This window comes from Thunnus albacares, chromosome 7, assembly GCF_914725855.1.
Source record: "Thunnus albacares chromosome 7, fThuAlb1.1, whole genome shotgun sequence".
NCBI classification, from domain to species: domain Eukaryota; kingdom Metazoa; phylum Chordata; class Actinopteri; order Scombriformes; family Scombridae; genus Thunnus; species Thunnus albacares.
In genome coordinates this window covers 26,496,141-26,556,214 of record NC_058112.1, presented here as the reverse complement: position 1 = coordinate 26,556,214, position 60,074 = coordinate 26,496,141, and the positions used below count along the sequence as shown (strand labels likewise).

At 39.7% G+C, this 60,074-nt stretch overlaps 2 protein-coding genes and 1 long non-coding RNA gene across 7 annotated transcripts; 2 read left to right on the top strand and 1 right to left on the bottom strand.

Annotated features, from left to right (window-relative positions):
• Positions 1-1,937: 1,937 nt before the first annotated feature.
• crabp1a (cellular retinoic acid binding protein 1a) lies at positions 1,938-24,683 on the top strand. Its single transcript, XM_044355494.1, has 4 exons — positions 1,938-2,297; positions 6,087-6,265; positions 20,490-20,603; positions 24,298-24,683. Exons 1-4 carry the CDS (start codon positions 2,228-2,230, stop codon positions 24,346-24,348), a joined length of 414 nt encoding a protein of 137 aa, XP_044211429.1. The 5' UTR covers positions 1,938-2,227; the 3' UTR covers positions 24,349-24,683.
• Positions 24,684-37,467: 12,784 nt separating this feature from the next.
• Positions 37,468-58,719, bottom strand: sin3aa (SIN3 transcription regulator family member Aa). Of its 5 annotated transcripts, none has more exons than XM_044357886.1 (21): positions 58,617-58,719; positions 51,342-51,558; positions 50,861-51,058; positions 49,313-49,419; positions 48,540-48,834; positions 48,198-48,446; positions 47,738-47,890; positions 47,312-47,467; positions 47,064-47,153; positions 46,545-46,663; positions 46,230-46,440; positions 45,808-45,924; positions 45,248-45,486; positions 44,448-44,631; positions 43,718-44,294; positions 43,175-43,344; positions 42,899-43,072; positions 42,101-42,193; positions 41,421-41,515; positions 40,914-41,106; positions 37,468-39,458 (listed from the first exon to the last, which is right to left on the bottom strand). In XM_044357886.1, exons 1-21 carry the CDS (start codon positions 58,712-58,714, stop codon positions 39,228-39,230), a joined length of 3,966 nt encoding a protein of 1,321 aa, XP_044213821.1. In that variant the 5' UTR covers positions 58,715-58,719; the 3' UTR covers positions 37,468-39,227. The 5 variants fall into 5 exon arrangements, with proteins under 5 accessions (XP_044213821.1, XP_044213822.1, XP_044213823.1 ...); XM_044357887.1 differs by having other exon boundaries at positions 50,861-51,043; XM_044357888.1 differs by lacking the exon at positions 58,617-58,719 and adding an exon at positions 54,208-54,308.
• Positions 53,007-54,715, top strand: LOC122986554. The gene is made up of 2 exons (XR_006404320.1): positions 53,007-53,788; positions 54,234-54,715. It is a non-coding gene; the product is annotated as an uncharacterized LOC122986554 (long non-coding RNA).
• Positions 58,720-60,074: the final 1,355 nt, after the last annotated feature.

Sequence of the window (60,074 nt, the reverse complement as noted above, 5' to 3'; positions counted from 1 at the left end):
TTTGAATTTAGATGAGTGGATGAAAACTTTCCTTTCTGGTAAGAGAAGAACCAGTAAAGCGTCTTTCTCTAGTCACTTGCTTTGTCCCAACCGGTGCTGGTTGGAAAACAAAAGGAAATTTTGTTGTATTGACCTGTAACACAACGGTGCACAAACTCTTTTACCTCCTACCGTCTTGTAGCCACTGATAATATAACAACCTCAGATGCAATAACTTGACAAAATATGAGTAAAATTCCCATTTTTATTGGCATGAAATGTACTGTGATCAGTCTTCCAAATGTAATAGATTAGTTTTACCACCACACTAGGCTTTTATGTCACTTGATGTACACATGTTTCATGTGTTTTTTTAAATTGTTTAATGTGTTTTGCATGTTTTATGTACTGCAAGACTAATATCCCCTGAGAGACAATAAAGTTAGACTTAAATATGAGAGTTGAAGTAGAAACCAACATGTGATACAACAAAAGGGTTGTAAAATGTAACACTGATAATGTAATACTGACCAGTAAGGTCACAACTCAAGTTACTGTTATTAGTCAGTACCATTAGCACCAGTTTTTATTATGTCAATGCTAAATTATGTATGTATGAATATGTATTATAGATGAATATGTAGGTATAGTGAGTAAACAATAGTTTATGGTCGTAATGTTATGTGATTTATAACATTAATAGATTTAATGCAATTTAGAGTGTCGGCATTAGAGCTGCAAGTTATGATTATTTTCATTATCAATTAATCAGCTGATTATTTTCTTGGTTAATCAAAAACTATAAAACAGACCCGTTATAGTTTCCTATAACCCAAGATGGTGATATCAGATGTCTTGTTTTACTCAGCCAAAAGTCTAAAACCCAAAGATACTCAAAACAAGGGAAAGCAGCCATTTCTCAAATTTAAGAAGCCAAAACCATCAAATATTTGACATTTTTGCTTGACTTAAAAAATGAATCACTTATTGAAATATTTGGAGATTAATTCTCTGTTGGTTAGTAACTAACCGTTGCAGCTCTAGTCAGCATGCAACTCAGTTTCACTTTGTCACAGTTTACACACATTCATTCACTATTATCTTTCACTTTTCACCCAGCAGCTAACTCGGGGTAGTTTGAGGTTGAAACATTATATTTTATGCCACCCTGGTGTAGTGCTGTAATGAGCAAATGCAATACCAAAGTTCACTTAATTAAAAATCCCTAAATTATCACACTGATTCAACTTTACATAAAAATACAGAGTAATTCATAATTAATACAACACAATACAGTAAAATGCATACATAATAAATACATAATTCCCCGTTAAAGCCCGGGGGGCATCAACAAGAAAACATTGAGATGATTCACCATCAGTGCAATTAATCATCTCTTTGATCTATGTTTGTGGTGCAGGACTGTTTTGGGGCTAATTTGTTCAAAGTTTAGGAGTCAAATCTCACCTTTATTTAGTCAGCGAGGCAGAAAACATGAAGTAGCTGAAACAGTTTGAGTTGGACATTTAAAAATGGACTCGGGTGGAGTGTGATTAGCTTTGCAGATATGTGAATAGTACAGAATAAAACAAGTTAAGAATAAGATGAGATCTTATCAAACATTTGTTTTTCAAACTTTCTTTCTTGAACTATTCATTTTGAATAAATTGACATGATGATTTGAATTTAAAAAATAAATCCTGTGACCTAAACTTTTAATGAAAGCCAACCTGTGTTTCTGTAACACATTTTTAAAAATGACAATTCAGAATTGAGTTGTTGACAAACCTCAGCTCTATAAATACACTCTAAAAGAATTAATTTAGTGGTTTTGATCCCCAGAGAAAGCAGACATGCCAGTCTTGCTCTACTGTATTAATGGGACAGAGCTTTCAGGGGGTGGGACCTCCTCTGACTCCCATTAAAGACAGTATCTATAAAGGAGCTAAAGACAAGATTGCAGCCAGCACACTGAGACACGCAGACGAAGACGCGGAGAGTGTGTGAACGTCCGTCTGTGTGAAGAAGAAAAAAAAAAAAGAAGAAGAAAAAGAAAATCCAGAGAAACACTTGGGTGTAACAGTGTGAACGAGAGGCTGAGCCCTGAACAGAGGAGACAGGAGCACAGGGAAGGAGGAGGAGGGTGAGAAAGAGTCAGAGACAGAGGGAAGAGGGGAAGAGAGGGAGAGACACATCAGAGCGTGGAACAGGTTCTTTGCAGCAGCCCTCGCACTCAGCCTCAGCAGACATGCCTAACTTTGCTGGCACCTGGAAGATGAAGAGGAGTGAGAATTTTGATGAACTTCTCAAAGCTCTGGGTAAGCAGCTCTCTCTCCTGTTTCTTTTCTCCCTCTCTCCTCTTTCCCTTCCATCGCCAACATCCCTGCATGAGGTTGACTATCCATCATGCCCATATAGAAAAAAAAAAAGGCTTCTCTTGTTCCTTGGGAATGGCATGCCTGACTTCCAACAACATTGTATTGTTCGGAGAAGCTCCCTGGGAAAGAAGGCAGAGATCTACGGGGAGATGCTGCTGAAGGGAAATCCTTCGGCTTTACGGGAGATATGAAACACTGGATGCTGAATTCCAGCCAAAACAGACGTGGTATTGTTACCAGGAACATGAAGAGAGGAGGGGGGCACAACATTATTCATGTTAAGCATTTAAGTAGGGCATGCATTAGCAATGCCAGGGGAGGTCTCTGGAGCCCAGTGCTATTCTCTTGTGTCCTATCTTTTTTTTTCATTCTTTTTCACCCTTCTTAGTCTTAACTGATGATTGTGATGGTTTAGATTGGGACCAGTTTAACTGGGTCATCCAATTGTGTTGCAGCGTTTCGTCACACCGGCACTGCTGAAACAGACGGGGCACAGCAAAAGGCTGAGTGTCTTTAGAATAATGTAGAAATTTTTAGGGACAAGTACCACTGTGAGTAGAGGGAGCTGCTTCAAGAACTCTCCAGAAACAATCGACACCAAACTAGATGAAATATAGAACTTTTTTTTAGACAGCAACGGCTCCAATTTTATCACAAACCAGGCAAATTAAGTTGGAAAGTGAACAGTTTTGTTCCTTGTAAAGCTCAAACAATTGACAGTTTAGTTATTTGTGCAAAACTGTAGCACTAACTTGAGTGTCTGGCTGCATATTTGGCTTGGAAAGCCTTTGCTTTGTGGTTGCAATCTCTCTTTAAACACCCTTATCTAACACTCCCTTATTGTGAACAAATCCCATAAAAAGACCAAACCCAACCATGAATTTATCCAACGAATATAATCTGTGTATCCAAAGCTTGATATGTCTTATTCCTCTGTGTCGTAGACCTTCATTGTTGTCCAAAAACTATTAAAAAACACGGGCATTGTAGTTAATTTTAAGTCAATCCCAAATACACTTAAATATTCACTGAAGCACCAAATGTGTATTCATCCGCAGCTGGAAATAGTCCCCCAACAAATAAACTATTTACTCCTGTTTGAGAAACATTTGCTAAAAATTACAACAAACTCTTTTTAAAAAAATGAAACTTTATGTTTAGAGACCAGTTTTTAAAGATTTACATCTTCTGGAGGAACCAATGGGCTTGGAGTAAGGAATTCGGGAATTACTGAGAGACAAGAAAACCCATTGTTGGCATTGTTAACGATATGAAAAATGTAGATTAATATCAGGTGTATTATTTTAACCACAGTTCTTTTTAACACCCTGGTTTACTTGAACAAGCCCTCAAAGACACAGTTACTTTAAAAGACAGTATAAATTGATTGAGAGTTCTGAAATTGTTCAATTTCAACAAACAAATTCAACACCTCCTCAACAGCCCTTCCCATGTTTTGTTTTGATGCAAGCTCCATAAGGCAACTGTCTCTCTGGTCAGACTGTACGTCCAAGGAGAAACCAGTCAGTCCCTGAGTTTAGCACCTCATCCGTTCATGGACACATTAACCACATCTGCTGGTGCAGATCACTCGTTCGCTCTTACATAAGGGCTCGGTCAATGGAGCTCCGCGATGGGCAACTAATGTGGATTCCAGTGCTGCAGGGCCGCCACTTTCCATCAACATCTTTATAATTATCTGTTGACTCTGAGGTTTCCCTACAGTAGGAGGGGATTGTAATAGCAGAGGAACAAGGGAGCACGCTGAGTGAACAGAGCTGTACGAAATGATCAGACTCATAGTTTGCTAATTGAGAGCAGGCATGTGCATTAAGAATGTTAGAATACTGTACAGTACGTTCACATTTTAACTACTGAGCCAAAATGTTTGATTTTATAAGACTTGCCAGAGTTAACAGGGTTCCTGGTCAAGAAATGCTTGAATAGTACAGGTCATTCGTGTTCAAGCATCAACATCAAAAGAAACTGTAGACACTGTGTTGGTGCATTTGAGGCAATTAATTTACATTTGTCAGCTTTCACGACTGAGTAACTTTGCTCCAATTTGTGCAAGGACCACATTACCCTTGACTACTAGCTGCTTGTAATAATCTAGAAACTGAAGCTTGTTGTTATTTTAACTCTGTACACGATACTTAAAATGCCTAATATTTAAAATATATGTGGATTAAACTTTAAAAAAATGTCAATTTTTGAGAAACGAGGACAGATTGTTGGATCACTGATGCTAATGCATATTTAATACTATAAAAACACACGTCGTGATCCCTCAGATCATGGGTGGGGTCGAGTGTAAGCTGTCAAATGAATTTGTGTTTATGTCTGGGTGGTAACCACGCAAGGCCACTGTGGTTTTGGGTTTGGAGGATCTCTCAAAAATGGCAATAATCCATGAAAATGTTGCAAAATTAAATACTTGATCTTGTCTGCAAAGTTTCTATACATTTAAGTATTTTCAGGTGGTAAGAGAGGATAATGAAATGAAAGAGCCAGGACCTTTGGCACGACATTAAGCCAGATGGCATTGCAGAGTCAAACAGGGTATGCCAAAACCCGGGCTGTGCCACACCCAGGATCCCCCCTCTTATACCAGACAAAATGAGAGCCATCGCTAACCTGTACTGACACCCTCAAAAGTTCATTTTTGTCTTCCAGACATGGCTGAATAATCCCTCTAACAGATTTCGGAGCCAAAAAATTCCACAGATTTCTCCCAGTTTTGAGAAATAGTTGACATTTCTGTCGGAGCCGCAGAGCATTTATTGTGTTTTTACTTTGAAACTTGAGATTGTTCATGTTCATGACACACAAAAATACATGGAGACATAGAGCCAGCATGTGTGCTGGTGGATTTAGGATCTTGTGTCAGGAGCTGGCACGAGGGCCTGGAGAGGTCTAAAATCTGGGTGGGGTCGAGCTCAAGGCAGAATAGAAAGACAATAAAACATACTAGAGGCTGTTTCGATGCACCAGCAGAACAAAAACAGGCTCCTGTCTGTCTGTCATCAAACAATAAAGATTTCATCTCTCTCTTTTCTCTGTTTTGAGCCTATTTGTGTCTCACACTTTCTCTCTTTTTACTGTAAAACAAAATCATATTCCCACTACTAAGTTGCAGCCACATTTGCATATTTTTGTCTTGCATGTCTCATCGTTTTAGTATCAGCTTTGCACTAAGTAGAAGTAGAAGAAATCAACCTTTAGCCTATTTCTTTCTTCTACATCTGTCTTTCATTATTACATTTGATTCTATTAAGCAATATAAAGCAATCTATGACTCTTGTTGACCTCTCTCTGTGGCCATTAGGAAGCAAAATAAATGCTTCTGCCACTCCTTTAATTATGATGGCCAGTAATGAACACAAACTCATACATAACATATTAGCTAACATAAGAAGCTTAATGAAACATATTTTTTTAATAGACAGGGAAAATATCATAATGCACACTGCTGTAATGACTAATATAACAATAATGTCTGCATGGCTCATTTTCAGCTACAAAACAGATTTAAAATATTAGCAAAGCAGATATCGTCAGATTTGCTCGCCAAAAATGTCAGCGTGTTGTAATTATTAAGTCATGGGAAATGATAAACAACCCTAAAACACCCCCAAGAATAATTTATAGTCATTTTGTACTATGAGGCAGTGAAAAATCCCACAAATTTCCCTTTTAATAACTGACTGGATCGTTTTTTCCGCTCAGGAGTGAACGCCATGCTGAGGAAGGTGGCTGTGGCGGCGGCCTCCAACCCCCACGTGGAGATTCGCCAGGATGGGGAGCAGTTCTACATCAAAACGTCCACCAGCGTGCGCACCACGGAGATCAACTTCCACGTCGGTGAAGAGTTTGACGAGGAGACCGTGGACGGGCGAAAGTGCAAGGTAGAGCTGCAGAGGGTCACGAAAAGAGATGTTTGAAAAATGGTACACTAATACTCAGCGATTCTAGAGGACGATGGAGGTGAAAGTTACATCTTTTAGGAACATTTCAGTGTATTTACAAGTTTTAGCTCCTTAGCTGTACTTGATACTTGATATACTTGATATTTTTGCTGACCATATATTTTACAATTTTGCATATTTTACAGTAGGAATATCATCTATCAGCGTGAACACATGCTGGTCTGCACTCATTTTTTTGTCAGTGTTTCCTTTTTGTTGCATTTTAACACACTTTATTGTAAGTAATTTGCACTGTATTACACAACAATAATAAATTTCCGTCTTTTTTAAATATTATTTTGTAAAAACAATCTCAAGAACAAAGGGAAACTGATTTGTGTATTACAATTACAACATTTTGACTTTACATCTTTAGCATGTGATCAAGAAAGTCCATATATTCAGTAAACTTCACCTAATTCAACCCGAGTGTCAGTCACAAGTCATCACCTGATGAAGACGTAAAGTCGAAACCTTGTAATTCTACTACTTAAATTGCCTTTTTGGGAGCATCTATTCAGTCTGTAGGTGTTCTTTGTTCATGAGATTGTTTTTGGCAGGGTTAGGGTTAGATTTGATAGTGCCAGTAAAGACATAGACAGGAAACGTGGGGAGACAGACATGCAACAAAGATCCACCGCCAGAATCAAAGCCAGGATGTTGCGGTTACATGGTTACACGTTGTGGTTGCATCTTAACCGTCAGACTATGAGGAGGCATCACAATAATGCAACTTTGAGTTGAGAAATGAACGGAAATTAATGTCTGCCTGGAATCGTAGACAAAATACATCCAAACTTCTAAAACACAACAGCATTGTTTGTAAAATGCTTGCTTGTGATGTTATGTATGTTGAGTATTTGTGGGATAACAGATGCAAAATCACAGGTATGGCCCCTGTTGGCTATCTTCAATCTTCAGCTAACAGAACATTTCATCGCAAAGCATTTCATATTTCATATTTCCCTCCCTTTTCTCAGGTTTATTTCACTTACCTAAAAGTCCTTTTATGCTTTTATTCAAATATCAAAATAACTGTATTATTGCTGCAACAAACAATTATTCTCATTATCGATTAACCTGCCTCTCAATCAGTTGTTTTGTCTATAAAATGTCAGAAAATAGTGAAAATGCCTGTTATAATTTCCCAAAGTCAAATGTGATGCCTTCAAATGTCTCTTTTCTGTTCAACCAAAAGTCAAAAAACCCAAAAATATTCAGTTAACTATCATTTATGACAATGAAAACCATTCAACCATCATATTTTAGAAGCTAAAAGCAACAAATTATGGGGTATTTTTGCTTTAATGACTAAAATTATTATTAGACTATCAAAATAGTTGCACATTACTTTTCTGTCTAAATAGTTGATGTCACTGTTGTCACTGTGTTAGTATGTTAGTGTGTGTGTGTGTGTGTGTATAAGTACTTGTATTATTCATGTTGTGGTGACAAAAATCTGTTTTATTGGTTACATTGTGGGGACTCACCTTGTATCAGGCAACAAAAAGTTGGTGAATCGTTAGGGTTTAGATTTAGTTTTGGTTAAGGTTAAGTGAGTGTAAGGGTTAATAATGTAGTAGTTATGGTAAAGTGAGGGTAGGCTTCCAGGAAATAGATGTAGGTCAATACAATCTGTGGGTAAATATATGGAGAGATAAATTTCCTGCAGCACTGATACTGTGGTCATTCAATCGTTTTATTCCCAGCAGCCATATATGTGTTCTGGTTGATGCTCCTTCATTAAAAAAAGGGAACATTATTTTAAAAATAACACCCACAGATATCCAAGTTTTCTCAGAGTATTCTGTGTGGATTTGTTGATATATATATGCGTGAGTGTTCAAGCCCTTCAAGGCTTTAACCGTGCTATTGTTGCTATTGTTGTTGAGGGTGCAATGAAAAATTAATACCTCCTCGCGGTCTATTGCATTGGTATCATCCTCACGTCCGTGCAGCTGGATTAGGGGCAGCTTGAGTTGGGATGGATGAGAGTTTCTCTCTGAACCTCTTCGGGCCCTGAGGGGGGATTCACACAGTCAGAGCTCCTATACAGGTTTGGAAAGTAGGCAAAGACATATTATAATATTTTAATTTTTGTATTTTTAGGGAAAATCAAGGTCTTATACATTCTTAAATCTCATAACAAATCCGTAGTTTGTTATATAATGTAATTAATCATAAAAACATATAAAATAGACTTTTAAAATGAAATAACAGCAGGGCTTGTGTAATAGAAGTGAACTGGTTTCTTAAGGACATCTCCTGATACGATCTCAACACTGAGGCATTTACCTCATCCGTGTATGCAGACTGCACAATTAGATAAACAGAAGTCGTCTCGGATTGTTCAGTCTGATAACGTCCATGTGAAAATTATGATTATGATCACTGTCCTAAAGCAGAACTCCATCTGTGTTTCTCATTTATGTCAAAGCATAAAACATCCCCCTTTGATTTATTCATTTGAATCTTTTCTCTTATAATTTTCTTTACTACCTCATAAAATAGATTTCTGTATCTGGTTAACTCAGATTATGATTTAAATGTTAACAAACATGTTTCGCTTCAAGTCACTGCTGACTTTTTCGGTATTAAACCAAGACTATAATCTTTCCCTAACCTTAGCCGAGTGCTGCCAGTGTCTAAACACGACCATAAAAAGGTTTAATAATGCTGTAGTTACTACCAAAGGATATTGTACTGTAAGATTGCTTATTTTTTCAGAAAAAAGGGACATTTCTGAACATTTTATTCATTCAGTAAAATTCAGTATTAACATTTTCAGGTCAGTTTTTTTTACCCCACCCATTTAACTGCAGACTTTACTATGAAGAAGACATGAACATCATTAATAACTCAAAAATCATGTTGATTGTTGCATTAATTAACACATTGTTCTTGCATTAAGGCATGAATGAGTTGCTGTTAAGTCTTGTACATTCCTGATAGTTCATGAAATATTGCATGAATGAAAATGTGCTTTTTTATATTTGAAGTCATGATAATTCATTTACCTTTACCATAAAGTGTTACCAATGTATATGTGACTTAACAAATATGTCAATTAACAACATTTTGTCATCATGTTGACAGAAAATTTCATTTAGGTGGGCTGCAAAACATATGTGCTGTTGCAATTTAGCTGTTCATAAATGTAATTTCTAGAGACAGGGTTACTGTTACATATTGTAAATAAGTAATAATCATCTTTTTAATCAGTCTTTACTTATTAAAGTAGGTGTTTTAAGCTTAATCATGGTATAAAAATCATTGAACCTTCTCCTGCATAAAGAGAAGTTAGTTAAAGATTTAATCCTTCTCCATGAGATGTGCATGCTGTTCATTTCCTTTATTAGATAAAATACCTTCAACAATTTTATTTCACCTACACAATGAACAGAGTCAGAACTCTAAAGTTTAAGAATTTGGAGACAAGAAGTCACGGCAGAAACACGCTGCCACTGAGTCAGTTCGGGTTACAGGAATCTTGTATTGATGGTCCTGTGGCTGACGTCTGTTTATCTGCTAAGCAACCAGCGGCTCAGCCGGAGAGAAAAAGAGTCTTGTTTGATTTAATGAGGACACAGTGGGTAAACAACATTAGCATGTTGTCCTCTCACACTAATGGACAGGTGAGGGAACAAAAAATATGTAAGTAGCTATGTAAGTATATGACAAATTATTCTTCTCTCATTGCAGTAACATAAGCTCACTATCTGGCATTTTGATAGAAAATACAAATCAGAGCTATAGAACAGAAATCCAGGAGCTGGTAGGGATTTAATGCCTTTCTCTTGGACACTTCAACCTTAAAGCTTTGAACCAGGACAGTCTTTGAAATGAACATGCCACACAATGCCATTCAGACGTGCAAATAACTGTCTTGAAAAAATGAAATCTGAAGGTGTCTCCTGTGCTGAAATATGCTCTTTCATCTATGTACAACTTTTCATAAAGAACAGGCTGCAGTGGCTGTTGCAGTGCAGCAGAGGAGAGTTGCGTAACAGATATTGGGGATGGAGAGCTGTTGACAGCTACCAGAGAGTATAAGTTGTCAAGCTTTTCTAACCGCTGGAGGAATTTGGGTTTTTATGGATAAGATTACTCATATTTTTTGAGAACATCGCTTCTTTTAAGAGAAAAAAAATCCTTGACAAAAGCTATCCATGAGCATAAATATGCAGATCAGAATATTGATCGCTAGAGAGTTTTATTCAAAAGTCTTGTATATAGATTTAAAAAAGAAATCATGCAACACATATTTTCACTCATAGAGCAACAAGAACTGTTTAACATTGGAGGACTGAAGCAGTTTTGTGTTAATCATATACTGTAAATTAGAGGTATTCACATGAGTTATTAAGTTATAGATGAAAAATTGGCATTTTGTGTTTGCAAACTACTGTAGTCGTGATCCTTCGTTCTTTATTGCTAATAACTCACATTCAGATTTTGCAGTTTCCAGTCCTACGTTTTGAATTTTGGCAGCTGTGTGACACCATTAGTTTATATTTACATCACAGATTTGACCTGAGAACATAAAGGGGATCTCCATCGATTGTACACATCAAAGTCTGTTTACAGGTCTTGAGGAGTGATACTGCATGTGTGAAAAGAGTCGTATAAAGAAAGCTTTTCTGTCTCCAGAGTGAGCTGCACAAAGTCTGATAAACTACCTCGAGTGATGTCACTTGAGTCAAGTGTGCCGGAAGTAGGGGGTCCAAGGGGGCCATGGCCTCCTCACTTTACCCTCCTCTCACATCCTTTTTAAGTCACAAATGCCTTTATATTGCAACACTTTTGGTAAAAAGGTGTTTCAATCATTCACTCTAAGACATTAGATAAAATAAAACAGGCAAACATTAAACAGGAAGAATATTTTGTGGGTGAAATGACTGTTTCTTAATTGGACTGCAACCAGCCAGTCAACACACATGTTTTGAAAGTTCACGTGAATTGGTTGATTCATGATATCACATTGAAATGACCGGTACAAAGCATTTAGTTTTTTAGTAAAGACAATCAAGGTGCTCCCAAAGTTTATTTAGGCTGTCGTAGGCTATGAAGGACATTTTCACAACAGTGTGACATGTTGATAATTTGCGAAGGTAAAGCAGTAGGAAAGTAATGTTTTTTTTCTGATTTATCGTTAAATATGGATTTTGGGGCATGGCTGCTTATGATACAAGGACAACATTAACATTCCTCTTCCCTGCTTGCTGTTACTCAGCTGCTGAAGTGTTACTGTCCTGTAAACTCGTTGTTTTAGGTAACTGAACAAAAAAGCTCCCTCAAGCTCTAGTTAGCTGCTTTGTGTAACTCTGCAAAGGTTTAGTGAGAGTCTTTGGTCTATCTATTGCTATAGACACATACACACACACACAATAGTGCCCTTAACTTGAGTCAGTGTTGGTTGGTGCTGAAGTGAGGTTATCAGACCTCTGTAGCCCGCTTTTTATCTCTGCTTAAAGCTAGTGGCTTGAGGCTACATTAGCTGCTGTTAGCATGACACACCCAAATCTCTGACTGAACTGTCAGCAGTCAGTTTTAACAAAGAAGAAGAATGTGTGGAATAAAATATGTCTCTGGTTCTGCTGCATTGATTTTTTTTTTTTTTAAAAAAACTGCCCATTGAGAGTTTGACAATGTTATAGGTGTGCAATGCTAAATCAATGGAGTACTCTTTTAAACAATTAAAACTACTACAGGAATGCCAGTATGGTATAATTGGAATGATATTATAATCTCCATTAATTGTATTTTTTATGTTGCTTAACTCTTTGTTGGTACATTCACATAAAAAGTGTTCCAACCATTACAGAGAGACACAAAACTACTACACACAATATGGATATTAGGACATTTTACATTGTTGCACTGTACATTATCTAATTTGTATTGCAACATGCATCATAGTGTTGAGAGACAACCATCAGCGCAGGTTTCAACAGCCACTCTGCTGAAGTGTTCATGGGCAAGGCACTGCAAAACAACAAACATATGTTCTCAAGGTTTCTCTTCCAAAAGGATGAACGGTTTCTACTCTCAAATGTAAAGCAGAAAATTTACCACCCACACAAATTCCTGGGCAACAGTGAACAGTGATATTTATGCCTGTGGAGAAGACATATTGTACATGTAAAGGGAAAAATGTGTAATTGCATGCATGCACTGCATTAAATCAACAAAAATTCAGCAGCCAGGAAAATTGGAGATATGTATTTTCTGGAAACCACAACGCCCTTCTGAGTCTGTGCAATACAGAATACATTAAGGGTTTGATCTGCGTATTTCTGTCTATATCACATCTTGCAAAACTACATATAATCACACAAGGTTTGTAAATTTATCAATAGTGAAATGATATTCAACAGCTAAAATCTGAACTATTGATATTTTAATCTCCTTTTGTTTTATGGCATGAAATACATGTTGCAGTCGGGGAGGACAGACATGACCTATTTCAGATCCCAGGAGACAGCGTGGCTCCTTCTGTCTGTGCCCTGGGGCATGCTGGGTACTGGGCAGGGCTAGACGGCTCTCAGTGTGGCTTTTCACCACATGAAGCCTCTCCGCTACGAGGCAGACAAGTCGTGTTGTCATCACACATTTGCCACATCAATTTGTTTGGGTTTGAGCATCAGCATCACAGCTTTGACCCGCAAACGATGATTCATGTATGATACAGTATAGTTTGAGGGTATTAGGTCAGTGAGATGTTTGTCATTGTTTTGGCTCTGTGCTCCAGAAAAAATAAGCATGAGGTTTAAGTGACTTTTCAGTTATTGTCCAAACTGAGTGGGATATTTGAAGTAAGTATTATTATTTCCCCTCAATTTTAGGACAGTGTGCAGCCTTTGACTGAGCTTTGATTATATGATTATGTGATCTGTTTCCTTCATATCACACCTGAAACCTGTCTTCTAATTATTAAATGAGACTGATGGAGCACATGTGACTAACAAGGTGTTCGTTCCTCCAGTTATTGCAGAATAGCTGAAATAAATGAAAATGTATTTCAGCATTGACTCTTTTCTAATTTTGGGTTCAAACTGATTATATATTTCACTGCTTAAGAGCAGAATTAAGGTAAAAAGTTCCCAAAACAAGGAAAAAGTGAAGATGATTTCTGCACTAAACAATATTACTATATGAACAATGGGCTGAATGTGAAAGGTGTTGATCATAGTGACGAACCCACAGAGAATATGCCTTTGTCAGGGCAGACATATTGACTTGGGAAAAAGCACAGGCATAACTTATAACATTAACAATGGCTTTGACAGTGTGACAGTAACAGGGAATGCATACAATAATAAGACCCTGAAACTGAAGCAGGTAAATGGAATTTAGCGATTGTTAACTGTATTATTACCACTGTTATTTTACTACTGTATTCTGTGAAAAATACTTTTTCTCACCATACTCTGCACCTCCCCTCAGCTCTATGGAGCATTTTAGCATCTTTCAGCTCATTGTTTTGGTTTTACAGCCCACAACTTTAACTCTTACATAATTTCCTGACATAGCAGGCAGGTTTTTTCAGCAAAAAAAGCTCTGATAAACCCTCTGTATGCTACCTGCCCAACACCGAACAGCAGACAGACAAAATTAACGACTATCTGGTGAAGATAGTGGAGCATTTAGTGGCTTAAGGGCCAAATTCAGGAATTAGTAGAGAACAAAAACAGAGCTAAAAGAGAGTAAATATAGTTGCATTCATCAGGTGGACACCATCACAACTCCAAGTAAATGCTAATGTTGCTCTGTGTCTTCCAGATGTGTTAATAGGCAACTGTTTTCTAACAAATTCAACTTAACAACTTTATAAGTTAATAATATGTCAATGTTGTGTTTAGAGCTTGTTGTGCTGCCCCCAAGTGGCCAAAAAAATCTATTAATTAAATTTATTTCATGCTAACTTGTCCAGTTACATTTTATCCCTTAAAATCGAAGGACTTTGTATAAAAAGATAATTTCTACAATGTTCATCTGATGTGGATGTAAACACCAACTTAAACTTGTACAAATCCAATGTGCTGGAGTTCAAAGCCCACACAAAAATATTATATCACTGTCCTAATGGTTTTTAATGGCTTATTTTGTCATTGATGTGATGGCTGTCAGCAACAGTCACATTGTGCTTTTGTGTGGCGGTCACACAAGACTGGAGCTAAACCTGCAGGACGCAGTGCCCACTGACACTGGCACAAGAGCTGAGGGGGCGAGGGGAGCAGTGTGGGGTTTGGCGGACTCTAAGGTGGAGCGGTTGGCAGGAGAGCCCTAAGTGGGTTTTGGCTGAGGCCAGCTGCCCCCGTAGTTAAAGGGATTACACGCTGATCTGTGCCTGGCGAGGAGCAGAGGGCTGATTAACACCGCCACAAGGTTAAAAAGCTCCAGTTAATCTGTGTGAGTGCGGTGGGATAAGACAGCCTCTTCTCACCTCCAGGAGGAGAAAGTGATAAGGTGCTTATTGTCTGTTTCAGAGACTGCAGAGAAACAGACCGCAGATTGACTTTAGTGCAGAGTGGAAGTCATAATGAGGTGATTATGTACCTGCTCTCATGGATTTCCTTCTCTACTTATGTACTTATGTCCCATTTATTTCAGAAAATTGTTCTGTTTATTTAAACTGAACATTTGTTGAGGTTCAGCAGAGGTTGAAATCAGCCTCAGCACAACAAGTCACTTCTGGGCAAAAAGATAAATGGAGTCTTTTAACCCAGCTGGTTGCTATAGAGACAGACTTTTAGTATCAGTCACCTGCCACAAGGCTACATGGAGGCACTGAGAGCGGACATGTTGAGTGAATAAGGATCAGAAGCATTATCGCCAAGAACGATCAAAATATGTGATGTAAGACACAGATGTAACATCCACTTAAGTGTGTCATCATATACTGACACATGACACAAGAACGAGATGTTCGTCCAGATAGTGGACTATAAACCCCTGACAGATGATCCAGTAATGAATTGATGAAAGCCTAAATGGATAAAAGTAGGATTGTTTTTCCAGAGCAGATAAAGCCCACTGTGGCTGAGACTCGGGCATGATTTATTTGCTTTTGACAGTGTGTCATTTAGCATGGAGAGGCAAGAACAGGCCTGCGGCGAGCAACAAGGAAATCAAAAGTCTGAGTGAGTGGGAGGATTGATTCGTTTAGACTGATTCTAATACAAAGTGAGGGCACAAAATATTGGTTACGGGATTTGCAACCTCATTTGTAGAACTTGAATCTAATTTTTCTCATTTCTCGTAATTCATTCCATCTGCTCCTCATTTTAATACCAAGCTGAACCAAACTCAGTGATGGGTGTGGTCAGAAATGAGCTCTTCTGCACCTGTAACCACACCCAACAGTTATGGTGTCCTGGAGTACGTCACTGCAGCAAGGTGATGCAAAGTTAAATCACAGGGTGTTATGTAGTGTTAAATGACGTATTCTTGTGTTAAATAAAGTATGCTTTAAACTCCTCACACATTTCCGATGTGGGAATTGGTAGGGCTGCGTCCAACAATTTCTTTAAATTTCTGAAACTGCCAATTCAACATTCACACCCACTTCACGCCATGATTGTCCAGGTGTGGGGAGGTGAGAGAGAAGGCAGGGTTTGAACTTCTCTATTAAAGGGGATGTATCATGCATATTTACAAATCTATATTTTTATTCTGTGGCTCTACTGGAATATCTTTGCATGATTTACATTTAAAAATCCTCCTTATTTATCTTATACTGGCTCTTTATGCATTTCCTCAGTTCAGCCTCTGTCTGAAACAGGCCGTTTTAGCTCACGTCTCTTTTAGGCCCCCCTTCTGATGAGCCCACTCTGTTCTGATTGGTTAGAAGCTGCTCCTCGGCAGACTTCTGGTGGTTCTGGAGGCTACATAAACAAAGGATTTCATTTCTTCTAATTTTTTTACTCACAATGGAAACTTCTCAAACACATCCATACATGTTTGTGGGTATGTACAACGAGCTGACGTCAGTTCGATGGGGAAGTGGAGCTAACTTTGCAAGATAAAGGAAGTACCTTAACAATGATTGTGTGGCTGTTTTCTTTCATATCAAGTAAAATGAGATCATGTTCTGGCTTATGTCCAGTATGATGTGCACATGCTGTGTCCTGTGAGTCCCTTGAGGATGGAAACATACCGACTTGAATCCTGTGCAGAAAAGGCGGACTCTGCCAGTATCAATATACAGAGAGGCAAGTAAAGAATATAGAAGACATTGAATAGCTATAGCTGAAAAATTTCTAGCCATAAATTGCATTAAAATTGAGCTTGATATGATTAAAACTCTTAGAGATTTTAAAACCCCTATGTGTTGAAGATTTCTAAGTTTGGTGACTCCTAGTGGTATAAATAAAATCACTGTTGTAGACTCTAAGACAGAGACAAATGAGCACAAAGCAATATGTAGCACCAGCTTTCACTGGCAGTGTCTTATTTTTCAGGATAATTTTAAAGAATTCTATGATTGTATTAAAAATTCAACATAGGGGCTTTAAACTCCAATTTGGATTGTGTAAAGCCATCATGGAACGAGTGTGCAATGACCACCAACTGTGATAAGCCGAGACATCTGTTAGTCAAGGAAATATACCCAAAAAAGTTTCTTTAAGCCTTCTCTTTCATCGAACAATGAAAAACTACCTGCAGTAGAGAGATATTAGAAGTGGAATGACCTTCTATGTAGAAACCCAGTTAGGAGAAAAGTTCTGACTTTTCAAATTGAGTTCTGTAATTTGAAACTTTACTGTTTGCACAGGTGCTATATTACCACTCAGATGTGCTATTTGTAGCTTGGTAAACGGGGTATGAGTTGATTTGATAAGGTTTATTGCAAAAGAGCAACTGTGCCTCTGTGGAAAGTTGTTGAGACTGGGAAAAGTGATGAGCAAACTGATGTGATTAAACTGAGGGAAGAGATGACTCCAACGCGGGAGTGAGCTTGTTATTTTGGGCTCTGAAAGAAATGTTGTAAAATCCAACAAAAACTTTAAACCAAGCAGGAAATGAGATGTTCTCGCTCTTTTAGACACACTGTTTGTGTCTGATAAGCAGTGAAAGTCTCTGAGAGACTGAACCAAAGCTAAAAGCAGCAGATGTTCTGATAAGTTAAAGGTAAAACTAATGCCTCGGACTTGCAGGATAAATTTGTCTTGGTCTCAGATGTGAGTGCACAAGCTCTTGTGTGTTATTTAGAAGGGAAAGAGCTGTGTGAGAATTTGTCTGAGACTTAATGTGCAACAGAGAATGAGAGAAAATCCATCCAAGTCAGAGGCTGAGACTGATACTAGTGCTAAAATGGAGCCGTAGCTAATCGACTCTCTGGGTTCTGGCTTTATTAGAAACAAATCAGAGGGAGAGCTGTAGAAAGCTGTAGAAAAGCCCTGCTGTTGTTCAGCTTGGCAAAGTCTGCATACAGCGGCCCGCAGGGAGCCATGATGGCTTCTCTTACCTTTGATATGGTGATTAACATTTGCCTCTGAGAAACTGAGGCTGCTGCTCCATCCAACACTGAGCTGTACATGGTTCATGTTCAAATTATCAAACAAATTGTCAATGAGCAGCACTACAAATGAGCTATGCAAAAAAAAATGCTGGAAAAACAATATGGGTGTTCACAATAATCCTTTCCAGATTTTTATTTTGTTTTATGTAAATTTTATGCCTGAGTCAGATGAAGCAACGCAGCTTTGATCAACTCCAGGCTTTGGTGATGGATCACTGCAGCTTGGAAAGATGTTGAAAAGGAAAATGCAGCCGGCTTTATTGAGAGGAAAAACAAATTTCAGCAGTGTGGAAAAACATAATCAGTCAGATAATAACATCAAGCCAACACTTAAGAGAAAGTGTGAATAGCTGCCTAATATTTGGATTGAAATTAGGAAACCTATAGCTCTAAAATAGCATTAAGGGAATAGTTTGACATTTTGGGAAATATTCACTTTCTTGTCAAAAAACTCCCATTAGATAGGAAGCTACAGCTAGCTAACTAAGATTAGCATAAAAACTGGAAACAGCAAGCCTGGCTCTGTCCAAAGATTTAAAATAAATCTGCCACTAGAACTCTGTTAAGATCATTTTTTAGATTTGTTTTACACTGTGGGTTTTGTACAAATTAAAAAAACAAGATATGACATGTTGATCTTGTTACATTTTGACAGAGCCAGACTAGTTGTTTCCCCATGTTTCCAGTCTTTATGCTAACCTAGGCTAGCGAACTGTAGCTTCAATCTAAGTTTAACAGACAAATGTTGGCCTGGCATCCATCTTTTCTTATGTTACTCTCAGCAAGAAAGAGAATAAGTGTATTCTATAAATGTTGAACTACTCCTATAACCGAACTAGCTTTGTGACAGCAGACGGTTGAGGCAATGAAACACAGTTATGGACCCTGAGCTGACCACAATGATAAATCTTCATTCATTTATCTCCATTAACACAAATTTAGCCACAGGGTCACCTTGGCCCTGATCATTCATGAATTCTCAACTCTGATAGGCAATTTGAGTCAGTTACTTCAGGAAAAATTGGTCCTGAAGTCAAAGTCTGACTAATCCTGTTGAAGTCATTTGAAATATTATTGAAGCGAATTAGCAGACCCTGAGCGACCAAAGTGCTAAGAGGATTTCATGTTTTTTTTTCCTTTGGCAGCTGATTTATAATATGCTTTGGTCATTGAGGTCTGGCATGGCCATTGATGAATAAACATAGGGCAGATGTTATTTCGAATGTGCTGTACAAAATATATAGCCAAAGGTATGTGGACAGCCAAACATTACACCCATATGTGATTGTTTAGTATCTCATTTTAACATTCAGCCAAAACAGACACGAATGAGTGTGTTCAAGTACTGATGTTGGGTGGCCTGGCTCGTTCATCCCAAAGGATGAATGAGTTCACGGCTCTGTGAAGACCAGTCAAGTTCTTCAACACCAAACTTGGAAAACCATTTCTTTATAGACCTGGCTTTGTGCATCGGGGCTTTGTCCTGTTGAAAAAGGAAAGAGCCTTTACTCAAACTGCTGCCACCTATTTGGAACCACTCTATTGTCTAAAATATCATTGCATGCTACAGCATTAAAAGTTCCCTTAATTGGACCTGGTACATAATAGTCCAAACCAAATTACCTAGACTAAAAGCACACGAAATTATGCAGGCATGGTGGTCACATTATTTATATAGTGCAAACAAGTTACAAAGTGTTTTACATACAAAAAAGAAAAGAAAAGAAGAAAACAGTTTAAAAATATTATGAAAAAATACAATGAAAGAATATAAAACAAACAGTAATATCAATAGAATACAAGTCTAAAATGGTGAGTTTTTCAAAGTGACTTAAAAGAAGACGTGTGTGAATGTGTTCGCTTCCTTGATCTCCTTTGGCAGGTCATTCCACAACTGAGGGGCCAGATCATCTTTAGTTTTAAGGTTTGACAGAGGAATGGCCAGGAATGACCTACCAGAGGATCTCAGGTTGCATTCAGGCTATTCAGGCTCATAGGAGGTCAGCTATATATTCTGGAGCTAACCCTCTACGAGCCTTAAAAGTAATCATTGAAATTATAAAATCCGCTCTAAGGCAGACTGGGAGCCGATGAGTCTGATTATGAGTCTGGCTGCAACAATTTGAATCAGCTTAAGTTTATTGAGGTTTTGTCCCCTTGTTTCCTGTCTGCTTTTCCACTATCATCTCTCTATTAAAGGCAAACAATGCCAAAAAACATATCTTAAAAAAATAATATTGCAGAATAATAATAATGAATCCAAGTTCTAAGTAATTATAATAGATGATTTAATTTAGCAAGGCTAATTAGAAAGTGCAAAATGTTTACCGTAAATATTCACCAGAGACCTGATATGTAGCAGATTATTAACTGTATTTTGTTGTAAAAGGAAAACGTAATTCTGAAACCTACTATACACAATAAAGCACATTTCTGACCACACCCATGCACACTAATGATTGATTCTGATGTGGACAGAGATGCAGTACACTTTAAACTTTCAACCAGAGAGCGCTGTGAAACACTGCTTTTAATTAAGCCCGATATTAATTTTCTCTTCAAATATACAGTTCGCCTTATAGACGTGTTTTACCATCATGCTGACCTTCAAACCTCCTTGCCTTGCCTTTCCCCCTGCAGAGCCTTGCCACCTGGGAGTCGGAGAACAAGATGCACTGTAAGCAGACTCTGGTGGATGGGGATGGACCCAAAACCTACTGGACCCGAGAGCTGAATGGCGATGAGCTCACACTGGTGAGCAGACAGCAATGACTCATCATCTTACTGAAAGCTTCTTAATAGATTACTTCTTAGAAAGGGGAAAAAATCCCTCTTTATTAGGACAAAAGCTCTGGAATTAAGATTAAAGGACTCTCATTTTGGGCTGAGGATGGCTCAACAAAGAGATAACAAACAAAAAATAATTAAAATGCTCATTTGAAAACATTTTTTATCAGAGATAGTAGAGAGGCTCTTGTATGATCTGATCGGGAGCTAATCTGTATGGTTAGTGTGTTACGCAGCTTGTTCTCAGGGAGACTCAGAAGACATCAGATGCATTAAGATAGGCTTTTCGAGCAGCTAGTGTACTCTGTTTGAGAAATGGTTAATGAAATGAGGCAGCGAGTGTATGAAGTCGCCCTGGAGATTCATTCGTGAAAGGAAATGAGAGAGGCTGTTTCCCAAGGAGCCGAGCTTTCATCCACCCCGCAGAGATGTGAAAGGAGAACAAGAGGAGCTGCTACACTGACATTGCAGTAATACCCCCAGTATTTAGCCAGATTAATATGGGCAGAAGTCAATGGGTCTAAAGCCCTTCGAAGGATGTGCAGGGGAGCCAGTCCAAGACCAACAGACCGGATGAACGGTTCTCAGGGACTCAACAGCTTTATTCTTTTGACGTTCAATGCTCCCACTGTCCGCTTTATTGTTCCTCGAGTACTTGTAAGATGAATGTCTGAAAGGCAAAAGCTTGAAACAACAATATAGAAGGTATAGATGCTGATAAAGTAATCACAGGATGTTTGCATGGCTTTATGTTACAGGCCAGATGCACAGGACACAGAAACAGCATTCATGTTTTCATAATCATATCCTTGATGCCTGAATAGTATTTCAGTACACCGCTGGAAGCTCCTCATCATTCAGACTATCAGAAGGCAGAGAACATGTGAAATCTTTTCCAGTTTTTGGGTGATAAAAGCAGAATGTGTTATGACACTTTGGCCCGACTGCCCTGGAGGAGCTGAAGCATTCATGCACTAATGGAGATTGATCTGGCCGAGCTTTGACAACAGCAGAGTCTCTGTGTTTCTCTGCTCTTCTCACCTCAGCCCTCCCTGCTGTCACACCATCATCCAACCTTCAGGAAGACCTCGTTCAGACCGCAACTCATTGACTCTGTTTACACTTGGTTTTAAAATGCATCTTGGGTGATCGGATCAGAAGTGGACAGCGCTAAATACAAGTGTAAACGACCACCAAGACACATTGTGGTCTGATCACTCAAACCACATCCTTTGAAGTGTAAATGCTAATGTGTCCTGATGCATCCCCGACGCATTATCTTTTTCCCACCTGCATTCTGCAAAGACCTGCCCCTACTCTGCCTCTGATTGGCTCTGACCCTGATATTTTTGTCCTAACCCTAACCATCTCACTCCTCATGCCTAAACCTCACCAACCTAACCAACAAAAGCAACAAGTACTAGCCAATCAGAGGCAGAGTATGGATGGTCTTCGCGGAGTGTGGGTGGGAAAAACAATAAGGCATCCCTGAAAAGGATGTAACAGGAAAATACATCATCAATGCAGGATGTGCTGGTTTTGGTGACAGTGAGCAAACGCCAAATAACTTTGTCCTGCCAATCTCAACAGTTGGAATAGCCCGTACATGTATGTTAATTCTTGAAATATATTTGTTTTCTTAGCTAGCCCGTGTGAAGCAAATCTGGTGCTTATCTGGCAACATACTGACGTAATAGCTGTGCGTGGGGCCTTTTGACCTTCTAGTGGAAGTGAAGTAAGCAGTAACGAAATCTGAACACAAGTGGTCAGCTGGACACTTTGGAGACGCATGAGAGACATAGGTGTGAATGGCGATGTGTCTCGGCTGTCCACTTGTGTTCAGATCACCGAAACCCATTTCAAAATCAAATGTAAAAAGCCTCATAGAGTCCAAATTCTGACTTTTTTAATCAACGGCAAAAAACTGCATGGAGCCACATTCTTCTATCACATAGTAGACTTTAAAGATAGGTGAATGGTACCAAATCAGCTCTCAGTGTGCATTTGAACACACCTGTTGCCATGCCAACACTAACACATATATCTTGTCATCATTCACCTGAGACAACTGTCCTAGTTTTGGTGCCACAGCGGCATGGCTGTGTCAGTGTTAACATGAAGGACAACAAGGAATAATGAAAAGGATGAGAAATGGGCAGATTTGTTGGTGAAGATGCAGTCAAATTCAGTCAAAACTCAAAGGCATCATAAGTTAAATTCTAGGGAGATACACATCTGTCAAAGAAGAGGCCATTTATAATAAATGGGGTTACAGGTAGTTTTGGCAGAAAAGGCATCTACTCATCGAGGGAACTCTCAAACTATTAGAGCAGCAACAAGGATTCTGCTGGGCACGAAGCCTCCAAAGTCTCGAAAGATAATATTTTTCTTGTGAGCACAAGATCCATATCTTATATCCATTTCTAAATCACTTTTTTGCGAGGGAAGACTTACTAACTACTGCTACTACTTATAGCTTTTGCAGGGCTTGCTTTAGCTGGCAGGAAGAGGCAGAGTTGGTGACCTTTCAACTTGCTGGGCTGAATTTTGTTTTCTTATGAATGCTGTCACATGCATTTATATGCATGCAATGCATTTATCCTTGGCTGAGATCTGATCACAAAATGAGCTTGATTACCTCCAAATTTGTGGTCTGGCTGATCTGATCGCATCCCAATGCATTTACAACTTGCATTATGTTTTTACAGATACATTTTAATGGCAGGTGTAAATAGGGGATCTGTTTTAGTTGACTTCAAGTGTTTAACAGAAAATGCACTGCCTTCTGCTATTAGTTTGGATTCACAATCTCATTAATCATTGTGCTGGATGTCCAAACTAATCACCCGACCAACTGCCAGTGCTGTTTTTCCAGCATGACAAAAAATCGGTAATGCAAAACCTCAGGCTTCAGTGTGTGATATTGATTAAATAAATATTGTATCATTTAAATCCTGGAAGATTTTATGCCTGTCAAAAGAAAAAAAAACATGAGTCAGTCATCTTTCCACCCCGGCTACCTCTTTCTTTTCAGAACAAGCAACTGGAAAAAGTAAAAGAAACACTGACTGCATCTGAATCATATCTATCTGCTTCCAAAAAAAGCCCCCAGACACACAGACCACTGAACAATTGCAGAGCTACAGCTCTAGCGATCATAATGCAATGGTCTGATCGTCTGTGGCAGTTCACACTGTAAGTGGGACACATTTCCATACGATTTGCATGATGCGTTTAATTGGTTTAGTCTGAAAACAGTTGTGTGGATTTTCTCCAGCTACATTAGCCCGAAATGAAATCAGAAAATGATAGCATGTCAAGAGACTTCAAACTTGGCAATTCAAGAGATGCACAAAACAGTTATTAAGCAGTTTCTTTTGGCGTCATCATCAACAGTTTCCAGTTCGACCTTGACTGACGGTCATAATTTTGACTGATGTTGTGGCACATTTATCATTGCTTAATGAGATTTCCTTGACATTTTGAGGTTTATTTTTCTTCATTGTGAACTAGCCAATTGTTCACAGTCCACCATTCTCCTCTCCTCATACTGCAAATGAGCACTTCTATCATTATCAAGCATTCTTAAAGCATATTGTGCCCAATGCCTCTATCACTCTCAGGTGGCTAACATACAGAAATATCTTTTTGTTTTCTCCAGACTTTTGGGGCAGATGATGTAGTGTGCACACGGATTTACGTCCGGGAATGAAGCTCTGCACCTTCATCAGAACAAAGAAGAAACCCAGGTGGACCACAACTCGTTTAAACCCAACAACACTCTGTCATGCTAACGTGCTAACGAATTCTCAAAGTATCCTGTGTAATCTCTCAGCATCAATCTGCATAGTCTCTACATACAATAGCAATGTCTCTGTAATCTGGTTATTTGTAGTGAGTATTGTGTCTGCAGTACAGTAGCTGGATATCTCAGTGTCCATATCTGCAACCCTGGTGTCAGCTGTTTTGTAGGAGTTAGTCATCAGTTTCATCGAGTAATTATTGATGTTCAATGACAGGAAACAATAAAACATGGGAGAAACTGTATCAGAGCCTCTTTCTTGATAACATACATTTCATTTAAAGTTACCTCGTGGAGTTTTCTTGTTAACAAACAGTTATGTGCACATTTAATGTTAAATCTCTCAATTGTGTGTATCCCTAAGGTGTAACAAACACGTTAAACACATTTCTTTCTTCATAAAACAAACTCAGTCTTCTTCTCCCTTATGTTTTGCTGGTGGATTGGTGTATTTCATGGAGTTTTACTGCCACAAGCGCTCGATCAATGAAATAGTGTATCTTGTCATGTAAACACACAAGCATTGGGACTCAAAACTTTGCTCTACAGCACCACTAGTGATTAAAATCTCCAATGTGCAGCTCAGCACAAAATCCAAAAGGCACTGATGCAACCAAAATACTTAATACACATCTCAGGATCAAATCTTGCACCTTAACACTGACAACATTTGTCTCCCAACAAGAAAACTTTGTCAATCATAACACAGTCATCTAAAAACACAACTGGTAGCATTACAATGTGTCACTATTGTCTTTGAAGTAGCTTTTATTATTTATTTATTTGTTCTTTGCATAAATCAAGATTACAGTTACAATATAATAAAAAAGATTGGCACCTCTCTTCTGCATGGATTGTTCCACCTTACAGTATTTGTTACTAAAAGTGAAATATTGCAATAAGCTCCAGCAGGCTAAACTTAAGTAATTCCAGCAACGCAATAAAAAACAAATGTATTTCCTTTATTGTATTTCCTATAAACATAATTTTACTATTTTGTTTTTCACTGTTGAAGTTTGACTGGTGCTCTCTTAATTTTGTAATCTTGTTGCACCCTCTTCTGCAATGGTTTAATGGTACATAACTGTAAAATTAGCACCTCCAGCTGTTTATCTCGCCAAACCAACTCCTAATATTCTGGATTTTCTGGAAATTTGGTTAAAATGCGAACTACATTTGGATGGAAACCTAGCTATAAATTGATGTATGACACAACTGGGGGGTTAGTGGGTGGGGTTGGTGGTCAACTTCTGCTTGGGACCCAAAATGTCTCGGGCTGGCCCTGCTACACTGGTTCAGGTCTTCTCGGGTTTCTGGCATTGGGAAAAAAAATTTTCTATTTAGTTATAGATTGGGCAGTGTGGTGTTACAATACTGAATGTGTGGTTTAATGCGTTATTTTGGAAGACCTGCACTATACACAAGAGCTTTTATTTATTTTCTATTTCGTAATAATTGCTTTCAGCCACTTTGACTCGCACTGGTCTTGCCACTGCAATAAACCCGATGAACCTCTGCTCCTGAAATCTCAAAGACAAAACAACTGGTACAGGCATGACCTGCGACAACCCCAAGTTTCTGATGCAATCGAATACACTTTTTCAAAACCCTGAACTGCCACTTTAAAAAAAAAAAAAGGCCTTGGGCTGAAAACCCCACATCCCATCATGCTCCAGCCTCCCACTCCCTGCTGCTATTTGTCACTTGCTCCGCTTCTCCCCAGACACTCCCGAGAGACACGTCTTTGTGTCTGATACAGTTCTGAGGCAACAAGATTAAACAGAGAATGCAGCGGCAAGATAAGACCAGACAGACTGGAGCAAATACAGTCAAAAGCTTCCAAGTAGGGCCCTTGTCACTCCAGTGTGACAAAGGCCACAGTTGCACTTTTACTTGAATTGTCTATTCAGGGAGACACGTACATCACAAGAGCTTTCAGTCTTTGGGTTTTAAACTCGGAGGAGGAGACATTTGTTATTTTGGAATTCAAAGAGCAATAGACGTCAGGTAGAAATGAGGAAAGTTGTCCTTGTGTGACTTGCCTTGAGGGTCTGTCATGTGGAGACGACGTTATTGGAACGAACAGACACAGTGGCGTTGTGGTCACTTCATCTATCTGACCTCTTTTGCTTCACTAGCCTTTCTAACCTGATTGCCCAGTGGTCTATGCTGCCCCTTGTTTTACCGACAAGGTGGTCAATTGGAAGGAAGACAAGTAGTAACCGAAGCTTTTCTGTACGTGGTGTTAGTGTTATTATACCTGGACTGTTATTAGGAATGTGGGATGATATGCTGTAGGGTGGCCCAGAGTTAAATTAAAGGTTGAATGGGAAAGATGGAAAACATATGTGAAAAGTCATTTTAAAGCCAGTTCTCTCCATCTGCAATATGGTTTAGGCTACAAGTAATAGCTCATTATTTCACTTTAATACAGGAAGATGGAAAGTTCAAATACTAAAGTGAAGATACATGTGATGATACTGACCAATATTCTCCAACCACGCTGGAGCAGCACATTGATTTCTTTTTTTTTTTATTTTGTGGCATTTTTATTTGCCTTAATTTTGGCAGTAGAGAATCACAAGAAACACGGGGAAAGCAAAATGGACAATATGTGTTAAAGGTCTATAACTGACATGTTTTATAGAAATGGAAAATCTTAGGATGTTTCCTGATATAGCACAAAACGTGGGACCTGAGGTTTGTTTTGTCATCCAGGGTGGGTTTTACTTCTGGAGAGCATCCAGCACAACATACAGCGGTTTAAGTGGAAGCTTGATCATTTGATCTTCAGACAGAGACACCTGATGTACACTGGAGTGCTTTTTTTAGCTGATTGAGACGTGGAAAGAATGATAATCAGCCCTCAAAAGGTAGAGTTCATGTAGATTGGAAGAATAGTCAAATTAATTGTTTATTGAGTTTATCTACTACATAATGAGAACACTGGAATGAACTGTGGAAATTAAGAGTTGAGCCATAAAATAAAGCCTTTTAAAACAAGCTTTTGGTAGTAATTGAGGACTTCAGGGTGAAGCTGCTGCTCCTTCATTTGGTTAAAGCAAGTTGAAGTGATTTAGAGAAATGAAAAGATGCCTCCCCTGAAGGTGTTCTGGGAATGACCGATCAGGAGGAGGCCTCTGGTAGACCAAAAGACCCAAGGCTCATGCTCCTAGCTGGCCTGGCAGTGTGAGGGAATCCCTCAGGACGAGCTGGAGGAATTTACTGGGAAAAAGAACATGGACTGCTGAAATACTGATCTGATCCAGATATAGTGAAGGGAGTGAATGACGCACGCACAAACAGATGTAAAGACAAATATAATGGATAGATAGATCTGCAGAAACTGTCAGACGGTTGGAAGCAATGGATGGATGGATGATGGAGTATTTCTATAAATGTTTCAAAAATAGCAACAATAATTTAATCTTTAATGAAACAGAGCCAGTTTTATTTACATTCTTGGATATTTCTTTGGGTGTTTGACCCAAATCTTTGCATGCATACTGTAAATAGAGAGCTACAGTAATGTTGATTTAATGTTGACGAGGCTTGAAGCTCTCTCGAGTATCTTTTTTTGTTGCAAAACATAATGTGAATATTGATATCAACTACTAGTGATTAAACGTTTCTCTTTATTTGCTTGAAGGAGGAGTACCCTGAGGAGGAATAAACTCTCTTTCCTCCTCTAAAGAGCTAGCTTTGTTTGTTTCTGTCTCTCTTGCCAAAAGGGTATTTCAATGCTACAACAGCAAGGCAAAGAGCACTGTCTGTCTAAACTAAATCAGTACATTCACACAGGTTTTAGTACATAACCAAACGGTCATGTAATACAGAAATCTGGGATCTAAACTCTTCTTCCTTGATAAATATTTTAGCTTTTGTTGTAGAGCTGCTCAGGCGCTAATTTACTGTTCGGCTGCATGAGCCAGGCAGTACACTACTACCATACAAATCCTTCTATTGGAAAACCATTGGAGACGCTTCCCCCCGAGCAGGTGCACAAGTCATGAGTTTACAGTTCAGGCCAACACAGCCTCAGGAGTGAAATGTATCGTAGTCTCACCACTGGGCAGAGGCCTTGGCGCGGACTACAGTCCTGTCCTTAGGGTGGAAATGGCCAGAAAGTGGCACAACATCAAAAACAAAAAGCAAATCTGTCTCTGTCCTTCACGGCTGCCAGGGATTAAAAGGTTGTCCTTTCAACATCAGTGGCTCGGCGACTGTTCCCATTCCTCAACGCCAAGGCTGCTAGGACAAGTCTTTACCACCCCTGCTTTTTGACCTGGTATCCCCCTGAAAGAATGAGTTTCCTCCTGAGTGCACCACAATGCTCCGGGAAGCAAGGGCCAGGGCGTGCGCTTGCTGTGATGTTAATTTAATGACGAGCTGCTGTTCAGATGGCAGGTCCAAACAGCTGAATGAAGGGATTGTTGTGTTTTTGCTCCATTTTGTGGTGAAGGGGCCCCTTCGCTTGTCTTGCTGCTCTGCTCTAGGCAAACAGTGGAGCCTCTGTGGTGTACAACGCCAGCTTCCTAAAGAAAAAAAAAAACAACAAAAGTTGCCCTCCTCATCTCCACTTGGTATCCCAGTTTAGCTCCTCCCCGGCCCTGAGTGGATTTTGGAGATTGAGACGCTGCTGAAAAGGCCAATTGAGTTTTCTGCATAATAAGACCTTGGAATAATTAGTGCTTGCTTTAAGGCAAATTCCAATTTCATACAACCTGGCTCTTTATTTTCTTAGTTTTGGCCACTAATCTTGTGGTTGATTGCTGAGATCTGGGAATTGAAAAGAGGTCCAATTGTGGCAAAAAATACAAGTATTCAGGCAGGTTTTAAACATAAAGAAAATAAATGTGAACAGTAGAATTACTTTGTGTTATAAACAGCCATCAAAATTTACAGAACAACTCTTCGGTTCAAATTTTTATCTACTGTCCTTGCTGTATTTGTGTTTTCCTTTGCATTAAGGCTGTGCTCACATTAGGAATTACCTCCAAATAAATTTTTATTTTATTTTATATAATCTGGGTAAACTGTTGGCTTGTTTCCTGATTGTCTTATTGCTTGTGTTTCTATCTCCGTTGAACTTGTTGTGTCACCTTGTTACTTCGTTGAGGTCAGTGTTCTCATAATCAAGAGAAACCAGGGCCAAAACTACACAAATTAGAGTCAAGTTATAATAAACTTTCTTTTTTCCTTTAACTGCAATTAAGCATTTGAAAAAAGAAAAGAACAAAGTGACTTGCACTTGTTTTAAATGACTCTCATCATGGCCAACATTTTGGTGCCACTTTCTAGTAAGGCACACATTATAATGAGTTTGTGACTAATGTTATTAATGGCTAATTAATCATTTACTAACTTAACTAGCTTTGCTAAAGCAGTTAGAAAACAACATTTGGGTTGCCAGGCGGTGAAAACTCTGGTTGGTGGTATTTCTATAGGAGGAATGCAGACAATCTGGACATTAACAACTTATTAACTTACAGCTAAAGACTTGTAGACTTATGAACATTTATGACTTATTAGAAAATAAGAAACCGGTGAGCATTTATTAATTGATGACTGACATTTAGAACTTTATTGTTGCCAAATAAAAAGGACAAACAGCAGCCAATGTGATTTTTCAGAAACAGGCACCCAAAAAATTTGTTAATAGTGGCTTATAACTAATCTATAAAGCATTAGTAAATAATTTAGTTGTCCATTAATTACACTGTAAAACAAAGAGCCCTTCATAAGGAAGTGGTGCCCAAATGGTGAGACAAACTTTGGCCTGTCATGATGGTGCTAAATAGGGTCCAGGCTTCAAAAATGTAAGAAGATGCAAATAATTGCACCAGTATTTAACCCTGACAGATGGTGCTGAATCACCCTTCACACTGCTGAAGGTGTAACATACAGCACATAAACTTACACGTACTGGATATGAACACCGAGGGAGGATAGAAAAGGTCAAGTACAGCCAAGTGTGTGTGTGTGTGTGTGTGTGTGTGTGTGTGAGTGAGTGAGTGTGTGGGGCAGTGGGGGTGTAGGGAGGGGGGTTGCTGTCACATTAAATTACCCAGCGTGCTTTGTACCTCTGACGTCCCCAATGACTTTCATCTTGTGATATATTTAGTCACGCTTAAGTCTCAATAAATGGCTTTCTCAGGAGGGGACATGCACATATTCAGAGCACTCTGGCAGTGGTTGCAACTCCGCACGAATGCCTGCTCAGAGAATAGAAGACGAGAGAAGAAGACAGGAACACATATGTGATGAAGAAGATAAAGAAAACAATATTTTTTTACATTGCATCCAGAGCAACTTTGCATGTTTTATCCCATTAACGATAATGTACCCATACTTTAGGTTACTGTATACCATCTTTCATATATTTGTGGTAAATATGTTAAATACAAGGTCCACTTATTTAGCTGATTTCCACAGTTTTTTGTCTGATTTGCTGGCTACCTTCCAGGCAGCCATTGGAGTCTATTTATTTCAGCAGGAAATGGCCACCGACCTGCAGAAACTTGCTTAAAATAGTTAATTTTTCACATTTTGTTGCCTGGAAGTTATTTTGCAGGCGGGCAGTGACTGATTTTTTGACAATTCTTACTAAAGGGGTGCATTCAAGGACAGTTCAAGACACTGTATCTCAGAGTTGCTGCCAGACAATAATCTTTTATTGGTTAAGACACAATTGATTTCACAGCCTTCTTGTCACGATATTCTTGTCTTCTGTGTTCGGTATTAAAATGATGGGATGATTTTTTTGGTATCTGACACTCAAATCTTAAATGTGAGACAGTATTTCCACTCAGAAATACACTCACGTCACAAACCTGCGTTCTCACCAGATGTAACAAATACTTTGGTGCATGTGCAGTGATCACTTATATGATGGGTGTCATTTTTTTTAAAAGTACTATTTTTGGCAATTTAAACTTGAAAGTGTCAATTGTGACCACTTTGTATGAGCGCTGAAAACATATGAGACCACAATTAAGATGATTTGAAGGTTTTAAGTCATCTCAGTGGTTTGGCTACTGTAAGTTTTCACCACATTTCCCATAAATAAGTAAGTGACCAGAGATCGTCTTCCTGATTAATTATCCATCTAAAATCATCCTGATTACTATCACTGTGTGCACAAACTGGTTTCCCTTTCAGTATCTTTGGAGTAGTACCAGGATTTGTGTCTTTGCATGCTGAAAAGGATACTGTAGATCTGTGAGTTAAGTTACTCTGCATGAAAACAGTGTCGCTAACCTTATAAACTTGAAACTTTATTCAGTTTTGGGCAAAGTCTATCCCAACGTAAGTCACTAGTTTGTGTTTTAATGTGATTTGAAACATGCTCATGGTTTACGAGATAATAATTTCATTAAGACAGGAAACAAAGTTGACAGTAATTTCACAAGACTAATGACTCATCAGCCATGCTAACAGCTCTGTGAGGCTGCACTTGACGCCAGCATGGCTAAAATTACACATCACCATCCGTTTATTTCACCCCGTCTGGATTATTGTAACTCTCTATATTCTACAGTCAATAAAAAAAGCACTACATTGTCCACAATTAGTCCAAAATGCAGCTGCTTAACCGGAACCATGATGAGGGAGCACATTACCCCAAACTTAGCTTCCCTTCATTGGCTTCCCACTGTTTACAGAATGCAGTTCAACATTTTAATAATCACATACGAAGCATTGAATGGATTAGCTCCGAGCTACGTTTCTGACTAAGCTCTATAAGGATGTGCACTTATGTCAGGAGAAAAAGCCGTCCTCGCAGTTTCTACACTTGCAATCAAAGGTGACGCTGCATTTACTGTTCTGGCTCCTGACCAACACAGCATTACCATTAACAATCTGCACAGCTACTTCTGTATTTTCTTTTAATTGTCAGCTAAAGACGTACCTTTTCAAACTGGCTTTTAAATGATTTGTATGATTTTATATCTCCCCATGAATATTATATTATTTTACATATATCTGTCTGTCTCCTTTGTTAAAGCACTTTGTGACTGTGTTAAGAAAAGTACTGAACAAATAAAGTTATTACTTATACATCATCAACATCCTCAAACTCTTAAGTGCAGGTCCATATCACAGATTTCTGCTAGGGTGCATTAGTCTTAATGTTATCCACTGTGATGGACATGAATGCCAGTAAACAAGTGCTTGCTGATGGGGGAATGTTGGGTCACTGTAAATGTACAGAGCACAGTATAGATCTGCTCTATATGAAAAGTGACCTGAGATAACTTGTGTTGTAATTTGGTGCTATATAAATAAAACTGACTTGATTTATGGAGCATTTCTAATGCGCTAAAATGAGAAGCAGGCGTTGCTGTTGTGTTAATTATACATGACAAATCTCTGGAACATAAAGTTTGAGCTGTAGTGTAGTTTTATTTTTTCTCAACACTGCAGTGTCTGGTTTATGGCTTAGTAAAAGTACACAACAATATGCTGGATGCAGACACACATACAGTAAATAACATCCATCCATCCATCGTGTTTGATGTCTCTGCTTTAAAACCCTTTAAAAGGTTAAAGAAGTTTTGTGGAGAGATTTTTTTTTCTTTTCTTGCAGGGCTGAAGTTGCTGGAGCCGAGCATGTAAAATTGACTGTTCAGCACAGGAGCTTGCAGCGGTTATGTAAGAGTGCCAGACTTCACTAATCCTTTTATAGGGGGAGAGGAGCCTGCAGGGTAGCGCTTTCTCATCATCAAGACAAATCAGCCCATAAACCCGACATCTCAGCTGGGCTGTGCATCCACCGCCATACAGAGAAATCCTCTCATGAACGCTCTCATTAATGTTCAAAAAAAAAAAAAACAGCCTCTGGGTGATGCGGGTAGAAATCATCATATTTAACTTGAATACTATTCCTCTCTATCGAGTATCCCCTCATCTTTTATCCTTCACCAACTTCAACGACCCTTTAGATTCTAACCATATGTTTGTTTATTTACATTTAACATATTTCATTCAAGTTGATCAGACATGAAGATACTGTTTGTGGGATAAATGTGTGTTGTTTTGCTTTGTTGTTAAGACAGTGGGTCTTTGTTTTGTTGAAGTGGGGAGTGTAATCACCCACAAATTTGATACAGATGAGTTATGTGAGAAAAAAGATGAGAGCTTGCTGTTATTAATAGCTGCTCTCTCAGTTATGCTTCTTATTCTTTTAATCCGTCGGCCCTCAAATGTCATAACCCGTTCCAAAAATACTTTCCAAATCAAAAACTGTTTCAGATAATCTTCCCTTATTCAGCATTTGCTATTGATGTTGTCAAAATCTGCTATCATCCAAAATGCTGTAATAAACTTCTTGTCATGGTTGCCAGGATTGTCGACTCCACCAACAAGTAGAGGACAAGCATTCAGACATTTTGTTCCTCTGAAAAGCACTGTAGCTGGTGAGAGTGAAAAGAGTGAAAGTGCCTGTTGAATTTTGAAATGCAGTGAACACTGTAAAAAAAAAACAAAAAAACAAAAAAAAAACCCTGCCCGCCTCTCCACATGCAAGAATAAAGGACAGAAATCTACGTGGTCACTCTCAGTGAGTTAATTGCTCTGCATTGTGAGCGCCAAGGCCTCCAAGCTTGAGGGACAATACCAGCTCTGTAGTTGTGACAATAGCTCTGCTCTCTGAGTCAGAAGTTGCGGAAGCATCAACATTGGGGAGCTGAAAGCTGTTGAAAGTTCAGGAGTGTGCACTCCAAGGAAGTAATCACGCAGAAAGAGCTTTGGGGGTTAAAAAAAAAAAAAAAAAAAAACCCAAAAAAACCCCTCCACTCCCCCTCAGCTGGTGCTGCCTTTGAGGAACTCATTGTTAACGCTGCCAGTGGGAGGCATGGAGGGCTCTGCTGGCATGTGTCGGCCTCCCTCCTCGTCAGGGCCTCAGCGCCGCCACGGCCAAGTGGGTAAAGTGTGTGGATGTGTAGCTGCAGGTGAGTGTGGTGGAGTTTGGCTTTGGGACACATCTCTGGACCGTCACTGTAATGTAGGCCTACAGTACAGTACGTGGGACCACTCACGAAGGCCTGAAGGAGTCTGGCCACTTCATCTGTACAGTTTTCTTTCTGCAAATCTATTAAAACATTGTTAAGCTCCTAATAATTCCCCTTGGTTTTTTTATTCCCAACTTTGTGTTTGATCAGTGTTCTTGCTTTCCTGTCATTTTATTTCAGGTAAATTACCTGATAAACTCCCATAAACAAGCCTTTGACACAAAGAAGATTGCTTTCAAGCAAGACTTCTCCCCACACACGTGTATCTTATGGAACAATCGACAAAAATAAGATGCTATTTTTTAAGGGCTGGTATGACCGAGGTACTGTGTTTCTCTCTGAACTCCTAAATGATCCGGGAGACCTACAGTAGCTACCTATGAAGAATTCATCCAACAGAGAGGATTAGACATTTCTCGCTCTCAGCATTCCAGAGTACTTAAAAGTACATCCAGTAAACTGCTGTCTCTCATTAAAGCGTCGTTACTATATGAACCTTTCTCAGGGGTGGAAAGGTTCCCGAGAAACGTTCTTATAACGCTCATATCAGCAGTGTTCTTACTTCTATTCAAAGTCAGCGTCCCAACTCCTTTCATTGTTGGAAAGTGATGTTTCTTCACATGAGCAGGAATGTTTAGACTGACTTTAATAGATGTCTTGTCCCCAATAAAGTTAAAGAAATCCATATTAAAGTTTTTACACAGATACTATCCCTGCAGTGAATTTATTCACAATTTTAGACCCGATGTTTCCCCTCTCTGTTCTTTCTGCAGAAAGGAGGTTGAGTCCTTTCCTCGTTTTTTTTTAATGTCTTTACTTTGGACTTGGTCTCTATTACAGAAAGCATGGTCTTACTTTTGAATGTAGAGTCTAACAACAAAGAAGTTGATAAATTGATAAAATTGCTGCATCTTTTGGACAAACATCATATTCACAAGGCCAGATTTCTTCAGTTTCTTCCAAACAAAAACTTGTTTTATGTTGAACTTCAGACATTTTATGATTGTCTGTAAAGTATCTAAAAACAAAAAAAGCTTGAAATACATCTCATCTCTTGAGAAACACTGTGGACGACATCCCCAGATGGTCTGCAATATTTCTTATTCATTTTTTTAAAGTTGTATTTATTTATTTTTGTGTATTATCCTTTTATGGTGTACAATTTTATTTCTGCTTGTGTTTTTGTGATTGGTTTATTTTATTTTATTCTCCAGTACATCCTGTACTGTTATTTGTATTGTATTGTATTTGTATATTACTGTGTTGTTAATAAAGTTGAAAAAAAAAAGAGAAAAAGTTTGCTTTCTGCAATCCCAGCTGATGTTCTCCATCAGAAATCTCACATAAAGCTGCCAAGAGACGTCCGCCCCGCTTCTCTCTATGGTCACTGATTAAATTACAACTACAAACCAAAAGTTTTCCACATTGGACAATTACAAATGTAATTTGACTATTATAAAGACCACATTTTTTTTGGACTGGCATCTTTCAAGACACCCTTCAAACTGTCCTGACATGTTAACCTCCACCAACAGCTTAAAAAAACCCGCCACAAACCATTTTCAGGGCCAATTTGACTCAAGGCTGAAACAGAAATCAGTATGGTGAGTAAAAACAAGACCCGACTCGGTTGACAGTGTGGCTCCAAAGTCCCACCATGTGCTTCCAATTCATGCTTTTGTCAGCGATACTGAACTACTGAAAGTACATGTTGATGTTTGCGGAGAAAATAAGTAAAACTGGAAACCACTGAAGGGATATTTTAGTTTCATTTTCAAATCTCATAGTTCAATAAGAGTTCAGACATCAAACTAACTAGAGCTGTTTGAAACGCTTTTAAAGTTGTTGTCACTGTGTCCAAAAGGAATATTTTTTGTTAGCTTGATATTCAAATCTATGCAGAAAATCTTAAATGGCAATTAGTTCCGAAACTATTCCAGCTCTTCAAAGATGATTGTTGTTTTAGACTGTTGGTCCAATATAAGCTGTGGTGAAATCAAGTCCTTCAGTGTCTCAATTCAGCTTCAGTGTAACATATTATTTACTACTGTATGTGCAAGATGCAAGGAGCTATTGGTGCTGGTGGACAGTGTGAGGTCGCCCTCTGCAGGATTTGAAGTGAACAGATTATTTAATGGAAATGTTCATAAAACCACACAAATGCTTTTTGTTGCTTTTGTCCCAACAGCAGTGGATTTTGAGAATGAAATGAATCCTGGATCAGAGTGTTTGCAAAGAGAAAATACTGCAGCTTTTCTCAGTTAGTTCAACATACAATGAATATATGTAGAGTGAATATATATTAGCTGGTGTTTGTATACTCATTGATATTGACACAAATGCTGCTAGTGGTTGGAAAATAACACTGTGGGTGTTTTCCTCTTTCCTTTAAACTCACTGTGCTTTTCACTTTAACTTTATGGACAGACACTAATTAATCTAGTTGTCAAATTGTTTCTTTCATACTGTTATGCATTTGAATTAAGCCTGTTCACTTTTTGTGGTTTGAAGTGTTAAAGGTGCAGTGTGTAGAGTTTAGTGGCATCTAGCAGAAATGGAATATAATATTCCTAAGTATGTTTTAATTAGTGTATAATCTGCTGAAAATAAGAATGTTTGTGTTTTGTTACCTTAGAATGAGCCCTTTATATCTACATAGGGAGCGGATCCTCTTCCACGGAGCCCGCCATGTTTCTACAGTAGCCCAGAACGGACAAACCAAACACTGACTCTAGAGAGGGACTTTCGTGTTTTTCACAGCCACCGTAGGTTCTCCTTCATGCTTGGAGTATTTAATTGGTTGCAATCTGCAACATCACCGTTAGATGCCACTGATTCACACTGCACCTTTAATTTAGTATAGAAGTAAAAACGAGACAAATCTGTGTATTTATTGCGTTGAATAAAGTGGTGTAGTTAGTATTTCCTTCCAGTTTATAACGGAACATAAATGACAGAAGTAACCGGATGAAAGGGTGAAAAAATAAATAAATCACTCAACAACTCCGCAAAGAGCTACGTAGGCTACAAATGTCATTTTTATTATTACTTTAAATAATGTCTAAATAAAGGGACTAAAGACATGCTCGTGTGACTTCTTCCATTATCAAAAATATGGTGTGGGGGTGATGTTTGCAGCAGAAATCTATCCAGGGAGGGAAGCGTACATCACAAGGTGAGACCGTTGTGGAGTCCATTCATCTGAAGACTGAAATGAGTCCCACCAGCACCACGGACGGTGTTGGATGTCAAAAAGGGGGGAGAGGGGAAGGAAGGGGGGGGGGCAGTGATTTTTACCAACCAAATGTCACATTCAGAAGAAAAAAAAAAAAAATGTTATTTTTCATATATAAAAACTGAAAGACCTGGATACATTTCTACTTTTCCACATTTTTTTTTTTACTACAGAAATTAAAAAGAAAAGACATAAAGGAACACACAAAGGGGGGAAAACAGCTATTTTTTTTTTTTTTATAATCAACTCCCTTTGGTAAAAACTGTAATAAATGGTCTTGCATTTTTCTTTTTCATATACATACTAACTTTAGCCATTTATCACTAAAGTCCACAGTAAGCTTGGAAAGTATTACTAGCACAACAACACAGATCTGTCATAAAAAGTCTGAGACTATGTACAGTGTATTTACAAACGTGAGCGGCATGTGGACAGTCCTCCCAGAATGAGACGAGTGTGTGTATGTATGTGTATGTGTGTGTGTGTGTGTTTATGTGTGTGTACAAGCTGGTGTATTGGCGGAGGGCATTGCCAGCAACATTTTTAAAAAGGTTGACTTCCAGGGCGGCAAGGATCATTTGTGTTAATAGAACTATATATAATATATATACACAACACATACACTGGAATACATGTCAGTATCTGACATCCACAAGCTATACAATTTTACAGTCTGAGACCAAACAGTGTTGTGAGGCTAACTTTTTTCTTCTTTTTCTGTTTTTTTTTTTTTAAATTTTCTTTGACATAAGACGCAACAGTGCTTTTTCGATTTTAACCCGACAATACTGTTTGGGGCTCAGGCACAGTTTCTAATAATGCTGCCATGTGTTTTTGGAAAAAGGAAATGTAACCCTTTTTCCCATCTAGTGATACATATATAATTGTGATTTGGCCTTAACGCAGGAATGTCTGAACCAGATCTCTTGACTTTGTTGAGCTCCCTCCAAACCTTCAATCTGGGGAAACGAAACTTTAGAAACGACATTTTCCTCTTTCTAAATATAAGTGCACTTGTCCACCGTATAGTTTGTTAAACACTATCATAGAGAAATCCCTGCGTGATTGATTTCGATGGAGCTCTTAACTCTGATGGCTTCAGACAAGACGGTCAGTCAAAAAAAGCTAAACCGGTGTGATAAAAGTACAAAAAGCACCACTCTCTTACGACTCTCACAAGTTCACTGTCTCGCTGTCGCTAAGCCCCCTGTGGAAAAGGCTCAGGGAAGTTTGTCTGAGACGTGGCTCCGAATGCTGGTAAGAGCTCAGGTCTGCGACTGGGACATGACCATTCCTAAGTTTTGGCACCAAAGGCCCTGCGCAAAAATGGGCCCAGCTAAAAACGCTGGTAAAATCAGTAATCCTGCCGCCCCGGGGTGCAACATACACGGTAGCTAGCTTAATTGTGCTCCCATGTCGGCCTTAAAAACACGTTAATAAGTCCTCGTCCCTACCTCTACTCCTGACCTGTTTGACTTCAGACCAAACACCACCCAAAGAAATGAGTCTCTCTCCTTGTCTCTCCTCTTGGCTCTGGTTAGTTACGGCGCCTTGCTGGGTGTGCCGTATTTGACGCGGTACTTGTTGATGTTCATGAAGTGAAGGACCTCTGGCTGGCGGCTGGTGGTGCAGGGTAATAGGCCGTCACGTCCTTCGCCCATCAGCCACTTGTTGGTCTCGGCGTTCATGTCCCGGGTGACGTGCTCCTTGGCCCACGACTCCACCCAGGCGTTAAAGCGTTTGTGCAGCCGTGTGCTCACCCTCTCGTGTGACTGTGAGGAACGGAGAGGGAGGTTACTGGCCTGTTGTTAGAAAACTCAGTGGGGGAAAAATAAAACGGAAATAGTTTAGGACTTGACTCTTAAAGGGGACATAACATGCTTTTCGGGGTTTTCTGTTATTTTGAATACTGTTGATGTAGGATGTCTATGTTTAACAAGGTCAAAGGTCCAAAACTTGAGGTGAATATATGTAAAATAATCTCTGAAAGTCAAAAGTCAGGGCTGTTCTGTAGTCTCTGTTGCTAAGGTTGTTCAACAACTTGTTCACATTGTCCGCTCACATATTTCGGATCTGATTCTGGCTCGAACATGTACGAATGTATTAAAGAAGTTTCTGTTGAGTAAAGAATGAGAAAAATAAGTGAAATCCTACTACTGTTTGTTTACGTAGCCTCCGTAGCCGTCGGAAATCGGCCAATAGGAACAGAGTTGATTTATTGGGAGGAGGGGCCTTAAAGAGACAGGAGCTAAAACGCCCTGTTTTAGACAGAGGCTGAACTGAAGGGCTGTGTAAAGACTCAGTATAAGACAAATAAAGAGTTTTATGAACTGTAAATCATGTAAAGATATTCCAGTAGAGACCCAGAATATAAATATAGACCTGGAAATGTGCATATGATATGATATGTCACGTTTAAGCACTAAAGATTTAAGAATCTTTAAGAATGAATCCTCGAGCTGAGCTGAATGTACTGATTCATAAGTGACTGAGCAGCTTTTTGTATTAGAGCTCCTCTTACTGGTGACTGAAAGGACCGACATTCATCTGTCAGCTCAGCTGTGTTATACAGTATAGTTTGTTAATTCCTGGTTCAAAGCTTACAGAAAGACAGCGATATACACAGAGCCAAGCTATTGAAACCAACACTGAACTGAAAACAATCAGAGGCAGCAATGTAATGTTAGTGTTCTGCTTTGCTTAAAAAGTTAATTTACATTGGTATGTTTACTTACGTTATACTTGACCTTGGTTAAGTGCAGGTTTAACAAAAGCTTCAAAGGATCATCTTTAGCTATCTGAATTAGGGATACAGTGTTAAAAATGCCTGCAGTAGTTGCCAATATTCTCTGTGAACCTGTTGTTCTTATGGCACCAGCGCCGTCATTTAATCTGCACAGTGACGTAGTTTCTCAGTCAATATAGCACTAACTGAGTAATTTATTGCTTCAGTTGACTACATTTACTATCAACACTGATTGGACATCCATATAAAACGTGGCAAAAGTTCCCTTTAACAAAAACCATATAAGGAACTGTAGACTGTTATATTCCACTATGATTTATGGAGTTACAGATATTTTGATTGGTTTTGAGTCTGTGCAAAGATGTGAAATTACTTTGCATATATATATATACACAGTATATACACACTCATTGTAAGAAGAGCTGTATTATGAAATTAGTTGCAGAAATGATTAGTAGCAGGAAAAAAGGCGGGTAAATACCTGGTGAGCTCGCATCAGGGCAGTGCGTCTGTACATGTAATCCTCAGACTTAAAGACGTAGACCATCTTGTAGGAGTTGAGCTTGAACATGCACTCCATTTTCTCCTTTTCCAGGGATTTCTTGCCGCCCTCGCAGGCCTCTTTGTCCAGCTGCTCCCTGCCTTTCTGGTACTTCCTGATCCGTCTCAGATTCCTGGTTACGGGCGCGGAGACATACGTGATGAGAGTGACTAATGAGATCAAGCAAGAATGTGTCAGAACAAATCGATGAGAGTTAATTTAATCAAAAAGGACTCATATGTTTTGACTTTTAAAATTCGACTTTCATAGGTAGAGATGTGTCGGACAGCTTACGCAACAAGGTACTCTACTGAGCTTTTTCACTGCGGCAATGGAAACTCAGCAACGTGTTTTACAAATGTCCTGTACTTAAAGAAATAAAACTACAATCTTAGTTTAAAAGGAGAATAGAAAATCTAAAAAAAAACAAAACAAAACAACACTTACCTGGGAAGAAAAACTGGTTTCTGAGCAAGATGCTCCCTCAGCTCTGGAGCGGTGGAATCTGGGTTTAAGTAGCGTCCAACATAATCAGACCAGCGCTGCAGATACCAAACAAGTTTAAGACACAGATTCGGTATATAAACACTAATATTGCACCAGCATTACCAAAAGGTCCTTACTAGTGTTTCCACTCCAGCTGGGAAAGTGGACCTTCTTACTAGACAAAAATGTGAAAACAACGACAAAACATTGCATTTATTTGCTGCATATTGATATCCTCATATAAAAAATGAAGATGATAATCAAAGATATTACTGATTATGACATACGAAGCCAAATGAGACGTTTAAACTCCTTTTCAAACATCATTCAGTGCCACTAAATGTCAGTGTGAGAATTCAAGACCAGCCAAAAGCCAACGACTGTGGTCGGGACTTTGCACAATTCCTCATTTTTGCAATTTGCCAGCCGTCACAGAGGCTTTACTTGATAAGAAAAAAATCTTAAGTGGCTTGTAAAATTGTGAAAAAAAAGAAAAAATAAAATAAAAAAGGCTGATGTATATAGTTTGGCTTTTGAAAAAAAGTTATTCCACCAAACTCTTTGCTCATGGGGCAAAAACTTTCAAACCTACAGCCAGCAGTGCTGTGAGACGTTCAACTACTCTCAGATGTGTTTCTTACCTCGGCTTCCATGGGCTCGTCGGAGTTCTCCTCTTCCGTGTCGAGCAGCTCCACCGTAAGCTGCACCTGGCCTCTGTTCCTCAGAAACATCACCTGAGGAAGTGACAAAGACGTCGCATGTGAGAGCAAAATTAATTCAGCGTGAGAAGTAAAGAAGCTAGCACGTCCTGAGGGATCAGATGGCTGAGGTGCACACCGAACGACTGCAATATCTTGAGTTGGAATCGTGAATTTTTGTTGTAAGTCGTGCCATCTTTCCAAATATTTTGTCTAATTTTAGTTCTTCTACTCATTCTACATTTAAATTTCTAATAAAAATACAATAAAAAAAGCAGAGAACAATATAAAAACATGGACATTATGTGATTTGTATTTTGTGAGACGTCTCTCTCTCTTTATTTTTACATCCAGCTCACACACCAGCCTGATATAAATGTTTAATGTAACTATCGCTCCAGAGTGATCTAGTTTTCAGATGTCCTCTTCAAAATTGGACCTTTTTTTGACAAAAGCGGATACACTTGTGTGTGAAGCGAGCAGGTTATATCAGCTGTAAAATCAAGCTTTCAAAATAGGTCAAAAAGCAAATTGACATGCTGGTGGCAGGTGGCCTTAAGCAGATTTAAAATTCTTGTGAGTGATATTCAGAAATGAGAGTAGTAAACTGTAGGCAACGTGTTTATGTTTACCGACTCGGCTGCTTTGTTAACGGGACAACGAAGGCGAAAGCTTTGACTTTCAATTTGTCACAATTTCTGGATCAATTACAGCAAAACATTTCTGCATTTCTGTATTTACCTTGAAGCAGTTCTCATCAGACATGAGCTGCTCGGCTTTCCGCTGGTAGACGGCCTCCGCGGAGCTCCTCGATGATTGCGTGGACATGGTTCCTCCACTGGCGCCGTTAGTGCTTTCTGCCAGGTAGAGGTCCGTTACCTGGACGCAGATCTCATCGCTAACAATGTGCTGGAGCTGAGGAGGAGAGAAGCAGCGGCGTTGGATTGGAAAAACAACCGTTCAGATCTGGATGGAAGATCCGGAGGTAAGAGAGAGAGAGAGAGAATAGACGCTTACCTGCCGGACGATGCTTTGGATGAGCTTATCCATTGTGAAGGCGATGTAAGCGTGGATGGTGAACATTTCCCTCAGCGAGTCTTCGTATTGTGAAGCCTCCATATTTCCGTCCAGGAGATTCCGAACCATCTCCAAAAAGGCCGAGTAGTAATCTTCCACCTCGATGTCCACTAGAGACAAGAAAAATCACAAGTGGATCAGCATATGACAGAAAGACTACCGGGATTTCAAATGGATCATTTTTGACAAACAGTGCTCAGTTTGGAAGCGGTTTCTCCAAATCTTCTGTCCAATGCAGTAAGTTTTTGTACTTTACTCCACTTTAATGTTTTGTTCATTCAGTTTTTCAATATTTGTTTACTGAAAAACTGCCAAAATATTTGAAAAATGTTCTCTAGGAAAAACAGGAATGTTCATTATGTAGCAAAAAGCTGGAATATGGCACAAAAGAAGTAGAGAACGTATAGTCTGTACCCGACAAACACAACACAGAACGGTTAAAGTAGAGACACAGACGCTTTAGATTTTATTCTCGTTACTCACTGGGCTCCTTTAATCTCAGCTGGATGGCCGGATTGTCGTTCTTCTCCTTCTTGAGTCCCAGGACTTCCCGCTCCCAGTCTCGTTCCCTGACCTCTTCTTCGATCTGCCGCTCCGCCTGCCCGTACAGCCGCAGCAGACGCGAGCACAACGTCTGGTGCAGGCGCAGGAAGATGTACCAGTTGTTGTTGACGTAGAAGAGGTTGTAGGCGTCGTCGCAGCCGCGCAGCTTTTGTGCCGCCGTGTTGCTGAACAGCAGCTTGGACTTGGAGGGGCTCCCGCTGCCGGGGACGCCGTTGTGCTTTTTGGAGGCGCCTTCTTCCAGATCCATCTCCTCTTCCTCCTCCTCCTCCTCTACGTCGGAGAGCTCGCCGCGCTGAGCGAACAGCATGTCGGGGATGAAATGGTAGATGATCTGTTTGATCTTGTATTTGTCCTCCTTCTGAATGCTGGTCTGGCGCTTGACGTGGTGGATGATGAGCGCCGCCGCGTCCTCCAGGATCTGGCTGTCCTCGTACGCCAGCGTCAGGTGGGGGCCCGTTGGCGGGGTGGCGTTCTCCTCGGACGCCTGCTCCTGGCGCTGCAGAGGAGAAACAATTCAATGACAACACTTTGGATACAGAGCAAATTTTCTGTGATTCCCTCCTTCATCTGAGAGTCTGTTTCTACTATGATTCCTAATTGTTTTGCAGTTTCTTAAAGCAGTTTGTATTACATCGCTACGATAACTTACCTCATCGTAGATACTTTCGATTTCATTCAGCAGGGACTTGGATCGAAGCACTTTGGTGTCGTTCTGTTTGAAGTTGATGCCTTGATGGTCGAGAGACTTGAGGTAATACTTCTCGTTCTGCTCCCTCCAGATCTTGTTGAAGCCTCGTTGGGCTTCCCGCCACTCCTCCTCCTTGGTCTTTAACCTGAGTAGAGAAGTTATGTATGTGAACAACCTCTCAGTGACATTTAAAACAATATATATATAAAAAAGGTGGCAGAGCGTCCAGTCTCGCTTGTTACTTCACATCTTTACAACATGATGCAAACATCTGCTGCGTTATGTTTTTCAGGCAGGAGAACTATAATAAATACAGTTAAAGAAGTGACTTCTTGTCAAATCTTTTTGCCACGATGGAGAGTTCAGTCTATAAAAGCACCATTTTTAAATCCACCACTCCAACGTCACATTGGCTTTTTTCTTTCCTGTGTGGATTAGTGAGGGTTTATAAGCTGCGGCTCATGACCTCAGTCTGGGTTCAAAAAGAAGCTGGTGTACACATATTTACTACACTGTGTAAACAGAGAGCCTGTGAATCCCACACATGTGCGTGAGCGTGTATACACCTTACTGATGATTCACCACACTGCTCAGAAATACAAAATCAAAGTTGGACCTTCAAGTCACAGAACAACCTCAACAGAAAAAACAGCTTTATGTTGTTTTTTTTTCCCCCACAAACATTAATCAACTAATAAAAAATGAAACAAAAATATTAACACGATCAGTCAAAATAAATGTATTATTATTTAAACACCTACCTCTTTAGCACAATGGGGACAGAAGCAGCAGGATTTTTCTTCAGACCATCGATGATGTCGGGTGCTTTGTCTCCGTATATCCTCTGGATGGCCTTTCGGTGCACGACCTCCGAGGAGCCGCCCAGCGTGCTGTCCAAGCGGAACTTGGCCTGCTCCTCTGCAGACATGCGGGACAACTTCCGCTGTACCGTCTCCAGGACTCTGATGGTAGCCAGGTTGGTTTCCAGCACAACGTCCAGCTGCAGGGTGGAAAACACAAGCATTTTATTATCCTTTGCTGAGCCTGCATGTCCTTTATTTTTCATTAAAAAGGCTCACGATGTTCCTTGATTTTCCAAATATTCACATGTTTTACTGTTCGCCAATTAGAAATGTCTCTAGAGTAATTCCCGAGTCTTTGTTCGGGGATGTTTTTAAGACACTAATGAGAAAAAAATAATTCCTGGAAAAGGAAAATGTGACATCTATTGGAATAAAATTATTTTTCATTCTGGGATATCGGCCTTTGTCTTTGATGATGTCACCTCGTCAAGCTGTAAATGCTTAATGTTCCTGCTCACCTCAAAGCGTTCATCCTCACATCTGTAGATGTGCTCTTCGTACTGGGTTTTCTTGGAGCTGACAAAAGTGGAGTCTTCTGACCACGAGGGGAAGGAGACCCAGGTGTCATTTAAGACCTGGACACGACAGAAACAAACACTTTGTCATCTACTTATTTATCTCAAAGTCTGTGTGTGCTGTTGTGTTTTTTTGGGCACCTTTTTGCCAACAAAGTCTTGTTTCCAAATCTAATCTACAGACTTTTAGATAGATAGACATAAAGTAACTGGAGTGTCCATAATCAGTAAATGTGTCATATGGTTTAAAACAAATACTGAGCAGTCAGAAAAATGGACTATTGTGCAATCAAAGGATGCAGTTTATGACTTTTTCTAAACCTTCTGGATGTTTACTCTAAACTCTGCCTGAATGCTGCTCTCACCTCTTTACAAAGTGGAGTTCTGCCGGTGCATTTGGGCTGCTGGTAGCTTTTGGGCAGTGCTCTGTAACTGGAGCCTAGCCTCTTACAGGAAGCATAATCAATCTCCATGGCGATACCCTCCGTGGCCCGTTCCTTAGGGTACGTTTCGATGTGGGACATTTCCCGATATCCCAGGAAGTTTTTAAACCAGTTGAACAGCTCAGGGAATTTTCTGTATGACAGCGTTAAGTTGAAAAAAAATGAAGTATGAGAAATACAAGGTGCTGTGAGGAAGACATTTATCTGATATGTCAAGAGAGATGAGAGAATACTCACCCTAAAAAGGGCAGCACCAGTTGCACCAGCTCAGCCCTGGAGATCACCTCCTGATTGAAGATGACCAGACACCGCAGGAAGTTGTCGTAGGCCTCTGCACTTCGCAAGGCTTTACGCACCTTTGATGAGAAATAAATGTTAAAACCATTTATGTCAGAGCTTACTGGAGGTACACAAAATGTGCAAATATTTTCTGCAAAACAAAAACTTTATTACTTTGAATAAAGAATCTCAAATTAAATTAAGAATCTTTAAGAATTTTTTCATGTGCACTTCAAATAGACATAGGTGATAAATCTATATTTAAAACAATGTTACTACCAATCTGTACGGTTGAAACTTTTGCTCTTTGCTCTGCTTTTTTCAGCATGTGTTTTGATTTAAAATGCTATCTTCCTTACTCACAGATCTGTTTCCTTTCTTTCCATGTTAATATTTTTCATTTAATGACTGTATTTTTACATAAACAAAAAAAATTGGATGGATTTAAACTATATAAACAGTATACCAACAACTCACTTTCTCAAAGAACAAAGACTCTGTTCCGACTCCATGCTTGCTGGCCTCTGCCACCGACGGATCTTTCAAATTCAATAACTTGGGCTTCTTCTGTAGCGTTTTACCGAGATGGAAATGAAGAGACAAAAGGTACAGTAATCAAAAACAATCCCACAACGGGAGACAAAAAAAAAAAAAACATGGTAATTAAGTGGAAACAGGATGCGAGTACTGTTTGACGACAGCAGTAATGAAGAGAGCGTGTTTACCTTCACGGGGGGTGTGCTGCCTGGAGCTGGATGCCGACGGATCTGGCAGCCGTTCTGATTGGGCCTCTGTTTGTTGTTGAGCTGCAGCTTTTTGGCGGTTCCACCGTGATCATTCCGTACAGACTCTGCCTTTTCAGCTGTTGTCTTATTCAATAGCTGAAGAGAAAACACAGTAGTGATAAGACAGGGGTACGACTGATAGAGCAAGTACAACTGCTCCCCCTTGCTAGGAAAAGTACTGACCAAACACCCGTCTACACAACATGATATGAACAAAGTTTTTAATTAAGAGCCATTAAAAGTAGCATATACAATAAAGGAAATGATCTGGAGAGTAAAACTCCTGAGATCACTCCTGAAGTGACTGCTAGATCCTCTGCACTGACGCAAGAAGATGGGTCAACTTAGTATCGTAACTCTGCTCACCACTGAACTGTTGGCATCGGGGAGAAATTGCCCAAACTCTGAAAGAAGATCCTCTTGGTTTTTGAAGAGTCTGGCCACCTGAGCGTAGACCTCCTGCTCCGTCAGAGCCGGGGTGTAGTTCCCTCCTGCCTCCTTAGCATTACGCTGCTCCTTCTGTAGTGGATGAATATAAGATTTCTGTGAAGTCACTGCTGAAACATTCACTAAGAAGTTCTTGCACTACAGAAAGTCTTTAGGGGGCAGGTGTGTCAGATCATAAACTCTGACCATGAAAGGATGAAAAAAATCCAGATATTTAAGCACAAACTATTTGGGACAAAAGAAAAACAAAAACAGACAGCAAAAGGTGTACGCTGAAGCTACAAGTTGTTGTGCCTACCCAACAAATTTTTTGACACAGCCACAACTCTATTTCCTGATATATCACTTTAGAAAAAGTCCCCTGAAGGACTTATCTGACCTGGTACGTGTGGAGGATCTCCAGGAAGGCTTTGTAGATGTCGGGCTGGCCCTGGAAGCGGTTCTTGATCTTGTTGACGTAGTTGATGGCGTGGTTGAACTCCACTGGCTGGTTGTTCTGCAGGGGTGGACCGGTGGGGGTCCCACTGAGCGGCGGGTGGAGCTGCATGGGCGGGGAGCGGGGAGAGGTGTATGCAGGGATGGACGGATTGCTCTGACTGCTTGGTGTCAACGCCTGGGGCTGAAGAGGCTAGGAGAGGGGCGGAGCATTGAAGGTTTTAGGGGTTATTTTACAAGATGCTGTGCAACAAACAAAGTGTAAGTTCCTTATGTAGATTCTCACCTTGCTCATCTTGGCAGGGGTGGGCTGCGTCAGGAGGGGCGGAGCGCTGGTGGTTGCAGTGGGCGGGAGCTGGGGTGGGTGTTGGGTAGGTGCTCCTGTTATGGGGATGTTCTGGACTGAAATGCCATGTGGGGTGATGTGGTGGATCTGACCCGGCGTTGTTACGTTGACCAGGTCATTGGTCTGGACCTCGATCTTGTAGCCAGGTGGCAGGAAGGTGTTGAAGCCCATTATGAGGTCCGGGTGGCCTTTAAAAAGCTGCGACACTCTGCTGATGACCCCGGGGGTGTCGATACTGGAGACAGAAAAACAGGCAAATAATTTAAATCCTCCTTATCTGTAAATAGTGGGCATTTCAACTTAATTCAATATCAAAGTCCTGTATATTATCAACTAAATCTTGCATTTCAACTGTGTTGTATAACCTGTCGTTCTTCTATGGCTGAGATCTGACCGAGAGTGTCTTCAAAAGCTCTCAACATTGTGGTGCATTGAGAGTTTTACTAAACTAAAAGCGGCACATTCTCTCTGAACTGTGGCAGCCGGCTGTGATAGGGATAACAGACCGGTTGCTCTCAAGAAATGGCAAATGTGCCAATTATTTTCAACACTTTCCATAATTTTTCCAGATCTGAAAACGTTGTCAATTTTTTTTTTTTTTTTAGCAGTTTGTGGGATACATGGGAACCATTTACTTTAGAAAATATCAACACATGAAAAAAAGGCAAATTTTCAAAGTGCAAGCCAATGTAAAAATCAAATCATGTCCTCACCTTTGAGACTTGAACTCTTTCATTATGTCCAGAAAGTCATTGTAGACCTGAGGCTGGTTGCCAAACTGCAGTTTGACTTGGTCCAAGTACGACAAAGCATCTTCCACCTTTTGGAGAGAGAAGAGGGAAAGTCTGTTTTTCTGCTTCATTCATTTGACATCACTGCCCTGAGTTTGATATTAACCATTCGAAATCCTCACGGTAAGAGACAACTATGAAAAATTAGCACCTTACACAAATGAACGGGCACCTACACCGTCATAAACATATAGAAGATACATTCTGAAACCTTGACGGATACTGGAAAAAAACACAGGTCTTAAAACTTATAATATCTCAGATAATATCTCATATTCTAAGCATGTCCTGCACATGAAACAAGGGTTGATGTTATCTAGAAGCATCAAACAAATGCTGGTAAATTCTTGCCACGGTTTGTAAGATTCAACACACAACTGATCAGTGTGACAGATACCACGGAGGCACCGTTCTACTCAGGAAATGAAAGTAACCCTTAAACGCAAATGTAGCTGATTGGTTTAAAGAATCAATAATCGTAGCTAGTGGAAGGAATGAGTTTGCTGCACTGTATCCTACATAATTAATTATTGTTGGTTTCTGATTTGTTATGTTTAAAAGCGTAAATTCATTACTGCTCATGTGTCACACAGGTTTTATTGAAAGACAGCTTAGTCTTGTTGTGGCTAGGGGGCAACTAACACATTTTTAAAAAAAAAGTTTCTAAAAAGTTTAAGAAAGTCAGAATAAAGTGCAGACTGTTAACAGATTTCAGTATATTCACAGCAGAGTCTGTGGATTATTCTGACTAATCAGGACACTGTTTCTGGAAAAAAAGACGTAGTTTTCCAAATTCATTTTTTCATTGCTTTGAGAACCGCTAATGAAATTCCACTGATAACCACTGTAATGTTGGTGAATTGCACACTTAAAAATATTTGCATGGCTAGATACGATTGGGGGTAAATGGTGTGGCCTGGCCGCAGCTTCTCTCTCCTCTGACTGCTTGTTGCTGCTGCTGCTGCAGCTCTTCGCTTCTCCCCTTCAGGCGCCCGTTTTGGTTCGGTTTAGTTATGCTGCCTTAGTTATTTCTTTTGCTTTCATGCACCTTCCAACACACACACACACACACATAACACCCATGCATCACATCCACCACTGATCCCACAGGCTTCCACGCCTCATACTTTAATCATTCAGTGCTTTAATTTCCTTTAATTTGGTTTAATTCGTTTACATAAATATCTTTGGTTAAACTTTGACATGGTGTGTCTCCTTTTTGTTGTGGCCACTTGAGTCAGGTTATAACAATGGAAACTCGCCATTTAACTAACCAGACTCTCAAACTACCATCAACCGACAATTCCACTAAACATTCGAAGGGCTAAAAATACACAAATTTCCTTTGCACCTCTAAAAAATGCCTGGATATTTACTTTCAATAACTTCCCTGGCATGAAAACTTCTTGACATTTACAGGTTTTGACGAATGTAACCCTGAACCTTTCAAAGCGAAAGTGGCCGACTGACCTTGAGCCTCTGGAACTGCTGCTGGCCCTGCGCGGAGGCTTGAGGAGCAGCCGTGTGGCTGTGCCCCGACATCACCGCGGGACCGTGGGACTGGACTGCAGGGCTGTGGTGGTGGGACCCCCCATGGACTGCTGGGCTCGGGGTGTGTCCATGCCCTCCACTGTTCTGGGCCACAGTGGGAACCTGGGAAAGCAGAGACTGTTGTTGGAGGAACAGCAAATAGTCACACTCTGGTAGAAAGACATCTGTCAGTTTGCACTTAAACTTGTCCCCCCCAAAAAACAGACTTATATAAATTGTGCAATAAATGTACAGAAAGTTCTCTTCATAAAAGGAGATACTGACAGCTTCCAGATGGAAAAAAACAGAGCTTCGGTCTCTGTATCTGTAACAGGGGTGAAATTGACAGCCTACGGTATGAGTAAAACTTCTCTATATGACCTAGTTTTAGAGAGACTTGCAGTGGACATGCAGTATATACCTGGTATCCCTGGGGGACGGAGTACTGGACGCCTGCTGTGGGCTGCATGTTGTCAGTCACGGCCTCATACACAGCTGGGGCTGGAGCAGGGGCCAGGACACGATGCTGGAAAGCCTCCGCGTTGCCAGGGAGGCGCCGCTGCTGGGACGCAAAAACCGTTTCCTGATCCTCCAGTCGCCGCTTCATTATGAACTCATACTCGTGAGAGCTGAGAGACCTGGGAATGAAGAGCACCATATGGACCTTATTTCACACTGGCAGACCTCTGTCAAGTTATCAGAATCCATTAAATCAGCCTCTTGGTTTCATTCAGCAGTTTGGTGAGGAACATGTGGCAGTAATTTTTGCTTCAACTGTAAAATTATGAATCAACACGGTGCCAGCTAGCCACTTATGTTGTTTGGTTGAGGAGGAGAATTATTACATAGCACCTGACGATACGAAGATAATCCACAGAAGTCCACTCCTTTGGACCTCATTGATATCTCAACACGTTATAACACACGACTGTTTCTATCTGTGTTATACTTTTGAGAAGTTTCTTTGTTTGGGAACTTCAGCAAAGTTACCCTGAGAGAAGATGAAAGCAGTGTGTGTCTTTGCAGACTGACTTAAAGTGTCTGATTACACTCGATGATGTCCTGGGCCTCTCTAACAATGACGGCCTAAAACTTAAGCTACGCCCTGCTGCATAGGTAACAGACGGAGCAGCTACGTTGCCACAGGACCGTCACAGAGATGGTGGAGCAAAAGCATGAAAATGAGAAAAATTTGTATGTGTGTGAAAGAGTCGGAGGAGGGGGGTTTTAGGGAAAAGAAAGCAGTTACGAAGAGACAACACATGAGACACGACAACCTGAATATACAAGCTTTTGTTCCTTTAATGGATTCTCTCTGTTGATTTATTTTTATATTGCTTCTATTGTTATTATTACTTTCATATAATTCACCCCTCTTGTTATAAAGAGCGGTTTTATTCATTGAAGATTTGTTTTCTGCCTAAAATGTTCAGGGATTAAAGGACCTTTATTGTTATCTCACCACAATTTAGGACTGGGTACCATTCAAAGAATACCAGTACCAGTAGTCTTAAAGTGAAACCGATACAAACAGAGTACTTTATTTGATACCCTTTTCTTCTACTTCATTCGATACCCATGTGAATCATGTGAATGGAAGCATTAAGTTGCAAAAAATGTCACCACTCCTCCCCATCTAAATGATTTCTGCAGAAATACATTTTGAAAGTGTTCAAATTATTGAAATATTTGTTAAATAACTGTACGGGTTTTAGCTGCGGTAGTGGGCCAATCATTAAACTGAAGAGTACGCTTGCAGTGGTTGACTGCGAGCCAAACTACACAAATAGTCATTTTTTTCTAGATCTGGGTACAAAAAGGATCGAATGCAAGTATTGCTTGATTGGAGGAGTTTCGATACTACTTGGTACTGGGTTATTTCCGTCGATACCTTAAAAGTATCAAGTACTGATACCCAGCTCTACGACAGTTTCGTGTATACTTTTCGGTTTCAAATGCTACCCATGAATACATGAAATTGCGTTCCCTGGGCTTGAGGGAAAGGTAGCGTAAATGCAACAGGTATTTAAAATTAAGGTTTAATTTTTTTTAATGAATAAAGAATAGAGAATATGGTGACTAATAGTAAATGTTGAATCAAATCTCAGCTATTTGGGACAGCATTCCTTGAAAACTCTTGTGAAACCCACACCAACAGTTTTGGGTTTACAGATGATAAAGGAATGAGTTTATGTTATATTGCACATATTCAGGCAGCTGCCGTTTTTATCTCCTTTTTTTTTTTTTAGTGATGAGCTGATTTACTGCAAAAGTGGTGAAAAGCACGTCTTAAATGGGTCTTAAATGTTAACATGCACTGAATGTAAAACTTGCAGCCTCTGCAGCCAATGAAATCTACAGACACTCTACGTCACCGATGCAACAAACAGGTGCTGTGTGGGAACGTGGGAGTCGGTCTGCCATTCACAACTTCCTCAAGACAGCACCGAGTCCCGAGCCTCTGAATGAAAGACGAACCGGGATAGAATAAATATCGCTCAATAAAACCTTTAAATCGAGCAAAAAAGTGACATAAAGGCTGTCAAACTGAAGTGTACTCGTAAACACTTCCGACAGTGGAGCCGAACTGAGCTGCTCACCAACACATTCTCGCAGCCGGAGAGAGTGAGGCTGCGAGTATTTATAGATATTTCATCTTCATGTGGCGTAGCTAGTCACGTACAGGCAAATACAGACATGTTTGCTACAGGCTACCAGCCGTTGTCCGACGGCAGCTCCTCACCATCCCCTTTACGGCCTAGCAAACACACAAGCACCGACCTCGAGTTACAGCACGACGCTTCCCTCACGCCCGCCATTTAGAGCGTGGCGCAGGAGGAGCAGCAAATTACACCCCGTGTCAAGCAGGTAAGCACGAAAAAGTACCTCACTTGCTACCCGTTTGGCTGCCTATCCAGCTTAAAAGTACATACAGGTGATTATTTTTATTAACTTCACCCATAACTTGTGTGTCGGCAGGGTTTTTATGCTGCCAGTTAGCTGCTAGCTAATGTAAACAACATGAGTAGCCCGACAGCGACAATCGTCCGGGGTTAGCGGGGAAGCACATGCAGCTAACCATTAGCGATGTGGCTCGCTGTAGCTGAAACAACAATCTGAAGCGAGCATTAGCTATCGATTTCTTAGAGAGCTCATATCAGTTGTAGCTACGAGTGAGTGACATGTAAAGAAACACCGATTCCCCTTGTAGTTTACTTAAAACGTCTGCTAACGGTAGGTAGGCAGCTAGCTGTGTTAGCTTTCTGAATGAATTCAGCTGAACTCACCCCCTCTCTCTCTCCTAAATGGCAAGCCGAAGTTCGCAGATGATGCTTCTGAATAATCCGTTAACCACCACACCTCCTGCTTGGGGAAAAAGACACCGAAGCGACGTATGTGCGGAAAAAAGCAACTTATCGGTGGCGTGTGTTTGTAAAAAATAAACAATTCAAGCTGTGTGAGCTGCAAAGTGAAAATCTCCCCGAGAGAGGAAAACAATCTCCGTTCGGTTAGCTGTGGAGGGAGGCGTGGTTTTTTATATATAACCCCGCCCCCGGCACACGCTATTGGACAGTTCGTCCGGAGGATCCGCAGAAGGGCGGGGCGACGGATCCTGATTGTGAGTTTGAGCTGTCAATCAAGGACTTATCGTACATTTACCCAGCACGCCCATTTTGAGATGAAGCGCGACAATGCCAGTGAGCGGAGAGGAGAAGAGAGGAGTTCCCACTAGTATGTATGGTGAGAAATTGCTGTATGAAACACGTTTACGTTTAATAAACACATCAAAACTTGCTTGAAGAACACACTTTTTGACTTCCCCAATACTCCAGTACACAGTCAGACACACTCTTTCTCCTTACCTACAGATTTTATATATTTACATTTGAGCCATTACTTTATATTTGAACAGGCTGCATATACGGTACATAACCACCTATTGTATGTATATACAGTAACTTTTTTAAAACCATTCAATCTCAGCACTCTTTGCACTCTTCACACCTTCGCCTTATTTGTATCCTGTTTATTTCACACAAACACTTTCACTTGTATATAGACACTGTATGTTGTTGTCCACTTGTTTATTTATATATTTATATATCTATTATTTAAGCCACTTCCTTGTACATAATAGTGATATGTTTATGTTTAATTATCTTTGTTGGCTTGTTGTCCTTGTGTGTCTTTCTGAGGACTTTTGTGTGTAAGTATGTTGAGAGCCACTAAACTGGAGTCAAATTCCTTGTATGCATAAACAATTTTGGCCAATAAAGATGATTCATGTGATCAATAATAATTATACTCAATGTGTATTTCTAACATGAAGTGGTCATTCCTCAGTGAAGCATCAGGCTTTTCTTGTCCATTTTAAAGGAAGGGTTCATATTTTATCAAGTCTGTCTTAAAACAACATTCAGGTGCCCAAATGCACATTGAAATAGGGTTTCTAGTTGTAATCATTCCTCCTGTATGAACAGGAGAAATGATTACTGTTAAGATTCCTTCATAATGTATTTACAATGTAAGTGATAGGAGTCAAAATCCACGGTCCTCCTCCTGTGCAAAAATGTATTTAAAAGTTTATCTGAAGCTAATATGAAGCTTCAGATAGTCAAATCAAGTAGATATTGTACCACTTGCACTCTGAAAACCAAAACCACAACTGTCTTTTTTTTTTGTTACATACTTCACACACACACACACACACACACACACACACACACACACACACGGCTTTCTGTATGTCAGTTAGTTTTTTGGTAATGAATTCATAAATCACACAACTTTATTTAGGTGACCGCTTTATGTGAGCATAATATAAACTTATATTTTTATACATAAAATGGAAGTGATTTAAATACACTGCCTCAAAATACTAGTTTGAATAAAAAAAATTGATTTACCTGAATTGGAAGATGAATGTTTAACTTTTTTACTGATTGTTAGCTTGAGATGAAAAAGTACAAACATCAGAGCTTTTAACTCTGATGTTTTGTTTATATGGTGACTTGTTGATCACATTATAAATTGGTGAAATGGATTGAAGGGAAAAGGAAGCAACCTCAGGCACCACCCTGATGAAGGCGAGATAGCCGAAAACATTATAAAATAACAAATAAAGATGTTACAATATTAAATGTATGTTTTGACACATGGCCCCCCTACAAGATGGGTCACAAGATTGCCTAAAAATGCAGGGCCCAGCTGATACAGTACTTCTATGGTGCAAATTCACAAACACGTTTTTAAGTAATCAATTTACCAAATAGTAACTGACACATAGTGAACCACAGACTTGCTGGGGGTCAGTTGCTCCTTTGCTCAGATGGTAATCGGCCTCGTGTATATTACATACCTGTACTGTGTATAAATTGACTGTTTTCAATATGCATCTATGCAATTCCAATTAAATGCCTTTCCATACCATACCATACCATTAGAGCTGCAACAATTAGTCCATTAATCGATAAGTTAATTAATCGCCAACTATTTTGATAACTGATAAATCACTTTGAGTCATTTTTTAAGAAAAAAAAGTCCAAATTCTCTGATTCAAGCTGTTTGGATGTGAATATTTTGTGTTTTTTTAGTCTTCTAAAGTAAACTGAATATCTTTGTGTTGTGGAGGGTTGGTCGGAATAAAATAAAACTTTTACAGAACGTCATCTTGGGCTGCACCGATACTCATCCCTACAATACTGATGCAATATCGATATTGAGGTATTTGGTCAAAAATATTGTGATATTTGATTTTTGTCCATACCACCCAGCCCTACAAGGCACTACATATGCAGGCTCTATAGCCTATTTAGAGTAGGGATGCACTGATCTGACTTTTTCAGTACAGATACAGATACCTGGGCTTTGGGTATTGGTCAATACCGAGTACTGGTCCGGCACCAGTGTTCAATTGATAAGCTGTATGCCTCACTGTGTGGAGGAGACTGGGATCATTTTTTTATGTATAAAATCAGGCTTGACTTAAACATTGCTTTCCTAACTTTGTAAAACTAGATGTAACTATACTATTATTATTTACTATATAAATAGATATAAATTTACTGAATTGTTATGTATTAAAATAATGGTATCTGATGTGTCCAGTGATACCAGATCCAGCTATCTGAGTCAGTATTGAACCAATATTGGGTATTAGTATCAGTGCATCTCCAATTTAGAGTATGGTCCTAAATTTGAGATTTAGTTCAGTTTAAGATTGTAGTTATTTATGTTTTTGTTTTATCTCTTATCTACTTCTTTGAGTGTCCTTATATTCTTATGTCTGTCTATCTATCTATCTATTTCCTGGACTTTGGTGACACGTGACTGTGTAGGAGGGAGCGAATCTACCTCTTGTACTTATGTCCCGCCTCCTTGTGGACAAAGCAGCCAATCACTGCGCGCAATAGTCATTACAAATCTCCAAAAGGTGGAACCTCCTAAATAAACCATCGCCCACGACAGGCGGAGCTGCAGCACCAGCCCGGGATTCCTTCCTCCTTCCAGCCCGGGCAGAGGCTTCAGCAGCGACCGTAGGCTGCAGCACATACACACTCACACACACACACACACACACTCGGAGTACTCCACTATCCCGACTGCTTCCCCCCCCCAACATAATTACGCGCATGTTTGCAGCTTCCTTTGCAAAATATACGCTAAACATCAAATCCAGCATTTGACTAAAACATACAGCTGATTTTCTTGTTTTGAACGTACGCTGTAAGACTATTTATCGGCTGCTTCACAAGTCGTTTTTTAGTGTTTGTGCAAAAGCATGCAAGACACCGAGCTGTTACGGGCTGTGGAGATCCCCCCCCCCCCCTCCACCCCCCCGACACACACAACACCGGACTGCACGGTTTAAGGAGGATCAACGAGCCCCACAGCCAGCAAGCCAGCCAACCAGCCAGCGTCGGTGGACGTGCGTATTCGCAGGCTGCCACACTCCAAACAAAAGGCTTTATGGCACCAAAACGCATCACTGGTAACACTGGAGGAACACGGTGAAGTAGCCGTGGCCTGTAGGCGGCTATCAGCGCATCTTTTCACGGCGGACAGAGCTGATCCAGTTGCCCTTATTAAACAATGCCAAAGTCAAACGAAACGGGAACTACGGCGTCGCTGTATGGAAACATCGGCACGCCATTCCCCGTGTCCCCCCCCCTCCTCTCTCTCTCTCCAAAAAAAAAAAAAAAAACACAAAAACGCAGCCCCATTTTTCCTGCAGAGAGGACGGCCGCGCGTTTAACAAATCATATTCTTTGTTTACTTCAAATAGTCGGGAGTAAAATGTCTAACCTGTCTTCCTCCCTCTCTCCCCCCCTCTTCTCTTCCACACTACAGATCCATTTGCAAACAAGCGTTACATGCTCACACAACGCTGCAGACAAAATGTTTCCACTTCCAGACAGCGGGGTGCCTCAGATTCTCATTACACAGCCCGGGGGAGATTGTTTACTAGCCGAACAAAATGACGTCTTTTTACAGATCTGGCCATCTATACCACGTTATGTTTTCTGGCTATTCTGTTGCCCGTTTACGAGCATAAAAGCCCCCCGTTTCAATTCATATAAGGACACAAAAGGCGCGACTGACAACAGAGCGCTTTTCCGATTCGTAATAAACATCGTTCACTTTGTTTTATCATCAGTATAGTTAATATTATTTAGTTTAAACAGCTGTTACATACCCAGGAAAAAGACTCCTTACTCCGGATTCGTGTTTGTAACAAAATATTTGGAGACGCCCCCCTCCGTTGGCATTGGCGCACACTACAGTCCACGTCATTTTATTTTAAATATCACCCGCTAAAAAACACAGCGAGCATCACTGAGGCTGCAGTGGCTTCATCAGATCAAAACTGTGGAGGCCTGACTGTCATCTACGCTGAAGACCTTCACAGTGTTAGGAAATGATTTGCAGCAGTGATGGAGACACTTTTCAGGTAGGTTTATTTCACTATATCTCAGAGGGACATATTCTACTTTTTACGTATAAAACAATGATAAATAAATATAAAATATGATGCATTGTTGTTATAAACTACACAGCAGCAGGCCTGTATAAAGTGGTTCAAACTGACCCCATTAAAATGCTTCTTACTTGTTAATGTTTCAGTAATAATAATCCAATAATAGGATTATATATAAAACAGTAGGAGTACTTTCGCTTTTGATATTTCAAGTATGGCTTCAGCTGATGGTTATTTTCATTATTAATTATGAATCTGCCGAATACGTTATCGATTAATCACTTAGGTCCATAAAAGGTGACGTCTTCTCAATGTTTTGTCTGACAAACAGCTCACAACTGAAAGATATTCTGTTTACTGTCATAAAAGACTAAGAAATTCAGGAAATCTTCACACTAATGAAGCTGTAACCAGCAAACTCTTGTCTTTTTTCCCCTTGAATAATAACATAAATGATTATCAAAATGGCGACCGATTATTTTTCTGTCCATCTACTAAACTTTTGAGTATATTTTGCTGATACTTCTTTTCTTTTACTGAAGTAAAAGTTGAAAAACAGGATTTTTACTTGGTATGAATACTTCTTCCATCATGTTTCATGGATTTGTTAAACTGGCACGTTTCAACTCACAAAATCATGACAAATCACATTCATTACACTTGTCAAATGAAGTAATTTGTACTCCAACAATACCTTTTTTTTTCTCCTAAATATTGAGATATTCTTGGACCCCTAATGTAACATTGCTCTTCAGCTCCTGCTTTACCTTTTCTTTTATATGTATATTATATTGATAAAACATTTTATGTGCACTGCATTGTCATAAGACTAGTAAATATATATATATATATATATAATTATACTAACATTTGCAATAGGACCTTCAGTGATACAGATTTTATCAATACGAAATGTGTATTATTATTGATTAGATATTTATCTGTGATGTAAGAAGTATTTGGATTCTGTAAGTAAAAGCTGCACTACTACAATGTAAAAAAAATACTCCATTACAAGTAAACAGCCTGCAATAATAATTGTACCTTAATAAAAGTACAGAAGCATTATCAGCAACATGTACCGTAAGTACTTAAAGTAACTGACTGCTACTTCTACCACTGATGTACTGAAGTAAAAAATACAATATTTGTATTTAATTATTTGAAATGTATTTG

What these genes read in the sequence shown, in the direction of transcription:
- crabp1a (XM_044355494.1), top strand. Translation starts at nt 2,228, where the DNA reads ATGCCTAACTTTGCTGGCACCTGGAAGATGAAGAGGAGTGAGAATTTT. An exon ending in TGGACGGGCGAAAGTGCAAG is followed by an intron (nt 6,266 to 20,489) that starts GTAGAGCTGCAG and finishes TTCCCCCTGCAG; the next exon opens with AGCCTTGCCACCTGGGAGTC. An exon ending in ATGGCGATGAGCTCACACTG is followed by an intron (nt 20,604 to 24,297) that starts GTGAGCAGACAG and finishes TGTTTTCTCCAG; the next exon opens with ACTTTTGGGGCAGATGATGT.
- sin3aa (XM_044357886.1), bottom strand. Translation starts at nt 58,714, where the DNA reads ATGACGTGGACTGTAGTGTGCGCCAATGCCAACGGAGGGGGGCGTCTC. An exon ending in CCCCTGCCAAGATGAGCAAG is followed by an intron (nt 48,447 to 48,539) that starts GTGAGAATCTAC and finishes CCCCTCTCCTAG; the next exon opens with CCTCTTCAGCCCCAGGCGTT. An exon ending in ACGAGCCCATGGAAGCCGAG is followed by an intron (nt 41,516 to 42,100) that starts GTAAGAAACACA and finishes TGGTATCTGCAG; the next exon opens with CGCTGGTCTGATTATGTTGG.